This window comes from Enoplosus armatus, chromosome 12 (genome assembly GCF_043641665.1).
Source record: "Enoplosus armatus isolate fEnoArm2 chromosome 12, fEnoArm2.hap1, whole genome shotgun sequence".
Taxonomy (NCBI): domain Eukaryota; kingdom Metazoa; phylum Chordata; class Actinopteri; order Centrarchiformes; family Enoplosidae; genus Enoplosus; species Enoplosus armatus.
In genome coordinates this window covers 21,793,579-21,865,667 of record NC_092191.1, presented here as the reverse complement: position 1 = coordinate 21,865,667, position 72,089 = coordinate 21,793,579, and the positions used below count along the sequence as shown (strand labels likewise).

The 72,089-nt window shown below is 44.9% G+C and overlaps 1 protein-coding gene across 1 annotated transcript; it reads left to right on the top strand.

The window, feature by feature from the left end:
* The first annotated feature begins 36,921 nt into the window (after window positions 1–36,921).
* Window positions 36,922–62,943, top strand: LOC139294630 (cationic amino acid transporter 2-like). Its single transcript, XM_070916552.1, has 15 exons — window positions 36,922–37,009; window positions 37,129–37,234; window positions 39,937–39,988; window positions 53,648–53,761; window positions 54,429–54,774; window positions 56,520–56,675; window positions 56,768–56,933; window positions 58,129–58,265; window positions 58,515–58,737; window positions 59,827–59,963; window positions 61,364–61,466; window positions 61,550–61,674; window positions 61,862–62,028; window positions 62,601–62,709; window positions 62,831–62,943. Exons 1-15 carry the CDS (start codon window positions 36,922–36,924, stop codon window positions 62,941–62,943), a joined length of 2,142 nt encoding a protein of 713 aa, XP_070772653.1.
* The last annotated feature ends 9,146 nt before the right edge of the window (window positions 62,944–72,089 follow it).

The window sequence follows — 72,089 nt, the reverse complement described above, 5'->3', positions numbered from 1 at the left end:
AAAAAAGTGTTTTTGTTAAAAAGCTGTTTGATTTCTGGACATATTTCTAGATGTTTTCAATGAAGTTCTGTAAATCTAAGGTGATACTGTTGATACTAATAATGATAGCAATAATAAGTAATGATTCAACAATGCCACATTTTTTTGTCTCAATTGAATATATGCTTCTTTGCACCCACGAAATAAATCATTAGACATCATTAACGTCTTTCAGATTGTTGATAGTCGAATTTTCAAATTGTTATTGCCTTTTACTGGGTGAAAACATTCACCAGATTCTCAGTCTGAGGTTGAGACAATCGAACGGATCAAATGTATTCATTTGCAGGATCAGATTTAAAATCTGTTGCACTCTCATGAGCCAGTTACATCAGATTAAATGAGGACCACGGCAGTTGGCGCAAGGTTTACATCAGATTACATACAGTAGGTGTTGAGGATCGTGTCACATCTTTAAGATCGCAGAGGGTGAAACACATCGACCCTGTTACTTAACCCTGCTGAATGCAGCCTGACATGAGGCAACACACACACACACACACACACACACACACACAGAAAGCACCAACAGCAAGACACATCAGCACATTAAGTACTCACCAAGGGTCCATATTTCATTTCACTGTTGGGGGGCGGGGCAATGAACATAAAGATTTCTCACAAGCAATACCAGAAGGGGACAATACAGGTGCCGCCAAACATACTGTTGTAACAGCTAACATTACATTATATGTATATAAAGGAAACTAATTACTATTCTATATACTAGATAACTGATAAGTGAATAACTAAAGGGTTGTACCAGCGTGTTCAAATGTTTTAAATAATTATATTAATAGTAATTGTAATAATATCTGTTATAGCAGTGTTCCTTATCAGTCCAGTTTGTATGTTCAACCAGCAATACCAAGAATGGCCAGTAGGCGGCAATGATACATGTGAATAGGTGGGTGAAAATACTCTGTCGCCTCGCCAGCTAAGGAACGCTACATTGCATACTTGTTAGCTTCTCCGAGTGGCTCGAATTCAAGCAGCTACAGTAGCTGGCAAACGTCGGCCAACCGCTAGCTAGCTAAATAACATGAACAAGACTCAACAGCGAGGTAATGGATCAGACCTGCAGAGAGTTTTGTTTTTGTGATTTTAATACGCAATTAAAGTGGAGGCTTGGGGTGGGCTAAGAAACACCAGCGTTTTACAATGGATGACGGATGTATGTAAGGAGATGAACAGGAGAGAGAATGATACCACATCAAACTAACAGTGAAACATGGTGGAGAGAATATTCAAGTCTCGGGGGGGGGTTGCCTACTCACATCAGCCCTTTGGTCAAATCACGCTGGGATAACACGGGTCATCGGGTTTTGCACAAACTTGCTGTCATTAAAAGCAAAAAGGGGGACATACCAAATACTAAGATTCTCTGGAATTCCTGTTCCTTTGTTCAAAGATTCAACTTTTCACTCAAATTGTCAAGCTGATATTATCATTTGTAATGAAAAAAAAAAGAAAAGTAGTATTACATTCGAAGCACACGCAAAATGGAAGCATCTTGACCCCACTTGTATGTGTAGAAACAGTGTCTGAACCAGTTGTAGTGATGAAAAATGACCAGACTGTCAAAACAGCTTTTACAGTAGCGACATCGTCACAACAACAACGACACTGCAGAACAATATATATATATATATATATATATATATATATTTCTTTTCTCTTTTTTTTTACACAAACATCAGGGATATAAATACTGATTTCTTAGCAAAAAAATAAAAATAAAAATCAGACCTGATATGCTGGAGATGCAGTTTACAGTAAGCCTTCAGTGAGTGAATGGTTACACTCGTGGGACACATTTACATCCAGCACTCCTCACCATTACTGACTTAACATGAGTGAAATGAATGATATTGAGTTTTCATTTAATTATACACACTGCACGCCATACCGCACATCGCGTATTATCTATCTCTGCGCTAAATGATGTCCAATTAATAGATAACACATTCATTTTTAATTTGTACCATACAAAATATTACTTATGGTGAGCGTTTATTATTGTAACGAAGTTGTTGTTTTTTTTTTGTCATTTTTCATCCCTTTAGTCATTTTTCACAATTTGCTATTCGTTACTGTGCATGCGGGAGAACATTTGTATGCAACTGTACCTGTGCTCAAGCAGGCAAAGGACATGCACTCAGACCGTAACAGAATATGCTTTTAGCCACACGGTGTAATGTGTGTGTGTGTGTGTGTGTGCTAAAGAGAGAGAGAGATAGAGAATGAAAAAGTGTCTCAGTAGCTTTATTGCTTTCTCATCCCTCAGTGTCAGCCGGGCCGCCGCTGTCTTGCAATTCTCCGGTCTAGATCCCTCGGCAGCAAATGAGTGTGTGTGTGTGTGTGTGTGTGTGTGTGAGAGGATATATGAGGACGGTGTTTAAGGAATCAGATCACAATCTGCAATGCCACTCTGCTGGCGTGGGAGACTAAGGAGGGCAAAAAAAAGACAGACAGACAGACAGAGAAACGGGGGGGCAGAGGGAGGAAAAGTTCCCTTTTGTTCTCACGAAAATCTCTGCAAAAGGAAATGCCAGAGGTTGTGAAAGCGATTTCGGAAACACACCAAGCTGTCGGCCAGAGAAACTGCCCATCAGATCTCTGCTGATAAGACACGTGTAGTGCCTCATGTCGAAGCAACCCAACACAATCATTTGATTAGATGACAGTTGAGATAACAACCACAGGGCTGTTTCCTGTATCAGATTTAGACCCTTAAACAGCAACAAGAACTCTTGCTATAAAGGGCCACGCTGCGCAGCTGAACATTCCTCCTTGTCACTGTTTACTCAACAGTGTATTTTTCCTCCTAACATTTGAAAAGTCAGACATGGAAGAATATAATATCAAGGTTTTTTTCACCACAGGAACTTTTACAGGAACCTTTTTAGGAACTCATGACACGCGTCTTAAAAACCAGTCTAATTTGCCCGATTGGGTTCTTCTGCACTGCATAATAGGTCTTTTTCATCAGGAATGTGTAAAGCTCTTTTTTTTTTTTTGTCAGCCCGTTTCCACTACCGGAACTTTTCCGGGAACCTTTTTTAAGGAACGTTACCTGTTTGTGACCAGATGGACCAGCCTTGTGCGCAGCATTCATTCACACAATAAGCAAACAGCAGGGGGTCAGCGATATCAATAATGGAACTAGGAATGTGAATTTCTTGCAATGCTTGTTGATATTTAAGTAAAGATATGAAGTCGGTGTGTCTCTCAAAAACATTGTACTTACTTTCTGTTAATCTAATTGACCTCATTTTCAGGGTTCAACAGATGCGATAGAAATGCAACCAGGAATGCGTAAAATGGACCTTTGGGTTGCTTTTACCTGCAGTTCAGTTAATTTGGACAAAATGACCCATTGCTGCATTTGGTCCATTTCATATCCACACTCGTCTAATACCAATTAACCTGTAAATATGCAGTCATATCGCCTGACAGGTAATGGATTCATTGGACAGTTTCATCAGCACTGAATGGACCCACGCGTGGAAACACAATTTCTGGAGACTGACAGCAAAGCCTTGAGTACTTTACTGCAAGTATGTAGTAACTTATCTTGTGCGTTCACAAAGAACTCGTGAAAGAAATAACCGATCAACCATCAGCCAACGTTTTTTTTTTTTTAAATCACGACCATGATTGTACCATAACCCTAACCGCGTGCCTCCCTTTTGCCTTAATAATGTCACGTCATTGTAACGCGAACCACAAGGTTTCCCTAAATCGAACCAGGTTGTTTTTGTGCCTAACCCTAACCAAACCTTAGCCACAGTGTTGTCACATCATTTGTAACAGTTTGCAAGTCCCTGACAAAAATGTTGTCGTCCGGCTGAATGGGGTGTCAGACCTGAAAACGCTTCCATGTGCCATTCTAGACGACAAGGACAAAGTACTTAATTTGTAAAGACAGAGTGGGAAGAAAAATCCACTTTTTGTAAGAAAATGGGAGAAACCACTGAATATTCTAGGAATGAAGCGCAATTTGACATGAAGATAACTGACTGAGCTGGGTTCGTGCACACCACTGTTTAATATTAGGAGATCCCCTTTCGGGTGGTCTGGGTCCAGTTCGACTCACAGTTTTCACACTCGCCCAAACGAACTGAACCAAACGTTTCATTACGCCGAAAACCGAAAGCACCCTTTTGTTCCTGAGTTTAGTTCCTGGCGCTCCTTCTTTCCTGGGACTATTTGATTAAAAAAAAAAAGAAAAAAAAAAGAGCTATAAAAAGGGGCTTGTTGTCACTGCTGAAAAGGTTACGCAGTGCGGAGAGATAAGTTGAATTACAATAGAGAGACATCCGTCTTCTTCTCTCTCCCTTTCACCCTTTCTCGCCTCCATCTGTCTCTAAATGTTAGAGATGAAGACACGAGGCAGAATAAATGCTGCACTGTATTCACTAATCCTCAATGAAAGTACTGTAATTGCTCCCAACCCGAAAATAACACTGCTAACAAATACTAATGAATGGCAAACAGTGCACCCAGCTTGGCTATGCACATGTGAATAGAGCCCCTCATCTGAGCGACGCTTTGTTTACTCAAAGCCAAGACGGATGAGCTAGCATCCCTCCTGCTCCTCTGCCACTATTGGCAAAACAACAGCCCCCCCCCCCCGATTGCAAGCGCTGTTCATTTGCATCGGACACTTGGTGGAAATGAGATTCCCATGGTGATGGATGGGCTCAGTCTCCCTGCTATTTAAACAGACTGACTCAAGAACCATGAGGTGGTGGGTGGTGGGGGGGTGTAGGGGGGTGGCGTTCCCAGCTCCACACATTACCAGTTTCTCCATCCCACCGTGTTCCCTCACAATCCCATCTCGAGCTAATAGACTCGGGACTGGGAATTGTCACAACGGTGGATTGATGCTGCTGTTGCAAAGTAACTGCAACCGAGGCTGCTGTTAGGGCTTTCCCATCAGTGCAATGCTGGTGGTTTGGAACGTTTACACCCCATAAATGTGTCTGTGACTTGAATATCTGTCCTTGGCGCAACTTGTGTCACGATGTCCACCTCCTTTGTGTACATTCCTGCTCATTCTGCCTCCCAGCCACATTTCCACTTTCCCAGGCCCTTTCAGCGTTATTCCTCACCTGTCCACCAGATGCCCTCTGACTTTTCTCCTTTCACTGCGGATCCTGCCACTCCCACCTGCCCTGCAATCACCTCATTCCCCTCACCTGGGTGTCCCTGCCCATCTCCCCACCTGCACCCCGTTCCCTCATCAGCCACTCATGAATATATACCGGCCCAGATGCACTGCTCCTCTGCCAGTTTGTCAAAGTTGCCAGGCACCTCGTCCCTTTGTGCTCAAGCCTGACCCTGTACCTGCCAGTACCTGCCAGTAAGCCTGAAATTATCAATAAAGCTGAAATCATTCTGCTGCTTCAACGGGCTCAAGAAATGTTTATGGCTGTCTTTTAAAACAGAAGTGACCCTTTGGGCTTGTAGGTATACATGATGTGTATGTACAAAAGCCATGGCCAAACAAACAAAAAAAAAAACACGTCACACACACTAAAGGACCACGGGTTTCAAGCCAAGTGTGATTATGGTGAAGTAGAAACAAAATACATGTAAAGGACGGTATTTGAAGTTGATGCTGCTAATTTCATTGGCAGTAAGCGTGCATTTATACATTAAAATTTTTGGACACTTGGGGCCACAGAAAGACGCCAATCACAATTGTATTGGGTGGCATTAAGCAACAGAATGCAGCGACGGTGCCTTTTGCACAACGCAGATAGCGGGGGGGGGGGGGCATTCCGACTGAAATAGTTGGCCAATGGCAGACTTATCAGAATCAGAATCAGAAACTGTTTATTGCCAAGTAACATACATTACAAGGAATTTGCTGTGGTCTGAAGGTGCTATTGTTTTGATAACAAATAAGTAGAATATAAAAGCTAAAATAAGAATAAGAATAAAAATAAGATAAGATAAATAACAACAGTGCAGTGACAAGAATAAAGTAAAGTGTCCAGGTAAAGTGTCCAGTAGGGAGTGGGTGCGTTAATGTAACGCAGGGGGGACAGGGGTGATGTACGTTAATGTAACGTATAAGTAGTGTTTGTGTTCGGGGGGGGGGGGGGGGGGGTCAATGTAAATTCGTCAGGTTGACTGCAGAGGGGAAGAAACTGTTTTTGTGGCGGGAGGTTTTGGTCCTGATGGACCGCAGCCTCCCGCCAGAGGGGAGGGGGTCGAACAGATGGTGTCCGGGGTGGAGGGGTCGGCAGCGATCTTCCCTGCTCTCCTCAGGTCCTGAAGAGATGGAAGGTTGCAGCCGATCACCCTCTCTGCAGAGCGGATGATACGCTGCAGTCTGCGTCTGTCCTTGGTGGAGGCAGCAGCGTACCAGACGGTGATGGAGGGGGTGAGGATGGACTCTATAATGGCGGTGTAGAAGTGAACCAGCATTGTTTGTGGCAGGTTAAACTTCCTTCCTTATCCGAACAGCCTACATCCTGTGAGCCCAATGTTCACTCTCCTTTTTAGCTCAGCTGTAATTAGTATTGATTACAACCACTTGCTTCATTTTATTTACGTGTTTATGTTCTTTGTTGAGAAGCACGTAGTGAAACCTTGTACAATATGAGCACCATAAACATGACCACACCCTTAGTAAATAACCCCTTACATGTGAAATATCATTGCTGCTGCCGTGGCAGGGGAAATCTGGTTCAGGCACAGTCTGGTGTTTGTCACTAATTGAAAGTCAGCAACATGGTTATCTTGCAAAATAATTATTCATCCGTATAATGCAGTGATACTTATGGCCCAAATCTGGCACACGATAGGACTCCCGGTAACCCGCCGACTGTTTTCTAATTCACAATGTCAATGAAATGATTAAATGATGTCCTTGACGTTGACTCATTATTCTAACCCAGACCACGACCTTTTCCTAAACCTAACCAAGTAGTTTTGGTGCCGAAACCTAACCAACATGTGACCGTTTCGCGACATTAACCACGTGTTCGAAAGGCTTTCTGGCAGAAAGGCCTGAGGCCTCCTGTCATTTTGCGAAAGTGGCGGCCGGAAAGAGCAAGTTGAGTATCCCCGGTGTAATGCATATACATGCTTATATATTTCTCATTCAGCACATTTCCCTGACACAGACAAACAGAACGCTTGCAGCTATTTATTAACACCCGGCTATTTAAATTGACCAATTACACCGCTCACCATTCCGAATGAGTCAGAGCATGGAGCTTGGCAGTGAGAGAAAGAGGGTCTATATACCTCAGTGATCCGCCGAGTGCTGATATTGTCATGTTTTGTGCTGACCACAGGCCTTGCAACCGGGTACACCAGCACTTATCTGTTCCTTTTGGCTAGTTCTATTGTATCTCTGTTAAACAGATACATGCGTTACAAGATAAATAGTAGCCCAAACATTAGCCATTGTGCATGTTACCACCTGGTATTGCTGTCAGTACCCCAGTAATGAGGCAATCTATTTAATTCAAACTGTAATCAATAAGAGTGTGGAGTCTGCAGGCCAGCTGGATAAATGGATAAACCTCTGTACTGAGCCGGAGACTCTATGGGAGCTTACAATGAGTGCATGTGAGTTTTCCTATGCAAGAAAGCGTTCGAACAAACACACACACACACACACTCAGACGCCTGCAAACAAGTGCGTGAGGTCTAAAAGGACGTTTGTTTTATTCATCACATCTGCACATCAGCTCGGTCACGAGGCTGTCAATCACCACCCCAACAACAACAGCTTCCGTGCTCCGTAACACTAACACCATTGTTGTAGGCTAAGAATAATGAAGCATGCAATGTACACGTACATAAACCACACACACACACAAATGCGCACACTCGTCCTTGTTGTTGGTGGCGAGCTGCAGGCTGAGGGGAGGGCCGACGAGACGGTTCATTTGAGGTAGATCAACGCTTTTGTAATTAGCTCCGTGCCACTGCATTAGCTAAGATACACAATGGCAGACACACGCCATTCAATACACACACACACACACACACACACACACACACACACACACAGGCTAATTTCATCTTTGCAAGCTCATAAATAGAAAAATGCATACATGCACACACACTCAGTGGAAGGGAAAACGCGTTGGTTGGTCGGTCAATCAATGACTTGACAATGTGTGGTGGCAGTAGGTGGAGGAGGAGTGTTAATTACTTTATTGCATACCACTGTAACAATTTTTTGTTTTTGAGAAGGGGGTTATGTTGATTTGTTTTGCCGGAATCAACAAATGCGATTCTGCACGACGCCCTTTTCAGTCAACATGGAAGCCGCGGTGGGAACTGCACGCCTCGACGCCTCTCAAGATAATCGGCGAAATACGGCGATGCAAGACTTGCGTAAGCGGCCGTCGACAGCCCTGCCTCGATTTCATCTGCATTTTCTCTACGACAATATTTTGTCAAGCAAGGTGGCTGAGAAAGAGCGCTAAGGCGTCAGTGCGCGGGCTTTCGGTAGCCTTGCTAGCCTATCTACGAAAAGGAGGTGCGCGGTGAAGAAGCGCAAAACACAACCGCGTTTAAAAATGTGTTAGAAGAAGAAAAGCAAGTACGTTTACTCGTGTACTATGCTAGTACAATTTTGAAGTACTTGTACTGGAGCGTTTCCATGTTTCGCGACTTTATACTTCTACTTCACTGCACTTCATGGGGAAATGTTGTACTTTTTACTCGACTACATTTGTTTGACAGATATAGTTACTCTTCAGATTAAAGTCTTACATTAGAAAATATATATGATACCTATAATGAAATAAAATACACTGACTGAAGAATAAAGCAGTGGTTTCTGACCTCTTTGGCTTGTAGGTTCTTACTAAAGGAGTGGTGTCTAGTTGGGGCCCCTTGTCACATTTCAGACGTCTATGAGTTGTTGGCAATTGCACCAAAGAAACATTTCCCCGCAAAACCTCTCAGATTGTTTGATTTGATTTGAATATTTCAGCAAAACTGTCTTTCCATACCCCATTACTCATCTCACAACACTTCTAATTTATCTTATGACCCCTATGGAGGTTCCCGACCCCTCTATATTGGGAACCAGCGGACGAAACGACCCATCTGTGTATATAAAGGAGATACTAGACACCACTACTGCTAGCTCCACCTCTACCAGCTACACAAATTAAATGCTCCTTTCATCAGTGTCAGATATTTTATCATTTAGTATGTAAGTATAATCATCCACAGGGGACATTTTACTGCAGAACGAGTACTTTAACGTTCGATCCTTTATGTACATTTTGCATGAAGAACTACTTTTTACATTGTGCTAGTGATACTTTTGCCCCAGTGAAACATTTAAATACTTCTTCCACCAATGCTGAGACCACAGTGGTAGCGGGGCAGCACTTTAGTAGCCAGACATTGAACAGTGCGTGTTGGTTGCTGCTGATAACTTTGCACACTATTGGCTCGGGTCGATGGAGCAGGGAACGCCGCGATCAATGCACTTCATCTCGCACAAATAAATCAGCACATGGGGGGGTGGGGGTATATATGATTGGACCGCTTGTGGGAGCGTGCGCAGGCACATGTATTCCCTCTGAGGCTGCAGTGGCGTGTGTGTGTGTGCGTGTGTGTGTGTATGCACAAGGCAACATTATTGCCACTGTGTGTTTGGTGATTTTCACAGATTTCTCAGGCACCTCAGCCAACAAACATTCATTAAAGTAGATTCTTTTTTTTTTTCTTTGAAAAAGGCGACCGGGGATTCTGTTTTCTGAACCTATATAGAGCCAAATTAAGGCACATAATAAACTGACAGCCGATGCCATCATTAAAAGTAATAACATTTTGGCCGCGTCGTCAAATGCTGCAGAGTGGAGAAATGGGAGCAAAGTGACACAGACAGTGAGAAGCATGACGCGGCAGTTTCCCTCCTCATTAGAAGTCCTGTGTGTGTGTGTGTGTGTGTGTGCGCGGAGCTGTTAAAATGTTTAGGAGCCCCCCCACACACACACACACACCCAAGCCGGGGCTCCCACTCACCTTGGCCAAGTTCGTCTTCTTGCAATAAGGGAGGGGACACAGAGATGTACATGAGGACACTCACAGTCCCATCTGAAACCTTTTTGGATGCTAATGAATCCGGTTGTGAACACAAAAAACAAACATACGCCGCATGATTTATTTTTTTTTAGAATCATTCCAATGTGTCTAAATTTGGAGTTTTGCATTCGTCACAGATTGCAGTTGTATCCAATAAAGAGAGCATCAGAGTTAAGGAGTCCGTACGTAACGCAAAGGGGATCTCAGCGATTGCGGGCAACGGAAAGACAAGAGAAGGCGAGATTTGATGGGGGGGGGTGGGGGTCGCTTCCAAGTGAGTCGAGAATGTCAACTTGCGAAGGAAAAATGAATCTAGTGGGACTTCATGAATGTGCAGAGACAAGAGAAAGACGGAGAGAGACTGTTGGGGCGGGTTCTTGGTTCTTGGGGGGTGTAGAGGGATAGGGAGGGCCGACGACGCAGAGGTCACCATGCTCTGAATCATTTGGCACTAATCTCCACACTTGTGTGAAAGGGTGTGGCTTTCATTAAAAACGGATTTTTGATTGTGTAAAAAGTGCACATATCTGATGCTCACCTCGGATATTGTGCTCGTGCCCTTCCCTTTTTGGCGTCAGCTCCTCTTCTAACATCTGAGAATATCGTCAGGATCTGAAGTGTTGCACTGCGCCACGTCACCCTTATCAGCCGCTCTGCCGTCAAACCGTAGGCTGAGGGCAGTGTGATAACATATGGCGTGAGGGCTACATGCTGCATTTTACCGAGCCGGGGGGGGGGGGGGGGGGGGGGGGGGCGTGAAAAAGGGCACTGGGACTTTCCTTTTCGCCAGTCTAAGCACTTTGCGAACCACAGCTCCGTGCAGTAATTGACCGGACCCTTCTCAGACGTCTCCAGGTTGCTAATTACCGGTACCTTGTTAATGACTACCTGTGTTTTAGATAGTGGTCTAACATGAATAAAACATTGAGTTGTGAACAAAAGCCAAGGTCACGTGTCACAGTCTTTCCTACCCACTGTTGTCCTTTCTTCTGTGGTGAAGGAGGAACTGACGCAACGACAAGCCACGCCGACAAGCTGTTGTGTATGTTGTGTATTATGCGTCCATAATCGCCTCCTATATCACAATTTTTAATTGTAGCCAGCAGACCCAAGGCCAAAAAATATAAGTTGCAGTTGCAACTATTTCAAATATCTCTATTATTTGTATGTATATTATATATATATTGTATTTAATGCCAGTTGTAGTGGCATTACTGGTGTGTCTCTTGTTATGCCCGAGGTGGACACTATGCATTATGTGCACTCCAGTGGAAGTTAGCCTACTACTTTTGAAAATTGTGAAAATGTATTTGCTTGAATTCAAGCGAGTCTTATTTAGGTTTCAGGATTGAATTGCAAACACAAATTCCAAAAAAAAGAGTATGCATATGCAGTTTCCTTTTCCGCCGTTTTTGCCCACAGCCATGTGCTTTGAGCTAAATGCTAACATCAGCAGGCTAACATGCTCATAATGACTATGCTAACATGCAGATGTTTCGCAGGTGTAATTAATGGTCACCGTCTTAGTTTAGCACGTTAGCGCCAAGTGCAGGGGAGGCTATTGAAATGTCATTAGTTTTGCAGCTATGTGGTCATAAAACAAAGCATGGGACAATTTACAATTTTGACCGGATGATGGTGCTAGATAAAACATAAGGATTCATTACAAATGTATAAAATGTTGTGCCAAACCATCTGGTAGATATTGCAAAGTGCGGTGAGCGCCTAACATAACCACACACGACGTTAAACATGCTTTGGTTGCTACAAGCGATGTGCTGAAGGAAAATGAATGAAATGTGCCGTCAGTGAACATCTGGCAGACCTGTTTTGTGTGAATGAACATCTAGCTGAATTTAGCTCCAAAAATGTAAGATCCTGCAGTTCCCATAATGCAGCTCTGTAGTGTCTTGCTTGTTAAATGCCCATATCTCGAGACGCCTTGGCTCTCCGTTAAACCCTTGACTTTAAAAGGTTCTCTTGAGCCACAGAAGGCACTGCTCACAGGCCGAGCAGTACTCTCCATGACTAGTAAACTGAGCGTCATGTGCAAAACTGGTGGGGCTGCCCTTTTTAAGGTGCATTACATCATCTGCTGGGGGATGGAGAAACCCCACAGCGTGAAGCCAAAACATGCATGTAGTCTATAGCTAACATTCTAGGGTGACAATAACAAAAAAACAAAAAGACTGGCTGCACCACAATTGCCCTGCAGTTGGATAACTGGATGATTTGGTCGACTTTGACCAGAATGTGACACTAATAGCTTCAGTCTACAACAACATAAAAATAAGTTTAAAGTTGAGACATGACGGTGATTATTCAACGTCTCAGTGTGAAAGTCTCTGAAATGATATCGACACATTCCCAGCGGGGCCGTGGACTGACTCAATAGTTTGCGCCCTTGAATTTCAGTTCAAGATGTGCGTGATGACCTCGTCTGAGTCCGAGAGCCCTGTGCTGAATTCCAAACTCAATATTAGGAGCCTGCAAACGGGACCGATCCGACGGAATTGGATAGGAAACTCCCAGCGCTGAAGTTAGCATAACTTAGCTGCTGTAATGTAATTTCCCATTTGGCTTATTGCGTCTCAAGTGTTTGCAGCCAGCCAGGCGGGGGCTCTTGTTGTCGGGGATATTACACGGCTGAAGCTGCAAATGTCTCCAGGTAAATCTTCCTTTGTGTTGGAGATGTGCTGTGCTGGTGTCACCTCGGAGGCAGAGGTGTCTCGTTCACACCTTAACAGAGAGGAGGGGGGGGGGGGGGGTGTAACACTGAGGGTGAGACATAGAACAGTGGATACCAACAAATGATGGCAGCTTGCATCATGTAGAGTGAGAGTTCCGGCAAGTCTTTCTGCACAGGTTGTCTTTCTGTCAGTAGCACAGTGGCAACGACTTCATGACATCTCATGCTCAATTCTCCTTCATCACTCGAAGCTCTAACCCCCCCCCCCAACCCTCACTGGGCAGTCATGGCTTTGCAAAAGCTCAGTTTTCCCTGCAGAGACTAAAACAAGAACTGAGCGTTTTTGTTTTTTTTAGATTTTCACAATCTATTTCAGAAATTCTCCGATTTTGCGGGGAGGAAAACACGGTTATAGTCTGGACGCAGGCTGAAAACGAGAGAAGCGAGATGCATTTACAAATGTAACCCGGATTCATGCGGATGTACTCTGGAGAGTTGGCAACTCAGCCACTCGGGTCATTCATCTCCCACTCAGCTGCCTTCATCGCTCTAAGCTCCGTCACTCTCAATTGTATGACATAAACTGTCCTTTACTTCAAAACTAAGAGGGGGGTGAGTGAGATGCCAATTAATCACAGTTTGCCCACACAGAAAATTTGACTTTGGTGATTTTTGTTTTGTTTTGAGTGAAATATCTCAAGAACTATTGGGGGGATTGGTGTAAAACTTCCTCGCTGCGGCGGCGTCTTGCATCACCATGAGGTCGACGTTCCTGGTTTGAAACATCAACTGCTCGATAGATCAACAATGACGTGTGCTTCAAATTCCCCGCCAAGCCGATGACGTTCCCAGCAGCCTCAGCTGTGCTCTGTGTTTAGTGCTAATTAGCAGATGGTGGCGTGCTAACCCGCCAAGCCAAGCCGGTGAGTACGTTAAACGCTGCACCCGCTCAACGTCCGCATGTTAGCATTGGTATTGCGAGGATGTTGTGGGCATGCTGACTTTCGCATTTAGCTCAAAGCGCCGCTGTGTCCACGAGCTGCTAGCACGGCCGTGCACTTTTAGTCTCGTTTAAATTGAAATCAAAGAGTTAGCTTTACACACAGAACGTATACCTCCATTACAATCATTTAGCTGGCAGGTTCATCCAAAGCGACTTGGAATAAGTTAATTCAACCACGTGGCTACAACCCAGGTATCATGCAAGCGCATCATCTTCATCAAGTATGCTGAAAAGTGCTACACTTAGAAACAATAAGAGTTGCACTGTACTTCCACCACCATAGGTTTAATTTCACGGGCAGATATACGAAGCCAGAGAAAAGGGGGCTTAAAATATCAAAGAAAAGAAAAGCCCGACCCGCCCTGCTATCGGCCCAGAGTAAGGCCAGAGGAATGCCTGTGCAAATGTCACAGGAATTATCTGGGCCTAGCCTATTAGCAATATCGCACAACAATATCACACAACACGTAAGCCCATGTAGGCGCCAAAGGGGACGTCATCAGAAAAAAAAAACCCCACTGAAAAATCTGCCGATTTGTCTCCTTTTATTACACAAGACGCTTCTTTGAATTGGTGCTTTTAACAACTGGGGCATCAGGCCACATTTTATTTCAATAAAACATACATTTTAAGGCTCCACGAGGAGACTTTCGGTTCCACATTCCGCACTTCTGGCATTGGTTCATAGTAGAATTGAGACACGCTTTTGCGTCACGCAGCGCGGGGTGATATATAGGAATATATCTAATAGATTTTTTCATGTTTCGAAAAAGGACACAGGAAGATTTATTGCCTTTGCATTGGCCGTGAGAAGCCCAGCCTCGGGGGAATATGCCCATACATCTTCTCCGGCCGCGGCCACCTGAAGGCTCGGCTCTGGCCGCTTGCCTGCCGGTTACCACGGCGACCCCAGCCTCACACATCCCTTCCTAACGCATGCTGGAGGTGAGCGACAGTCCGTTGAAGGGCCTGTGTTCTTTTTGTGTCTATTTTTTTGTGATTGAGCAGTTGCTGTTTTTTGTTTTTTTTAGCATTGTGTAACCAAGTAGGGAGGACGAGCCAAAATCTGTTGGAGTAGAATTTTCAGATACAGGCAGAAAACCAATCACAAACGCACAAATCATATATCATATCCCACGATTCCCTTGTCTCGTGTGTGTCCCCCAGCTCGCTGTTGCATGTAACACACGGCGGGAGAAAGCAGAATGTTGAATGTGTGCACAAGCCCCCCCCGACAACATCTGACCAGATTCCCCACTGAGACTGATGACTGGTGACTCTGCTCAATCGTAGAGGTCTGTCTTGTCTGCTTTTCTGCCCCCCCCCCCCCTCCCCCCCTCCCATGTGGATTTTTTTCCTTTGCTTTCCTCACCTATGGCCCCGTTCCTCTTCTTTCCCTTATTGTCTCCAGTCGGGCCTATTTTCTCTCTCTCTTCTCGCTCTCTCGCTTTGTGTGTTCATAGCCTCAGGCCGTCACAGCGAGGTGTTGAAAACATCGTGAGGTGTTCCTTAGGAAGCGTTCAAGCCAGATTCTCTTCAGACTCGCTGTCAGTGTCAGAGACAACACGATGCCACAAGAAGACCCATCTAAAATTACTGACAGCAGATACACACAACTGCTCCGAAGTCACTGCCTTCATAGTCTCACAGGATGTAGGCTGTTGGGATAATTCATGTGTTTGCTTTTATTTCTTCTCAATATATTCCTTCTTTGTTGTTTTGTTTTTCCTTCCAAACCCCAGAGCACCTCTGAAATGGCTTTGGGAGCCTGATGCATGTCAACAGTTCTTCATCTGGACTGCAACTAAATGGCATATCATAAATTAAATGCGTGCCATTGACAGAAATAAAACTGGTCGGTACAATATGAATCATTATAATAGGGAAGAATTAAACTCCTGATGCGTGGGGCTGCAGCATTAAATCTAGATGACCTTTAGGGTTTCATAGTCCCCAAAGCCTTGACCTGGGAGCGGCTGTGATTTAGAGGACGGAACCAGGAGGACTTTGAATACGGCTGCAAATATGTCAGAATGGTTGAGAATGTTTCTGTCGGTTGAACCACAACAGCTACGTGTGTGTGAGCCCGTCTACACTTGAAATTGTCAGAGGATTAATTTGAGTCCCATTTCACACACCACTTGTGGTGGTGCGCTATATAGATCGCGGGCTGTCCGTGTCAAAAGGCCGGGGTTTTATGCCGGCAGCTGCTCCGGCTAGCCTCGTTAATCTGGCAGATTACAGGAAGGGCCGTGTATTGCTAGTGGAACAGGGATTTACCGCGGAGGCAGGAAGCCGCTATCTGCCATCTCCGCCATGCCGTCAAAGTGACACCTTTTTGAGAGTCAAAAGGGATTTTTACAGCTACCGCTTGATAAGAAGGAGTCGTCAAAAAGGAGCATAATTGGCATTAAGCTCCCCAGTCTCACCGAGACAAACCGGAGAATCAAGAAAAAAAGGAAGGTCTACGAGTTAATTAGCAGTGTGGTGAATTTGTGTGACATAGTGGTTACAGTTTCCCCTTCACGTACAGTCGAAGTGCACTGTTCATTTTTCTTCTTTTGTAGTTTTTGTATATAAATAAATGGTACATTTTATGCCTCTATTTTTTTTCTTTCTTTCAGTAAAGAGTAAAGGGATGACAGGAAATGAGGGGGAGAGAGCGACGGGGAGCAGAGATGCAACAGAGGTCCCCCGGCAGACTTGAACTGGGGTCGCCACAGTTCATGGTACCCCAAGTGAACACCGTGGTTGAAGGGACACCGCCAGCATCCTTTGGTGGACAGCGAACCATTCCCCGATGACATTTGCATTGGCGGACGCACAATGGCAGCGTTTGGTGAGTCCCGCCTCACCAAACCTCTCTCATCCTCAGGGGTTAAGATCTCTGTAGAACGGCAGGAGCTTCTGGGTGTTTTGTTTGGGCAACAAACAGAATACAACATCCGTTTTTAGAAAGTAAACCGGTTCCGTGTTCTTCCCTGCAACTTCAACAAGTATAAACATGCAAAGTACAACCCCGGACACTGTGCAATATACTAGGTGTAGCCACTGCTCCGCCTCTACATACTGGTGCTGCAGCTCCTTCACTCTGTCACAGTTTGTCTCAAATGGCACCTTGGAGAGCTGTTTCATGGTCACGTCGGATGTCTTCTCAACACTCCATCTATTGCGGAGGCGCTGACAAGAGTTGATGTTTTTGAAAGACGCCGTTGTCCTCTGCCGTTGCACTCTGGGATCTCTCTCCGTGCGATAGCCTCATTTTGCCACCGCCACGTTGCAGATCTCTGGCTCTCGTTGCGGTGCAACAACGGCTCTGAGGCAGTCGGATTCACAAAGAGATAATGTGTCTGAGTTTTTAGACATACACTGACGTTTATTTAGTATAACTGAAGACACTGTAGCGCTGTTTACATTAGGCTGCACTCTAGTGGTGTGCGATACTGCAAGATTTGGTATCGATCCGACACCAAGTAAATACAGGGCCAGTATCGCCGATACCGATACCGATACTTTTTAATAATTAAGGTTGATACATCATCAAATTGCTAAATCTGAATGAATTTTCATGACCATTAAAGTGTTTGTGATTTTTCCTTTGGATTATTAATTAGTTAAAACCCAGGACAGAATTTGGGCAAAGTTTATAGGTAAATAGAAAATACTTCATAATAAAAGTTTTTGTTCAGAAATAATAGAACAGTCACAAAACAATTTTTCCCCATACATTGTCATGTTTGGACTTTTTTTCTTAAATAAACAAAGTGCACAAAATTATCACTCGAGAACAAATTAAAACAAATTATTTTTTTTGAGGTATAGTGTTCAGAAACTACAATACAAAAATTAAATAAAATTTCTCCCTTCATTGCGCTTCTTTTCTGGATTTCTGGACTCTGTGCTGCTTGTGTGTGTGAGCTGCTGGCCGGGCCTGGCGGCTGAGCCTGCTCGCTTGTTTGCCTGGCGCCGCTGAGTCACGTGATGGTACAACATCAAAACACAAGAGGGGGGAGGAGGAGCAAAGTGTCCCTGCTCCGCGCTGTGGCAGCAGCGGCACTTACACAGACACAGACAGCCAGGTCGCCTCTTTGATGAAACCGCAGCAGCTTCAGAGAGAAACTGAAACTAAAGTATCGATCTCATTACACTGGTATCGATCAATATCAATACCAACGTTGGTATCGATATTATCGATATTTGGATCGATCCGCCCACCACTACTGCACTCTGCGACCAGCCTCTGCCGTTGTAAGTCCATGGCAATGGATGGATGGATGGATGCCTCTTGCTCTATTTTGCTGTCTTCCCCTCACTACACACATGGGAGCAGGCAGTTGGCTCTGTGCACTATTGTCGTGGTCAAGCTATATAAATATGCTCAGGAATAGCACCTGTCAGCCAACTTGACATAATGTGTGATCGGTTGATGTCAGGTGTGAGAAACTCCCCATTTCGCTAATGAAGTTGAGCGTGACAGGCGATTTACCAATTTAGCAAACATAACACACACACACACAAAAAAACACATTACTGTAATGACACACATGCCTGACAGACTTTGACAACTGAGCGGACTATTGTGCATGTGATGACGTACACAATGAGGGAATTCCTACATGGTTTTGGAGGTTTTTTAGATTATCCTCACTCATTTGCACAGATGTGCTAAAACGTGCACATTCTTTTTTTAATTTTTTTTTTAGAAGAAGAATGAGAAAGTCAAATCTGTTGTGAACGCGTGCCCAGTGCTTTGGAGGTTTGGCACATGTTGTTTTGTATGTAAAATCTATGTCATTTGTTGTGTTGTTGTGTAGTTGTTGTTTTTTGAGAACCCCTTATATGCAGTACCATAATGACACTTTCAGTTAATTACAAAGGGATCTGTCATATATTTAAAATGGATGTGTGAATAAAGAAGTTTGAAAAGTACAATACATACATACATTTGTACGTAAAATTAATACATTTTCAGATGAATGTATTTTTAAGGTTTGGTTTTAATTTTTTTTCAAATTGATGGGCATATTAAGGCTCCCACACCAAACACCGTAATCTCACAATAAAGTGCTTCATCTTGCAATAACATGTTGGGTATGTTTTCAGCAGTTAATTAAGGATTAATCAATGGTTTGGTCCCCCCCCCCTTGTTTCATAGTGAATCACACTGTAGATCTGAGTGACAAAGTCATGTGATTGGATTCGGTCGGTCTGTAACACAGGGGGATCGCCGAACAACGGGTGTTCGCATCGTGAATGGTGACCATTTTGTTGTATGTGTATGCACGCACGGGGGGGGGGGTCTGTGCCACACGTGGGGGCAGTGACGTGATTAATGCCGCCGTCCGTCATTGCTGTGGTGACCCTCCCGACTCTGACACCTCTAATCTGCCGGGGTGGTCACGGCTCAATAAGCGCCGACGCGGCGTGGCGTAATGTGCTGGACGTCCGGCGCCAACGCTCTTGTCTCTTGTCGTCTCCAGCAGCGGCCATATCTGTCATACACCTCCGCTGCCAGTGGGAGGTCACAGCGCAGCCTGCATAAAGCAATGTCACCTCCTCGATGCACAGCCATTTGTTTTTGTCACTCTCCTTTTATCTCTGGTTTCTACCCCCCCCCCCCCCCCCCCCTCTTTGTCTTGTCAAATAAAATGTAAAATATTGTCTCGCTTGCTAAACTTGCTCATACTAAGCTGGTAAACATTTCAAGAAGACAAGCAGTTAGAGTGATCTAAAAACACACGCATGGTAATATGGGATAATTAGCAATTAGGCAAACTCGCACTGCTTCAGCACCATGTGTTTTTGCGTGGAACTTGGTTTTTTGGGGGATTTTGCTCCAAATCTTTTACCATAAAATGTCTTTGCGCTAACTAACTGTGTAGGGCCAGAATTGACAGGAGAAAATATTACCAAGAAATCTACAGGTTTAATATGACTTGTCAAGCTAACCTTTGCTCACCAGCTGCCATTTGCAGCTCAGATGATGCTGCCAACAGTTGCTACCTAAACCTCGCATTTCAGGTAATTCTAAATACTTGCCCCAAGTCTTGACACAAACGATAGCACGCTAAAACACAATCTTGACAGTGTTTATTTCTGGGTGTAGAGTGCTGCAGGAATGAGTCCTGAAGCCAGGAAATTAGTTAGCATCAATGGGTTTCAACGGGTTAGATGCCTGAAATGAGGTCTGTGGTTACCACAGGCTTAAGAGATTTTCACGTTTTGTTCTACGACATAAAATATGTCAGTAAATAGGCCTACCCCACTCGTGACTTTTGATTTCCCATGATGCACTGAGCTTTCCTCCTCTCCCTCTTCATCTTTGCACATTCATCACAGTCCAATGCATGTTACTAACTTTATTTCTTCCCCGGAGTTTCTTTGTGCTTTGTCGACTCGTAGGTCGCTGTGGATCGTGGTCCTGGTACGCCTGGGTGCTGCTGCCGCCATGGGCCTGCCTGACTCCCATCACTACAGTTATTATGTTTAGTCGTAGTTCTGTCACTATTAAAGCTCCTATTATTAATCTCAGCTAATATTACAGCTATTTCTACTGTTAGTGCTGCCATACATCTTTGCCTACCTATCTGTCTGTCTGTCTGTCTGTCTATCTGTGTCTCTATGTCTATCTCTCTGTCTCTGTCTCTGTCTCTCCCTCCCTCCCTCTCTTTCTCTCTCTTTCTCCCTAAAACCCAACCGGTCAAAGCAGATGACCGCCCACCTAGAGTCTGGTTCTGCTCAAGGTTTCTGCCTCTTAAAAGGAAGTTTTTCCTTGCCACTGTCGCCAAAGTGCTTGCTCATGGTGGGAACTGTTGGGTCTCTGTAATAACATTATAAAGAGTCGGTCTAGGCCTGCTCTATTTTGTAAAGTGTCATGAGATGACTTTGTTGTGATTTGGCGCTATATAAATAAAATTGAATTGAATTGAATTGATTCAAGCGGCTAAATGAGACGACAGAGGTTGTCACGGACACTAACGTCTTCATGGAGAACACAGAAACTCATCTGCTCACCAGTCCGCCTTTACAGCCTCGTTGCGTTTATACTCTACATCTATCTGTCTGTATATCTATATCTATCTATATTCTCTTGAAAAGTTGCAAGCTTAGCGGTGGTGACGTCGAAGTAATGCGACCGTGGCGTAGTTTCGTTCATAGCCTAACATTAGCTTTTGACTTGCCGATTGCATTTAGGCTTCAAGAATCATAAAAGTGTGTGTTAATTTGTGAGGATTATCTTGCGGAAGAAAACGTGTAAATATCGTAAACTTTTGTTTTGCCACAGACCGTATTTTCTGCAATAATCCCAAATCCCGTGGAAAAATCCCGTCGGCTTGTTGTCGAGGGAACCAGGGCGACGCCAACTTCCCGGGTTGGCCTACAAAAACACGCCGCCCCTGCAGCAAATCAATTATTGACAGTAATGAAAAAAAAAATCCACAATAAGAACAGTGAAGCTGTCATTAAATAAGGTGGTATAAAACATGTTACGCGTCATGTGGTACTACATTCAGAATCTAAAATCGTTGTCTTTATCATGTAGATGTGCATGTAGGATCAAGAAAGTGTTATTTCTCCTATGGGGTGCACTATGGGCTCTCACACTTTCCCCATTATGCCCTCTGGGTCATTTTAATTTATTCTGTTTGTTTTAATCTGTCGGGATGAGCAGATGTGAGGGACTAATGTACGTGGATAATTCAAGTAGTGTCAAGGAAAGGAAACATCTAAGTAGGGCAAAGCCACCCTTTAAAAGCATCGCCACATACTTTTCCTCCCAGGTCTGGACGGTCCAATACGACGGTAAAAGTATTACAAATAATATTCGATTGTGGTGTTTTCCCAGCCTCCCTAAATCATATCCCGTCACTCCTCCCTCCACCGCCACATATATTTTAGCGCACAGACAGTGAGACAGGACCATTTTTCCGAATGACTGATATGTTAATCTTCCTTTATCCCAGTGCTCCCTGTAGCCCATTGAGGTCACAGCAGAGCCCCTGACCCTGGCAACCTTTCATCTGTACCTCACGCTACTGCCCGTCCCACGCAGCTTTTCCTCCGTCTCTGCCTCTGTCCCCGCAGACTGTCATCAGCACTCTGCGGAGCACGGACTGTACTGAGTTATGATGTGGCGTTAACCCTCGATCCCTTGCCACGTGAAAGGTCACGGCTAGGGGATAAATAATCCCTCGCGGAGAGGACGGTATTTCCAGTGGGCTGGCATGTGGTCGATGCTTCAACATGTCGGTCGGGAGGAGATGGCCGGTACAGCAGTGAGGTAATGCTCCAAGGAACCGAGGAGTGAGGACTCTAAACCAATTGACCCTTTGTTAAGCCCCGCCCCCCTTAGTCACTGTTGCTTTGCCATGTCGAGCTTTCCAATCTAGTACATGTGCCATTCCCAATGACAACTGTGGCAGATTTCCCGCCTTTTTACTTCAGTCTTCATCAGGTGAAACGACAACCTTCAGATATTTTTCAGCTGCAGCCCGCTTGCTTGTTACCAGCTGACTTGCAGGGTTTGGTGGGTTCGTATGTGACATCATGCTAACTCAGCACCATATAATGATGCAAAAGAAATACCGAGGCTGAAGCAAAAATGTCACAGGTAAAAAAAAAAAAAAAAAAAAGGTCAGCACGCTCACCAGCTGAGGATCCATGTAAAAGGGAATGGAAATAGTCTAATTATCAGCAATGTTCTTGTATTGCGGGGTAGAGCTAGATAGCCCGAGTATTCTAGTAGAGTATAATAGGAATCAAAGTACTATCAGACCCTGTTCAGGTGTTTATTGTAGAAATGCACATTAAATTACGAGGACAAGCAACATTTTATGCTTTATTTTAAGCACATTCTTTGAGGATGAGCTTGGGAAAGTCATAGATCCAATCAAGAGGCGGGAGGGAGGCCAGTCATCTTGTCATCCGGCTTCAGTCAACACACAGTTCAGGAGACTTGTCAGATCATGGTCAAATGTGGGATCACTTAAGAAAAGCCACCTTTTGTTTTACTTTTGCCCACCAAATTGGGGCCAAATCTGATGCAGGCGTATGATACATTTGGGCCGCGTAAAGCGCCAAAACCTTGCGATGGACCAGAACAAATGAGAGGGTGCGGCGTTGTGGGAGTGCTGGAGGTTGTATTTTGGCACAGTGATGCTTTGAACTGCTAAATGTCAGCATTATAACATAATAAGCGGGTACAATATAGTAAAGTAGGTGTCACATTTACCACATTCAACATCTTAGCTTAGCTCCGGCATACTAGCATTTGCTAATTAGCGCTAAACAGAAAGTACAGCTGAGGCTCCTGGGAATGCCAGTAGTTTTGGTGTTTGGTCATAAACCAAAGTCATGGACCAATTAAAAATTTGACCTCACATTTGCCCGCCAAGAACTTCCTGGAACTATCCGAAGTCTACATGAATCACGTGATGATCAAGTATTTTGAACTTCCGTCTCCACGTGGCTCCGCTGTAGCCAATGGCAGGGCTACCGCTGTAGAGGGGAGTGCACTCGGACAAGTGGGCTACCGCCATGGCGGACGAGTGTCCTACCCATTCAGCTCTGGCAAACCAATCATTGCCGGTTGACGCAAAACGCATCACTACTGGTGCGCCAGCCGCGGGAATTTTGCCACAGACACCTGATTGACTGGCTTGAAAGTAGCAGACATCCATTTATACGTAAAGGTCCCGCACTCCAGCACTTTAAGGGATCATCAAAGTTATGGATGAATCATCTTTGTCCCTAATTTCATGGCAATCCATTTTGGTTGTTGAGACATAGTTTACAGTCGCTCAGCTATGATTAGACAGCTGTTTAGCAAGCGGTCAATACTTGTTGGTCAAGGAACACCTTTTTTCATGGTGTAGTTACACTAACAATCCACTGAAAGACATCCCAGAGATCTGAAGGGCGATCTGAAATCACCAATAATAAATGTCTCATATATTATAAATAAAAGCCAGACAGTTTGTTTTATTCATGAATTAAAATCAAAAACCGTTTCAGTGAGCATCCTGTTGGGATCCTTACCCCCACCCCCATGGACAGTTTTCTAGGCCTTTTTTTAGGACACAACTGACAGCTCCCATCACGTCACTCCTCTCCTCCTCGCTGTGAAAACAAACAGCTTGTACAACAAGCTAATCACAACGCAAACATCATCAAATCAATCCTCTACAGCCTTCACCCCCACTTTGTGAGCACTCCACCGCAGTCTCGTGTTATTTCCCCGATGGGGGATCGCAGTAACAAACAAGGCCAAGGCAGATTTTCCATGGAAATCTCCCTCACTCCCCGTCTGAGAGAGCACCTAAAAGGCAGATTTATGGCTCCCACAATGCCTCAACCGCTTTGTTAAATAGAGCCCACCAATGAAAGCACGGAGACACGGTGTGTTTGAAAGTAATGGAGAACACTGTTATTGATCTGGTGACCTTTGACCTCCCACCTCATTGTTTAATATTGATCATCGTTGATGTTCTTACAGCATTGCCAATAGAGTGAGCAAAATTCATTGTATTCATAAAGACAAAGCCTCTGGGAAAAATACGTCATGTGCTTTTTAGGTTACGCATACCTTAATTGCCTCCTTTTGTCTTATTTGTCTTTATGTGCATCTTGATCTCTTTCTAAGAGACTGTTTCAAAATGAGTGGTATCCAAATCTTTGACTTTAAAAAAAAAAAAGCCTAACCAAGGGAGCTATTGCACACTAATATAGTACCAAAGATCCATCCATTTTCTTGCATTCATCCGCAGCCGGGTTGCGGTGGCAGCAGGCTAAGCAAGGTAGTCCACCCGCCCCTCTGCCCAGCAACGGTTTCCAGCTCCTCCCGGGGGATCCCGAGGCGTTCCCAGGCCAGATGAGATACGTAGTCCCTCCAGCGTGTTCTGGGTCTACCCCGGGGTCTCCTACCATTTTGACGTGCCAGGAAAACCTTTAAAGGAAGGCGCCCGAACCACCTCAACTGGCTCCTCTGGACGCGAAGGAGCCCGGCCATCCTGCAGAGGAGACCCATTTTGGCCGCTTGAATCCTCGATCTTGTTCTTTTCGGTCCCTACCCAAAGCTCATGACCGTAGGTAAGGGTTGGGACGTAGACCGAGTGGTGAATCGGAAGCTTTGCCTTCTGGTGCTGCTCCGTCCTCACCACGACGGCTTGACACAATGTGGGCTGTTGTGCCCAAGACTGTGCTGGCAAATTATAAAACAGAAGTTAGTTATCATCAGCAAATGATGCTCCTGTATGAGAGGGTGAGAGTTTCTTACAGCTGTACATACCAATAAGTCCTGGTTTTTATGTGCAAGGTGATGCACAAAGGGTGTCTTGGTTACAGTTCGGCCTACTGTGTGTGTGTGTGTGTTTGGGTCACACATGGAATATGAATGAAAGCCTTTGCCATCAAACGGAAGATTTAAGAGTCCCACAGGCTGGACTGAACAGTTGCGCCGAACTCTTTTGCTCCTCAGTCTGTCGAAGTTGGTCAATCAGATTTTGGCTTCAAAGTAGGCCTCAGTGTTCCCATGTGGACTAAGTACTGAGCGTAAAAGGGAGCGATTTAAATATTAGTAGTAATGTTAGTATTTGTGGTGGTTCAAAATCAAGTCAAATCAATACATTAGTGAAGTAGCATTGGCAACAGTTCCTTTGTGATCCTTTGTTTACTCTAAAACCATCCGACTACTTGGATGTAATAATTTCTTTTAACGTATCAATCTTGCAAGGGAATAATTTTTTTCTTTTTCCCCATAATAGTCAGTAAATGTGACTCTGGTGCCTTCTTGAATAAGAAGTCCATTCATTATTCAGCTTGGTTTATAATTAACTTCTACTGAAACGCGCTGGCCAGTAGTCGTGCGGTGAGACGTCACTCTGGACGTGTCTTCCGTGTCGAGGGTCACTGCAGTGGATTGTGGTCTATTGATCTCACAGGTAGGTCCATCCATCTGTACAGAGATTTATAGGTTTAGATAATGAGGTCAAGACAGAGTCTCGGCGGGCCACTGCTTGGTGAAGAGCGGCTCTCTTTTGAGATCACCTTCTTGGTGCGTTCTCAAAGTGCTCAAAGTAGTTGCAATTTTAATGGGAATGGAATGTGTTTTTTTTTTTTTTTCCTAGAATGTAAATTTTAGCGTAAATAAATGATGCTGATGATATACTATTCAGTCTAAGGGAATATTTGATCACAGAGGAAAGAAAATGTCAGTTTAAGTAGACGTTTTAAAATGCAATTAGAACTTTTGCCTTTCAAACGACTTACTATGCCAAGACGTTGTTCCTCTGTCAAGCAAGACGAATGCTTGATAGAGGAACAAAAACAATTCAATTTGACGGTGTTAGTTATTTGTTAATGTTAGTTAAATCCACGTTGTTTCGAGTTTCACGGGTCCACAGATACATGTTAACTATCACAGGTGAACAGTCTTTTGTTTTTTGACAAAAAATCATGCAACAAGTAGGAGGTCATTTCTTGTGTTGCCATGAATTTGAATTAAAAATGTACCTTCCAAAGCTCTGAGCTTTGTGTTTACTCGTGATGACTGTGTTTCCCAACTACATGCATTTTTTTATACTGAGCCCCCGACATCTTCAGTCGCAGCATTTCTCCCGAAAGAAAATACTCTTTTATACTCGAAGACCGGCGGAGCTGGTAACAGAAAGCCCGGCCGCGTTAGCAAAGCAGGTGCAGTGAGAAACAACTAGCTTGCGAGAACATGGTGTATCTCAAGCACGACTCGCTCTGCAGGGTGTGAAACAGGGAATCCTCTGAGCAGAGAGGAGAGGTGAGAAGATGGGGAGGAGACGGACACAGCTGATGGGAAAAGAAAATCGAGGCTGTGGAGACGTGGAGGGATTATTCAGAGCTGTGGTAAAGAGTGACAAGAATCCCCCAGAAGATGATTGAGTGCATCAGGAAATATTGTGCATTTTGTGGCAAGTCCTCTACTTCACATGTTCAACCATCCACGACAGCTTCTGGGCAGCATAATGACATCGTATTTCCTGGATTGGCAAAGCTGTTGCCACCAAATGTAATCCAGGCAGCAATTCTCCAAAATGCATCCGGCAGAGCAAACGAATAGTGTATGAAGATACTTTCTAATAGACAGGGTTGCCACTGCTGTCCATGTTTGCAAATTAGTCAGAGGCTGCAAACACCGGCCCTTTTTAAGTGAATGCCTTCGCGGCTAGACCGGGAAAACCTGGGTTGACCTACCGGGCTGATAACCACGGTTGCGCTCGTGCTAGCGGGGTCGTGGTTGTTAGGCTCAGTGAAGCCAGGTAACAAGAAAGATATCCTGGATGTGTTGGACTTGCTTTGCAGCAAAGGTCTTGGGTTACGCACACCTGCAGTGGGTCAGTAATCAGATCTCTGCCCTGCCACACCACCGATGTTATTTTTGAACCACGGCTTTCTTGTTTGAACTGTGCTAGCAGCACAAGACAACGTGTCTACATTTAGGACTTTGTATTAGTTCCAGTCTCAGGTGGATTTGGGTGGAATCATTTGAAATGCACGCGTAACCTACTTGTAACAAGCCATTTAGAACCCCCCCCCCCCCCCCCCCCCCCCGGTTTCCCGTGTACGTGGCAAGCTGGGGAATTCAGGTTTCCCTCATCCCCCTACCCCAATTTCGGTAACCAGGTTTCTCGATTACGTGACATTTAATGTCGAGATTGAATGAAAAATTCCCTTTTAACCCTTTTAGATCACACCCCCGGTCATATTGTGCACCTGTCTAACAATATATGTAAAAAAAAAAATCCAATCATGTTTTCTTCCTGTAAAACAAAATATGACGCACGCTTACATAAGCTTGAGCCAATTACTATTATTTCAACCAATAATATTATGACATACGCCTGTCAATCAATCTTGACAGAACCTTCAGCGGCACAGAGCTAATTCATGACATGCCCATGTTATGTCCCGGCTGCCCGTCCTCCTTCACTTGGAAACACGTCACGACACGGACGCTAGATACCCACAAAATGCCGTTTAGTCTCGGCTTTAAGAAATCAGGACAAAGCTAAGTCCCATTCCTGAATATTACCATGTATTATTCCCAACATGCGCGCCTTTGACTTGAAAAAAACAAAAAAACTGAACTGAGAAACTGCCTTAAACTGCTGTAAACCTGCAGCTACGTGACTGAAACGCGTACCGCAGGACATCTCGCTGTATGATGGAAAAGTGGAATGGCCTGTGGCCGCCGCATGCTACGCAGGTGTCAACACCTGCCAGAGGACAGAGGTTGAGATGGGTTTTCAGATTTTAGCGTATGCAGCCTTGCTGAAATGGCCCTTCAGCGTGGCAGAGGGAGATGCCGTGCAGCGCTGGCCATCCCTCTGCTTTTAAAACCCTGTTTGTGTCAGCGAAAGGCACGCACGCAATCTCTCAAAGGCCTCTGTGACTGCACTTCGGCTCCATAGATCTTCATAGATAGGCTGACATAGCATGAAGGCTGGTGTGCTCTTTTATTTTATTCCCCCTCTGTGTGTGTGTGTGTGTGTGTGTGTGTGTTGTGTGCACGTGGAGGAGAGCTTTATGCTGGACAGAGACATAAAGAGAGAGGAAGAAATGGAGGCATAAAGAAATAACGAGGGGCTTGAGAACAAGATTGTTCTCAAGCTCCAACGAGCAGATGACCGGAGGCCGTAACTCTGGCACCGATTAGCCTTTTCTTTGTTTTACGGCGGGGGGGGTGGGTGGCTCATCTTGTATTTAAGGGGCCGATTCTCTGAACAACAACTTAAGTGTTTCCCTCACAAGTCACTCAGCAGTGGCTGGATGCCACAACAGTAACCGTGCTCCAGCTACTGGCAAAGACGGCGACGATAAATGAGATATCAACTCAGAATCAGAATCAGAATCAGAATCTGTTTATTGCCAAGTAACATACATTACAAGGAATTTGCTGTGGTCTGAAGGTGCTATTGTTTTGATAACACATAAGTAGAATATAAAAGGTAAAATAAGAATAAGAATAAAAATAAAAATAAGATAAGATAAATAACAACAGTGCAGTGACCAGAATAAAGTAAAGTGTCCAGATAAAGTGTCCAGTAGGGGGTGGGTGCGTTAATGTAACGCAGTGGGGACAGGGGTGATGTACGTTAATATAACGTATAGCTTGTGTTTGTGTTCTGGGGGGGGGGCAGTGAGAGTTTGTCAGGTTGACTGCAGAGGGGAAGAAACTGTTTTTGTGGCGGGAGGTTTTGGTCCTGATGGACCGAGGGGAGGGGGTCGAACAGATGGTGTCCGGGGTGGGAGGGGTCGGCAGCGATCTTCCCTGCTCTCCTCAGGGTCCTGGAGGAGTACAGGTCCTGAAGAGACGGGAGGTTGCAGCCGATCACCCTCTCTGCAGAGCGGATGATACGCTGCAGTCTGCGTCTGTCCTTGGTGGAGGCAGCAGCGTACCAGACGGTGATGGAGGAGGTGAGGATGGACTCTATGATGGCAGTGTAGAAGTGAACCAGCATTTTTTGAGGCAGGTTAGACTTCCTCAGCTGCCTCAGGAAGTACATCCTCTGTTGGGCTTTCTTGATGAGGGAGCTGATGTTCAGCTCCCACCGGAGGTCCTGGCTGATGATGGAGCCCAGGAAACGGAAGGACTCCACAGTGTCCACTGGAGAGTCACACAGGGTGATGGGGGCGGGTGGGGCTGCACTCTTCCTAAAGTCAACAACCATCTCCACTGTCTTTGAAGCGTTAAGCTCCAGGTTGTTGCTGTTGCACCAGGTCACCAGGTGGTCAATCTCCCACCTGTAGGCAGACTCATCCTCTCCAGAGATGAGTCCGATGAGGGTGGTGTCGTCCGCGAACTTCAGGAGCTTGACAGACTGGTGACTGGAGGTGCAGCTGTTGGTGTACAGGGAGAAGAGTAGTGGAGAAAGAACGCAGCCTTGAGGGGAGCCGGTGCTGATCGTCCGCGAGTCTGAGACGTGTTTCCCCAGCTTCACGTGCTGCTTCCTGTCAGACAGGAAATCTGTGATCCACCTGCAGGTGGGGTCAGGCACGTTCAACTGGGAGAGCTTGTCCTGAAGAAGAGCCGGGACGATCGTGTTGAAGGCAGAGCTGAAGTCCACAAACAGGATCCTGGCATAGGATCCTGCGGAGTCCAGGTGCTGGAGGATGAAGTGTAGAGCCAGGTTGACGGCGTCGTCTACAGACCTGTTGGCTCTGTAGGCGAACTGCAGGGGGTCTAGCAGAGAGTCTGTGATGGATTTGAGGTGGGACAAAACCAGGCGTTCAAATGATTTCATGACCACAGAGGTCAGGGCGACGGGTCTGTAGTCATTTAATCCTGTGGGCCCTGTTTTTTGGGGGACGGGGATGATGGTGGAGGCCTTGAAGCAGGCTGGCACGTGGCATGTCTCCAGTGAGGTGTTGAAGATGTCCGTGAACACCGGAGACAGCTGATCGGCGCAGCGCTTCAGGCAGGATGGGGAGATGGAGTCTGGTCCAGCAGCTTTACGCGGGTTTTGTCTCTTGAAGAGTCTGTTCACATCTCTTTCGAGGACAGACAGAGGTGTCGATGCTGGAGGAGTGGGAGGCGCTGTGGGGGGCAGCTGTGGTGGTAGAAGGTGTGAGAGTTCAGCCCCAGGTGTGATGAGGGGGTTGGGGCTGTTGGGCTGGAGCTGGTGGGTGATGGTGTGGGGGATGGTGTCAGGACTGTCCCATTGTCTTTCAAAGCGACAGTAGAAGTCGTTGAGGCTGTTGGCGAGGCGTCGGTCGTTAGCAGAGTTGGGGGCTCTTGGCTTGCAGTTGGTGATCTGCCTGAGCCCCCTCCACACAGAAGCAGAGTCGTTGGAGGAGAACTGGTCTTGTAGTCTCTCTGAGTACAGTCGTTTAGCTTCCCTCACCGCCTTGCTAAACTTGTACTTGGCTTCCTTAAACTCTGCTCTGTTGCCACTCTTAAACGCCTCTTCCTTTTCCAACCTCAGCTGTCGCAGTCTTGCTGTGAACCAGGGTTTGTCGTTGTTGTAACTCACCCTGGTCCGAGTTGGTACACAGCAGTCCTCACAGAAGCTGATATATGAAGTCACAGCCTCTGTGTACTCATCCAGACTGTTGGTAGCAGTCCTGAAAACATCCCAGTCAGTACAGTCCAAACATGCCTTCAGGTTCTCTGCAGATTCACTGGTCCACTTCTTCGAAGTTCTCACAACAGGCTTAGAAAGTTTTAATTTCTGCCTGTATGTGGGAATCAGGTGGACCATGTCGTGGTCAGAGTGTCCCAGTGCAGCGCGGGTGACGGCGTGAAAAGCGTTACTGACTGTGGTGTAACAGTGATCCAGAGTGTTCCCCTCCCTGGTGGGGCATTTAATAAACTGTTTGTATTTTGGGAGATCGTGTCTGAGGTTACCTTTGTTAAAGTCACCGAGGACAATAACTAAGGAGTCCGGGTTGGTCTGCTCCGTTTCCAGTATCTGGTCGGCGAGTGCGTGCTGTGCGTCCTGCACGTTGGCCTCCGGTGGGATGTAAACACCGACCAGAATGAATGAAGCGAACTCACGGGGGGAGTAGTAGGGTTTACAGTTTATGAAAAAAGTTTCCAGGGAAGGAGAGCAATGCCGTCGCATCACTGTCACGTCGTTACACCAGCTGCTGTTGATGTAGAAACAAATACCTCCACCCTTTGTTTTGCCGGAGAGATGCGTGTCGCGGTCCGCTCGGAGAAGCTGGAATCCGTCCAGCTGCAGCGCCGCGTCGGGAGTTCTTTCCCCCAGCCATGTCTCCGTGAACTCAAACCTCAAAGTATATGCAGTTATCGAATGGCATCTTTTATATTATCAAACTGGGAGGACAAAACAGTGAAAACACAAACCATGTATGAGTGTAAAATACTTTGTGTATTAGTATTATACCAATGTCGATGTCAGCGACCCAAAGGCGACTCGCCTTCAGGCCAGAGACCAGGGTTGCAAAACAATCGAAGGATTTGGCTGTACCGGAAACAAAACCTCTTCTCAAACTCTACCAGAATTGCAGGAGTCATTTTTACACACAACAAGTCAAGCATCAGAGCTTTGCTGAGGTTTTTTCATGGTTACTCGGACGGTAATTGTGATATCTTTTAAACCTGAGCCCTAATTTGACATGTTTTGGGGGGTTTAAATGGCACATAAAAAGGCACAAAAAAGTTTTGGAAGTGGTCCGGTGGATCGCCTCAGCTGGCAGTCAACGGGACCAATCCAATCCAAACCTTTTGGTAACTATTGGTCATTTAGACCCCAAAATCAGTAAAAAAAAAAAAAAAATACATATATATATTTATAATATATATAGAAACAAAACAACTACACTTGGAAATATATATAGATATATGTATTGGACAAACCTGCAAAAGTTCATCCAGTGCCAATGCAGGAAGTAGTGTGTGTGTGTGTGTGTGTGTGGGGGGGGGGGGGGGGGGGGGGGTCAAATCCCATCACAGACCTGAAATTGTTTTTTATTATTATCTGTGGTTAGTTTTCCATAACCGCAGCCTTTCCCTAACCTTAACCAAAATGTTTTAGTCGCATTAACCCTAACCATGTGCCAACCTTTCCGCCTCTCCGTGGTGGCCATGTTCAGATATTGTAGAAAGTCATTAAAAAAAAGTTGGTTCGTTGACGTTACAAAAACATCACTGAAGGTCATCTGGGGTGTTTTTTTTGCAGAATCATCCAATACCAACATTCTTTTCGGCGTTCATCTTGTGCATAGTGGATGTTGACCCCTTTCAGCCCAGAAAGCCTCCCAATTCTTTGACAAGTAAAGAGGGTTCAAATCAGCCTTCCCATAAAGATCCAGTGGTGTTCCTATCTGGCAGCTGTTTAAGAGGTCTCTGACTTCACCTTCCTGTTCATGAAACCACCCTTTCGGGGGGGGGGGGGGGGGGGGGGGTAATTATCATCTTGACTAACAGGAACATCGTGCAGGAAGAGTGTTTTCCCATAAAACGGCTTCACATTCTTCGGTCAAGGTGCAGCCAGGCGGGCAGGACAATCCGTAGATCCAATGATTAAACGGCCGCTGTAGCTTTGCAGAGCTGCCGTCAAAAACAGAACTTTAGATTACTATTTGGTCAGGAGACTTCAGGTTTGAAGTTCCAGAAGTACCAGCTTATTCGCACAGATACAGTTTATACAATATCTCAATGCAAACGCAGTATGCAGCCAATTGGTTTGAATTTTGTCACGCAGTTGCAGTACATCGCTTTTCATTTGGCGCTCCTGTCATTTTCCACCAGTGTTGTCAACTTGTGAGACAAGAGTTTCCACTGCTGATACAAAACAGCACGAGAGGGAACCTGTATCACATCCTGACACAGTCACACGTTCTGCAACTGCAGCATCAGGGCCTACATAAAAACGGACATTTCCACATTTGTTTATCTGCCTGTGTGCTTCTGTCTCTTTCACTCGTACTGTTATACTTTGTTGACATTTGGAAATGCCAACACAAACGCATTTGAAATGCGCCGCATGCTGTAGGTGCTCCTGGCTTACAATTTCGCTGCACAGTCGAAGGAAAGTCTTCCGTCGCAAGGGGCGCTTGTGAAAAGGCTGCCCGTGCGGTAACCGAGGTAAACAGCTTAGGCAGCACATCTGAAGGTTAATTTTGTTGTAGGTATGTGTGTGTGTGTGTGTGTGTGTGTGTGTGTGGAGGTGTGGGAGGATCAGCGTGTGATAGACTTGTAAGTAATCCGATGCCATTCACGCTAACAGAAAATGACACTGGTGACAGGGCCCGATCCACTGCGCTGGCCCACTGACTGGCGCGGGGGCCCCTGCTATTGATCCATGCTCACATGTGCTGCCGGCTGTCAGAGCTTCAGTTCGCTGCAAATTAGCTGGATGACGCCTCGAAGACGTTTCAAGCTCTAGAAATTGCTTTTCGAGAGTGAGGGCTCACGAGCGAATGCTGAGCACAGCTGGGCCCCCCGAGGCTTTTTATATGGCCTCGCCTGTCCCGACGTGCACTCATGCAAAGCTAACACTCAAGCCAATATACATACTGTATATATATATCGCAAAACAGAGATAGCTTTGCTTTTTGGCTCTTCGAAAAAATGTTTCATGTTTCAGCAGCACAAGATTCAAAATTATGAACATTAAATGTACATGCATGCATCGTTGTGAACAAGACTCCTGCATGGGAATGGCGGACTCCGCCACTAATGATGAAAGCTACTATATATAAAGAGGCAATCGCTAAACGTAAATACATTGATTGATACCAAAAATGGGGCTTGAAATGATAAGAATCTTGATCATAACTAAGCAGGAAGTGTCATGACAGCATCAACAGCAAATTACAGTGGGAGCAGATAGATCGGAAATGAGGGAGAATCCAAAGTAAAACTGGGGAACTGGAAAATAAGGCCTGGTTCTAATACGAGCCTGTTTAAAACTGGCCATAAAGTGGTGCTAGTAGTTCAATTTAAACTTGTCAAAGCCCGAGAGAGAGGGACATGATTACATAGGAATCAGTGGTCTGTTATTTACAAACTATTTAGCTACCTTTCTCCCGTGTCGACGATGAATTCCAGCGAATGCATTGCTGTGGATGATGAAAGCCTCATCGTCTCCACTTCTCTTGGTGAGACTTTTACAGCTCCCGAGCGGTCGGCTCGAGAGATGCCGCGGTTATTAAATTGTGGCTTTTGTTGTTGACAGCGGTCGTAGTTGGCGGTCGGAGGGGGGCGGGGGGCTGACAGGGGCACTGACACTGCCAGGGAGGAAGAAACGAGATTAAAAGATTGAAACAGAGGCAGAGATGGAGGGAGACGAAGACACTTTTTCAGCTAGGCGGAGAGCCACAGCTGATCATTAGTCAGACATCCTGAGCCAGATATTTTAGTTTTATCACGTCTCCCTTTGGTTTTTAAGAGCCCCTGAGCCTAATGGACCTATATACAATGCTCTATTCTTTTTCCACACGTCAGTTTTATAGATTGCCATTTAAACGTCATTCCTCTATAGTAAATGGAAGTCTCACCGGTGACTGTGCACACATTCATTTCGCCCTGTGCAGAGAGACGGAAGGCTGAACAGTGGCAGCTATCAGCCTGCGTGCCTTTTGCGAGTGAGTTTGTTTGTCAAACCTTTTTAACCCTCACTTTCAATTTTTGTCACACCTATATTGCTGATTTCTGCCATACTCTTAAATTTGTCCTTTGTTGTCATGCTTTTTTAAAAAAAATGTATGCGTGCATCCGTGGAAAGACGTTTTTCCCACATTCGTCCTTCATTTGACCTCCATGAGCAGGTGCCCACGGATAGTTAATGAGCCTTTTTGTGTCCAGTCATTTAAAACAGAGGCGTCAGTTAAACGTGTAGGACTACATGGGTTCAAACAGTACCCAGTAATTACACCAAATGTAAGGCAGCGGATACTGTGAGCTTAAAGCTGCACCAATCAATAGTTTATATTGTGTTTATTTATAATATACGTATCAATTGACCATGTGTACAGTGAAAGGCGTTGCCTGCGGTGAGAAATCCAGAGGGAAAAATCACCCAGCCCTGTAGTCCCCCCCCCCCCCCAGCTTTTTAGCGTTTTAGCTTCTTTCAGAAAACCCCCACCGTTTCACTCTCACTGCTCTCGCCAACCTCAGCCGCAAGCAGCTGTGCACTACCCTGCGCAGCAATACACAGCAGACAGACACATTATAGCAAACGCAGCCTGCGAACGTAGCCGCTAAAAAAAAGCCAGATATTTTATTCAGGAGTCGCTGGAGACTAAAACGGAGCTAAGAGGACTCACGTTCAATAGGCGGCAGAAAGCATTGTATGGAAGATTTAAAATGGCAAAATTCACACACGTCAAACAAAGAAATTCCGCAGTTGATTGTTTTTTTTTAATTTTTTTTGTTTTGACATTTACAATGTCAAACTGCCCGACATCTCCTCATGAAAAACTAATGTCAGTGCTTTGCATTTAATATCGGCAGGTGCTGCCCTCTGCTGTGCAACACTGGAATGCAATACGCCTCTTCACCTTGTTGTCCGCGTTGTGATTTAATTCCAACGTGGCCTTGGAAAACACTTCAGTCTCATTAAAAACAAAGAGCGAAATAATTCGACAAATGTTTTTCACTTAACGATGACACAGTCACTGCATATATAAAAAGGAAAAACATAAATTAATGTGTGTTGTATTTTACTTTAGTTTTACTGTAGGTTTATCCTTGAGTTGCCTTTAATTTTTGGTTAAAGCTTGGTTGCAGGTTTATTCTTTGAGTGCAATTCTTCCCATATTTCCATTCCCAATTATCACTGGGCTGCATATGTCCATGCCTCCTGCTGAATGGCAAGGTGTATTGCAGTCATGTAAATGATAATACCATAATGTGAAAAGCTTGTTGAATAGTGACGACTGACTAATGAGGACAAAACCAAAAGTGGGGAAAAAACAACAACAAAAAAAACAAGTGAGACAGCATGGGGAAAATAATAGAAAATCAGAGATCAAGATAAGATGAAGGAGAGAGAGCGAGGATACTGGGAGTCTTGCTTCACCGTTGTCATCCAAGCAAATTGAGATGAATTGTCTCAATGCAGAAGAGCAAAGGCTCAGTAACATTTCAAAGGAATCGTGGTTGTCAAGCAGACTGCAAAGTCCCCACCACCGTGCCTTAGATCTTCTCTCCTCTTGTTTCTTTACTTTCCATCACCCTCTCTGTCTCCCTTCACTACCCCTTTCGATCACTTAACCGTCTTCTTTTTCATCCCTTTGCTTTGATTTTCCCCCTTCCTCCGCCTTCCCTGTCCTCCATCTTTCTCTCTGATTGGCGCTTTGCTGAGATGCTTCTTCTAGTCGCATGCTTTCATTCACCCGTGGGAGCAGTGTGACCAAGGTCAAAGGAGAGGGGACCTCTTTGTCCGACACATTCCTTATTTGTGTCTTACACGCAACGTGCAAAGCGACCGCATTGACCCACCAGGGGCCAAAGGTATAAAACTAGGTGTAGAAACCTGTGTACATACAAAAGCAGCCTTGTTGTCAGATGTATAAAAACCCCACATACGTCTGATCGCACATGTATGAGCCTTCTGACCGTTCCCACAATGTACTATCAATGGCTTCAAACTGCAGCAAGGTCTCTAGCATGGCTGCCATCCTGGGCCACACTGCCATTAGTGGCTTTGTGCCAGATGAGTTCCGAGACACAGATGCACCTGCCCAGATGGAACTTGGTAAGTCGCCCGGTTTGAATCTTAATGGACTTGCAATAAAACAAGACTAGTTTGTAAATGGTCTTCACTTATATAGCGCTCTTCAACCTTAACGGTTCCCAAAGTGCTTTACAGATCAGATCTCATTAACACACCGATGGAGGCCAAGCTGCCATGCAAGGTGCCGGCCTCCATCGACATGAGATCGAACCCCCTTTCGTGCTTGGAGTCGCGTTCGCCGTTCAGGTGGGACAGGGACTGCATTCCTCCCCTCACCTGCACCACATTATAGCGCGTCTGTTGTGCACTTTGGGGTTTGTAAATAGCCGTAAGTAGCCATGGCTTCAATGCATACCCATTGTCACTTGAGGGTATAAAACCACCACCCAGAAGCCATCCATCTGGCTACTGCTCTAGCTCGAAGTCTCCCTCCCCACAAGGCTTTGAGACAGTACAAATGAATAGTGGCTTGACCCAGGCCACTTGGTAAACCACATTTGTTAGCATCACTTGCGCATCACAAATGATCTGGACATCGACGGAGCGAAAATGTTCCTGATGAACGTAGGCAAATGTCCTTATTGCAACATGTGCGCAGTCGATAGCACCGATTCGACATTCGGAAAACCGGACATAGCTGCAAATTGCATTTTGGTGTTGGCCCGTTCAGCTGCTGTTGTGTGAGGGAACCTGATGTATCTATTACTCAAAGAAATTATGCCACCCACCACCATAGGTGCGGCCCGGCTCAGGGCAGAGTGGGATAGCCCTGATCTGTCCGCAAGCTCCCGCTGAAACCCCCCGACTATTGTCAATGCCTGTAGATGGACGGGGATGGCATGGTTTCTCCGCAAGTGCCATTCCAAGACAGGCCCCAGTTCAGCACACAACTCCAAGCTCTTGGAAAATCGATAGCGGCACATTAGCCAGTCATCATCATGGGCCAGAAAATCAGTATGGCCTCTGAATACTCGTTCCCGCCTAAATTACGTAATAGCAGTATCTTCCAGCAATGCCAAAGCAGCCATTGTATCATTTGGCACAGCCAGTACGCACGGCTGCAGCCTTTATATATTGGATAGTGATCTTTATTCATATAAAGGTCACTAGCAGCATAGTTTTTGTACTGCATAGTGACAAACATATTTAAGATGGAACAAAATTAAGGCTTGGCCCTTTTTGCGTGTACGCATGGTTCATACATTTGGCCCCATGAGTCCATCTTTCCCTCACATGCAGAAATCTACTGACTCTCGCGCACTCATTCTACATCAGCAGGCTGTTATGCACCTGTGTGTCTGCAATTGCACCTTTAGTGTCACACTGAGCAGCTTCCAAACTAAGTATAGACACACGATGAGGATCCTTTGGCGAGGTTCGCTTGCCAAATGAGGAAGCGTCAGATGGCAACGTGGCTGAGAAGAATTAGTGTGAAGGCCCTAGTCCCTCTGAGAATGATGCACCGTGGGATTCATCATGGGGCTGAGACAGCTGTGTTGAAACACCTTACTTTGCTATAAGTCATCAGCGTGCCAAGTTGATGTTGATTGATTACTTTAAATTGCTGGAATTTGCTTTGATCCATCTCCTTAACTGCCATGGTGTCAAATTCTCTACCTTCATTTTTTCCTTTTTTTTTTCTTTATATATAAACCATAAAGTGTATACTGCCTTTTCTTAACATGGTGCTGCTAAACATATCCTTGAGAAAGAACAGCCAAAACAAGAATTAAAGGATGAGGTTGGCAGTATTCTATATTTTTCCTTTTAACAAATCCCATGAAATGACCAGAACCAACAACATGGGGGGGGGGGGGGCCTCGGGATCAAACCAACTTCCGTGCTCGGAGTCGCTGCATCACATCAAGACGCAGTTGGACTGCTGCTGCAGCTGGGCATCAGGTCCGTGGTTTTCAGCCCCAAGCTCACTCGCTACCACTTGGGAGACATAAACCTTTAAAATCAATTCACAAACTTTGAGTCCCATTTTTGAAAAAAAGGCTCAGTAATTTACTAAAACAGCTGGGCACTGTAGTTTTTATCAAACATTTCTCAAACAAGAAGAAATGCATGCTAACATGTCTGCAATGACATTGTTATATTACGCTGACGCTTGGCTGGTTCAATATTTATCAGGGTGACCATCTTAGTTTAGCATGTTACCATACTAACATTTGCTAACATGCAAAATAGCATAAAACACAAAATACAGCTGAGGGTTTAGGGTTAGGGTTAGCGTGAAACACAAAGTACAGCTGAGGGTTTAGGGTTAGGATTAGCATTAAACACAAAGTACAGCTGAGGGTTAGCAATAAACGCAAAGTATAGCTGAGGTTTAGGGTTAGCATTAAACGCTAAGTACAGCTGAGGGTTAGGGTTAGCATTAAACGCTTAGTACAGTTGAAGCATATGTCATTCGTTTTGCAGATATTTGATCATGAAGCAAAGCGTGGGACAAACTGAAACTTTGACTTGATGATGGTGCTAGAATTCATACTGTGTCGACGTGAACGTATGTCATAGCTCAGCGACAGCAGTCATCGTTTTAACAAGTAGTGAAATGCCTATTGAGCAAATAGCAAACTCTGAACCAACGTCATCGCTGCGCACATGCACGCAACAGCAGCAGAGAACAGAGAAGAAATCCTCAAAGTAAGACTCAGTATTGGTAAGGTATCGATCCTCCCACCTCAAATGGCAACCCGTTGCTGTGATACACACACCAATTCGATTAAAATATTAGGACTCAACTCAGCCGTTCGAGCACAAAAAAAGGCCTTGAAACACACCATGCTTTGTATTGTGGCAGAGTTTCTCCAACGGTGGATTTTTCCCAGCCCAGTTGAGTGTCGGTGAAATATCGTGGATCTTGAAATAGGCCCTTGCTTTTGATTTCGAGAGGTTGATTCTAAATCCATGTAATTTTCTTTTTCTTCTTCTGCTGTCAGCCTGCAGTGTGCGCTGCTAGAAATATCTCGACACGACATCGCCTCACGTGCAGTACGTTTGGCCGGTATCCACGGCAGTAAAATACACCACCAACAGCAAAATGGGCCTTGAGAGGCAAAGTGCATCAGCTGTGGCTGTGTGAGCACTGCGGGGGGGGGGGGGGGGTTACTTTTTTTACTGTGACAAAAACAACCCAAATTGTTTTTTTTGGAAGAACACTCCAGCGATGGGAACTTATGAATTTCCTTTGTGCCTCAAACGCAGCAATGCAGAGTGGTACACACAAGTGGTCCCCGCAGGTGTTGCTTATTTTGCCCGATTAGACTTCTCTCAGCTTGACAGTCCTTTTTCACGGAGGACATTTTGACATGTCACAGTAGGAAGAGCGCAAATGCAAATAACACAGTGAATGGCGGCCGAATTCCATTTCGCTGCTTCAATTTTCCTGCCGTGGCTTACGGGGACAGGAATCAAGACTGAGTATGAAACTTCACAGTTGGATTTTTAAAAGGGGAAAAAAAAACAACAACAACAAAAAGCTCCACCATGGCCGTGCCCCCCCCCCCGTCTGAACCCCACTGGAGGGATGACACATGATTCTTCCGAGAGGAATTCCCTTGTTTCTTGCGTTGACGGTGGTGGTGGAGAGCGCTGTCCAACACGTCACCCCAGCAGTCAATTAGGTACTAAGTAATTATGTATTTAAAAAAAACAGAACAAAACACATGGATAATTCACTCCTGACAAATCGCATTTGGAGCGGATTATCCAAAATGTGCTCGCTGCAATGACGTGAATCTAATTAGCTGAAATACACACAACAATGGCCTAAATCTGAATCACTGTTACATTACAGAATACACTGTAAAGTGCCACACACTGCAAGTCACGCACTAGCCATCCGAGGCCTTCACTAACCTCCATGTTAAAACCCCATTTACCTTCTCACACTGTTTGCATTTTATAGCACCAGCCCCCCCCCCCCCCCCCCCGGGGAATCATTCATAAGTTAACGCTGCATTTTCAGCAGGTTTAGACCAATTAGGCCTTGATTGATGTGGCTGGGATTACTACCCCGGCTGTGGAGGTGGGTTAATTAGAGGTATGAGCCCACCCTCCCTAACCCGCCGCAGGCAAAACAGCAAAACAGTAGCACACGGTGGATGATGGCATCAGGCCTGGGATTTACCCGGGAAGCTGTCGCAGAACCCCAAAGCTTGTCAATTCAATTCAAGCCCAGTCAACAACAGAAGCAGCCTAAAATTCGCCGTGCGTGGTTCTGTTGCTATTCTTAAATCAAACCCCCCACCGCGCTTCAACATCGTGTTACTTCCATCTCAAACCTGCTAATTACAAACTCACACAGGGAGGGTCGTCTGTTGATTACGTTCACCTGGGCCCAGAAGCATTCCTGGCTCTCCGGACATCCGCCCCCCCCCCCTCCCGCCGTCTCCCTTTGGTTTGCGCAGTAAATAAGACGCAGACAAATCAAAATTGAGCTGGCCTCAGTGGGTTTTTTTTTTTTCCCCCAGCGCTCCCGTGAATTTGAAATAGCGTGAATGCTGGCGCTCCAACATCGTCCCGGTATATACTTGGCTCGCCTGTACATTGCTCCAAGACTGACACATATGCAGTGGGGTCCGAAAGCCTGAGACCACATTGAAAATATTTTCACGTTTAAAGAAAACCTGGAAGTAATCCCAAAGTTTGAGGATTCGGAAAGCATTTAAAAACACAAGAAGAAGAGAAATTAAAGAAAAAAAAAATGTAATCACATCTGTGGCATTAACTCCTTCGTACAAAAGGTCCGATTTCTTTGAGTACATTGAGGCATGCGTTCAGGTGACCCTCCAGGTGGACTTGATCTCCTCATCAGGGGCACCTGTTATGAATATGGCTAGGCCTCGAGTTTCCAGCAGGTCATTAGCATTAGCGTTCTCACTATGTAGCACTGTGGTAGTGGGGGGGCATCCGGGGCATAAGTGAAAGCGTCAGAAGTCAAACTGTTACTCTGAGCTAAGAGGGGCTTTCTACTTGCACTCATTGTGCAATGGCAATAAAGTTGAATCGAATCGCATCAATGGCTTCACGGGGGAGGGGGTGATTGCGTGAGAAGAACAGAGCAGAGCTCATATTAGAGGTGAGGAAAATGGCAAGGTGTCTCCGCAACGCCTCAAGACACGCCTCGCTCATTTGGAAGATTATTTTCGTAGCATCCTTGCCTCCCCTGACACCGTGGACAGGAGCGTGACAGGACGAATGGGAGTGAGGGGGAGGGGGGTCCTCCCTGGAACAGAGTGGAAACGAGTGATGGAGGGGAAAGAGGCCGGACAGGAAGGAAGGAGGAAAGACAAGCTCATAGAGGAAATTGAAGGAACGTGTATGTGTATACAGCTTGCCCGGTCAGCCCAGATGGGCGGATGTGGACGGGCCGACGGATGGCTCTTAAATGGACACGCGTTAATGCGTCCGCGGGTTGATCGCGCATCCATTTTGTGCAAGCGGTTCTGAGCGCTCCGTGGCAGACTTTATTTAAAGAAAAAAACTAAAGCGCGTCCTCTCTGCTAAATATCACACGTCTCCCTTCCTCTCTGCATGACTGACCCATGAGCAGCCGCAGCAGTTGAACGGCACAGTTTGTCATGATCACCCCCTTCCCAAGTCACTCAGTGCCATGCTTGACTTCGCTTCAGAATGTTAAGTGCCCCTCAAGCCAACACACACACACACACACACACACACACACACACGCATGCACAGTATACACAAGTCGCTGATGCATGGAGATCCACATCGTTTCAGTGGGAGCTTACGGGTGTAATGAGTTCTGACGTATGCTGACAAGGCGCCGAAGTCGTGAGCTAACTCGATGACATAATAGCAACTTCTCAGGTTATAGGGTAAGTTTAGTGTCCTGCTCTTTTTTTTTTTTTTCCTCCCCTCATTATCGACAAGTCCCTGAGTCTCTCGGCTGGCTTCCGATTCGGATAGACCTACAACCAAAGCGCACAAAACATAGCGGCAGCCATCTTGGTTGTGTTTTCATGCCTCAACGGCGCTCCACTCATCAGTGTCAGTATCAAACCCACCCTATATTAGATAAATGGTCGTGATGGAAGGTCGGACGGAAATCTGTCTGAACGGGGGGGGGGCTTCAGATTTGTTTCCCGGGGCTAGCTCTATTGAAGACATACATTTCCAAAAAGGCTCACAATGTTACAAGGGAGTGTCTGATCATTTTGGTAAATGTGCTTATCTGCGTTCTGGAGGGGAGTTAGATGAGACATGAGACAGCATTATTATTTTTACCGGTGGGAATGGGCCTCCACACTGTAGCCGCGTTGTATTCACTCTCCCGTAACTGCAAACACTGCGTTGTTGTGAGCTTTCATTTTCCAGGTACACTTGACCCACGACTTCCACAATATTAACGCCAAATTAGGAGTCAGAAGGGCAAGGATTAGTTGCTTTGATTTTCAGCAGCAGCTAACACCTTTGGTTTCTTTGGGAGAAAAAAACATCTATCTTAGATACTTAAATACATTTTTTTTTTGTCCAATCTATCGACTCTGATCCATGCACAAGTATTCTGATCCTCTATGTCCAACACAATAATAAATCAAATGGCTGCTTTTCTGAAAAAAACATAATCCCTTTTTAAACCAGCCAACACTTATTCATTGCAGAGGGTTCAAAAAGAGAGATGGAGCAGATATTCCCCAAGTACAAAAAACAAAAAACTGTATGTAACCGTATGATACAGAAATTACAAAACACAGATGAAGTGGAGATGGATGGTGCAATGAAACAAAATTGCCCATTTCGATTTTTCTGAGTCAGTGTTTTAACACCACAGGTACGTTTTCACCATTTGGGGACAGCCCATTGCTCCGAAACCCCAACAGTCCGAAAAATGTCCCAATGGACCGAAAGCCCGTTTGTCCGACAGCCTTTTATCCTGAAAACGAATGCCCGGTGCTCTGAAAATATACAATCTCCCTGTGACTGTTAGTCCAGTGACTGCCATTCAGTTTTCAATCTGTAAATCAGGGGGTCTTGAGATGCTGTTCCCTGCAAAACCCTGCTGTGGCCCATCAGATTCCGTGACCTGATTTGGAGTTCCGGCTTTATGGCTCGTCTAACGTAACATTCTCTTCCTGCTGCAGTATCCTTGTCTCTGTGCTCCCGTCAGTTACCAATAACATGTTCCTATATATAAAGTAGAAAAAGAAAGTAGTTCGGCAGGTCGCGGGGTTCATCGTCATACTGGCTTTTCTTACTAGACAGGTTTGCTGGTCACACAGCGAGGTGGAGCTTCTGCCTCCCAATCACTGTCACGTGAACCTCAGGGATCCGACACAAGGAAAGTACAACAGGTGGTGCAATTTTTTTTTTTTTTTAATCGTTCAGTTTAGAAAATAATGAAAAATCCCTGTCACGCTATCCCGGTACTGGGGATTTGGAGTATACCAGTTCTGTCTTTTCATATACAAAAACCTTGTTTCAGAAACCTGGATAATCCCATATCCGAGTATTTTTTTAAGAATGATCCTGGGGGAATCTTTCCATAACCCCTGCTGTCTGTTTTGGGTAGCACAGATCCAGGTCCACTGCCAAAACCCTCACCAGGCTGCCTCCTATGCTTGTTGAATAAATGCAACCTCTATCTTATCTTGGGAAAGATACTGTAGTTCCTGTCAAAGTTTACGCACTCGTCATAGACGAACATCATCCAAAAAGGCTGCATGTCATTATCCGAAATTAATAAAATGAAGGCATTACTTCACAATTTCATGACACAGTTTCAGAAGTTATGCTTTTGGCTTAATGCCTCAGAAACAGTTAATGTCCCCCAAAAGTGCAAAGATTGTGGAATTGCCATTTAAGGGACAGTTCAACATTTTGGAAAACATGCTTGTTCACTTTGTTTCTGAATGAGAATTTCATGTCTGTGTGTTCAGTACAGAGCTGGAGTTAGGAAGGGATTAGCCTAGCTTAGCATTAAGACTGGAGGCAGGGGAAACACCTAGCCTGACTCAAATTCTCACCTACCAGCACCTTTTTAATAAAGCTCACTAATTAACATGTTGTGTTCCGTTTTTTTAACCCATACTCACACGGAAACGTAACATTTCTCATGGGGAGTGACGTTGCTGCACTGTAGCTATTTCTTGGCAAACATTAGCTTAACATAGCATTATGCTAAGCTAGGCTAATCACCATCCTGCCCCGGTGCGTAACGCACAAATCTGAGAGATGTATCAAACAAAGTGAATGCGCATATTTCCTAAAATGTTGAACTATTCCTTTTAAAGAGGCGGATATTCTCATCTGAATTGCATTTTAAGCAGCAGGGGGGAATGCTGCACGGGCCAGAGGTTGACATAGAAAAGTAATGAGCTAGAAAAATTGTGGGATGATCTGAATTTTAGAGAACCATTAAAAACTCCAGGATGAGGGTATTGAATTTGATGAGGGAGCCTTAACACCCCTCATTCCTCATAGTTAGCACTGCAAACACATCATTTAGGCTAAGGGGGACACACATACACCCACAAGAAAAGAATCAGACAGCGAGGCAGACGGAAAGAAAAAACAAAAGAAATAAAGAAAGAAAGTCCTGAGAAAGCTCAGATCTCATCTTCTCTGTACTCACAGCTCCTTAGTCTGTTATTTATTTTTATCATGGTTAAGACAAACCCACAACTTTGAGCCAAGCAGGAGGAGCGAGCGTGTCTTCGCGAGGAGGACAGTTGGCGACTTCTGAAGGTGCACGCTGGTGTTGGAGCACAAGCAGTTTTGGATCCGTCCCTAAAAACGACTGTTGTGACCCAGATTGAGTCAGATATTTTTAACCTCGTTCACTGCCATTGCCACGTTACAGCCTAGTTACAAAGTGGGACCAGGCAGAGAGCAGGCCACAGCCTTATGGGTAGTAGTATAGGTATTGACAAATCACTCACTAGCCTTTAACAATGGCATTACTATACATACTCTTGCTTCAGTTACAACTCAAGAAAAGCATAAACATTTCATTTTGATATTATTTTAATAATCCAAAACCTTCAGAACAGCTATTCTCTGCTCATGAATAGTTACTTAAAACTCAAAATGGTGCACTCATCTAATTGGTAGTCATTTCAAAATAAAAGCCCAATCTACTCCAAATCTTAACTGAAAAATGTGTCTGGTCAGGTCTGAAGCAGTGTTTCGGATTATTATGTACTCACTGAATTGCCTTCCACGTGAGTGTTCATGAGGCAAACTATGCAGAGACAAGTTGCTTTGCTATGAAGTCTGACTGGGTGCTCAGACACAACGTCTCGGCAGCGTGACCGCATACAAAGTCAATGGGAAGGTGCTCCCTGGTCAATTTGCGCTGCCCAGTGCGAATCAACGCAAAGACACACACGTGCACAAGCTGAATTTGAGAGGAGGGGCCCGCCGGCCTGTCGGGTTTCTCGTGACTTTTTGGGGGCGAGGAAACATCTGAGCTGGCCTTTGCGGCATCTGTCCCGCCCCTCCTCCGCTGCGATTGGACGTCTGGGTCTCTCGGCGACGGCTACAATTAAAAACGCCAAACGTCCGGCACTCAGCGCAGAAAAGACACTCAGTGGTTGGTGGACACAGGCCCTAAGCGTGTTTCCCAAAATGTGGTGTAGCTTTAGCTGACATCTGTATCAGTGTATCTTGTTCTCCTTATTTGAGAATAGAATAATGTGTAATATACCACAGGGTCAAGACCTGGTATGGTATGTGTGTTAACCTTTCAAACAAATGGGCTTTACAGTTAAATTGAATCAATATTTCCAATAAGAACTATGTTTTCATCCTCAAAATTCAGGGCTACAAGTACAAACTGGGACATACTGTTACTGAGGCCCAAACTATCCACAACACTGCTGCACTATATAAAAAAAAAAATGAACTGGAGTATAAACCACCAGATCGGTAAATTGCCTCTAAACAGGCCTCTGGTAATTCTGGTTCAGCCGAGTTTACATTCTGTCTGGGGCTTTCACTGACCTGGCCGTATGCTTACTGGTCCATCTGTTCCAACCGCACCAAAGCCTGTTTGTTTGGCTAACGCCGGAACACTACAGTGTGTGTGTGTGTGTGTGTTTTGGTCAACATGCATGGTCTGCTGCTGGATTCGAGCCCAAAGCCATCAGAACATTTGCTCGAATGCTGTGACACCATGTGCCCTACATACACATGACATGCGAGTGAGAGGCGCAGCATTTCCATATTACATGAAGCATTTTAGCATGAGCATTTGCGTTTATCGTTGCGTATGTGGGTGTGTGTGTGTGTGTGTGTGTATTTTAGGGGACGAGAAAGGGGCGGCATAGAAACGGCCACCGTAATGCCTGGCAGCAGACTGGGCGAGTCTTCTTGGTGACATGATGTCATCAGGCACAAAGCACAAGGGGGTCAGCTACACACACACACACACACACACACACATAACAATGAATGAAATGTGTTGTTGTTGGTATTATGAAACCATTTCCGTGTTGTTAATCCCTGTCACACTGCAGTGATTCCAGAGCAATAACATCACCACGGCTGATGGATAGAAAATGGGGAGACTTGCATATTAATATATTGTGTGTAAGCCCCAAACTGTTGCAAACATTACAGTCAGCGCTGTGTTACAGTTTTCAACAGTCATAACAATTAAATTCAAGCTTTATCGTCATGAATGGAAACTAATGCAGAATGAAGAAACCTTTTAAAACCTAATAAAGCAATGCACACGGTAGAAGAATGCAATAACAAATCATATCAGTTGATCAAACCACAAAGCGACATGATTATCAATACAGTGATGCAGAAAAGCGTTTGCCATTGCTGAATGTTGGCACATTGGCTTTATTAACTATAGCAGCAGAAAACCTTTGATTAAATTGCATTTTCATTTAGTATTTTTTTTAATTCTTTCTTTTTGTAGTATAAGTTGTCATATGAAGGTTGTAGTGGGTTCTAAGCCTAAAGGACATCAGGCTGTCCCGTCATAAATCTACAGGACCAATGGACAGACAGCAGCATAATGTCAGTGGGGGTTATGAACTCTCCTCCCCTCAGGTGTTAAACTGAAGGAAATATTCAGCCATCTAATCCTTAACCACACCTGGGCAATTATGCAGATAATTAAGCTAATTCAGATGGGAGGCGAAGTACAGCAGAGTGTCATCTGCGAAGCAATGAAATGCAATATCGTGCTGTTTGATAATGTGGCCTGACTGAAATTTCTCAAAAATATTATTACTGATCAAGACTTCCAACAGCTGATTTGAGACAATTTTCTCAGAGCTCACCAGAAACTTTCAAAAATGGTCCTTTTAAACACATGAACGTAGGTCAGCAGATTTGTGCAATAAAATGACAAGAAGTGTAAAGGAAGGCGCCGCTGCACAGTCCACATAAATTACAGGCTACTTAATGGGTATTCAATAGCAAATTAAAGGAACCCGAGCAAAGGACTTCACCCTGTGATTCACAACATCCATGCTGTTAACAAGATCTACGCCTTGCAGTAGCTACTTTCATTAAGCTAGTTCATGCAATGTCTTATCCAGTGACCGATGACTTGAACGCAAATACCTGGTTGAGTACGAGATGACCACGTGATATTTTGAGAATCCACCACTCCGTTAAACAATTGGCCAGCACACAATGAATTTGGGACCTTTCAAATTCAGGAAAAAGCGGGCTGCATTTCTCAGCCGGATGAGTCTTCGAAACGGGACAGGCTTTGTCAAAGGATCAAGCCGCTAAATTGAGACTCAGAACACAGCTGAACACAAGAGGAAAGAGCACGAAAGAGCTACAGTCAAGTCTGTCGACGGAAAATCCAAGAAAGAACGGGGCAGGTTGTTGAACCAACAATGTCACCGTCAGGCTTCAAAAAGAAGCATTCCGAAATGTCTGTGGATTGAAGTCCATTTGGAAGGAAACCTGGCTAGTGGCAGTATTGCATTCCGTGGAATTTGGGTGTGTTAATCCATGTACTATGATGGTGGATCTGAAAGATGGTAGCATTATGTTTGAGTTGTTTCAGTCATGTTTTTTTTCTTTTTTCTTCATGCAATAAAAAATGCAATCAAAATTAATGAGTAGCAGCACTCAGAAAGATAATAAGAGAGCAACGATAATCTGCTCTCTGTGGCTTTATTTGGTTCCAGCCAGCCCCCAGATCCCCTCCTGCTTTTCTTTGTCTTTCAGCCTTCTTATGTGCCCCCATCCAAATGAAGACAGAGCAGATAATTGGGCTGCGTTGACTGTGTTAATAGCAGTGAAACATATCTCGCCCTCTCAGTGCGCGCCCCCACCCCCCTTCCCCACAAATGTCACATTTCAGAAATGAGTTTTTAATGGGCTGCATCGGCCGCCACGCGATGCCAAACGAATGCCTTGACATTTTTAACGCCCGACACCTTTTCAGCCATTACTCAGGATGCAGGATTAGGCAGTGAGTGGCCTCTGACAGGGTAATGTAGTAGGAATAAGGGAAGTGAAAGAGCTGTCTTAATTAGAAAGGAGGAGGCGTCCTATCTATAAAGCTCCCTGGAGTGCCAGAGCCACGCGTGGCGATGTTGCAGTTGATTTGTTAGTGATTAAGGCATATCTAATCACTTGGCCCTTGTGTCGGATCTCCGATAACTCTATACAGCATGCAGCGTAACTGAGCAGTACGTGAAGATGTATAGAAAACAGTGGCTGGGGGTCGTCCAAAGGTAAACAGCCATCCGTTTAAAGAAACAAGGCCACACCCAATATCATATCATCCGACAGGGCTGCAGTACCAGCAGTTCTCGAGTTGTGAGTCGTGAACGCTTTAAGATAAGATAATCCCACTTGTCTTCATATTCGTTGGTGTTTGAATGTTATTCTCTCTCCTAAATTGCCAGATTTAGTCTCAAATGAATAGCAACTCAGTTACATCCACAACAGCAGGTTGCCAATATACTATGGTGATAATAGTACAGCCATTTTCCTGTCAGCATCCTGGCATTTCTATCAGGAAGCAGAAAAAAACCTGCGCGCCTTGCTGGTGTGAAATTTGATCAACATGCTGCTTTTAATAAATCAAAATCGGCTTAAGTGCTTTCTATTAACAATCAGTGTCGCGCTAATCAGCGTTGCAGTAAATATGGAACCAATCAAACTGCGTCTCATGAATCACCCCAGAAGGGACTGAAGGTGCCTGGCTAATTTTAAGGAAAGGTCCATATCATCAGTAACCCTGCCTGTGCGGGGAGCGCGTCCCTTTATCATTAGCGTACATTAGCGGAGCAGCACAGGGTCTCCGGCCTGTTGGGTAAGTGGGGCGACGCCTCACCCGGGACACTCTTTTATTTCCCCCTACCCAGAAACAATTTCTGGGTAGGGGGTTTCCATGGTGACCAGCCTCAACTTCTGATGTGTCAAGCTTACACTGCACACACACACACACACACATAGGTGTGACGACGATGACAGCAATGACAAACAGCATTGATTCCCAGACCACACACACTGCTGGCTTCCTGCCATCCACACCATTACTACGACTGCTTACACACACACACACCAATGAGGGATGTGAGTGCTGTAGAGAGTGATCATATTTATTTGTAGGTGGCTTTATAGTCTCAATGTGCATATTAATTTAGCCGGCTGAATAATTAATAGTTGGTGCAAGGCAAGGGCATTCCTCACACACCCCAGAGCAAGAAGCAGAGGGAGGGAGGGGGGGGGGGGGGGGGGGGGGGGGGAGAGAGAGAGAGCCATCACTGAATTATCCACAATGTTTTACAAAATGAATTGAGGATTATTTGATGAGATATTGGAGCCAAAGAGTGAAACGTGGAATTTAATTCGATGGAATGAACACGTCATTGGCAAAGTGAAACCTTTTCAATGTTCAAAATGTCTTCTCCATCTTCCTCGATTTCAAACAGAATTCCCCTCCTTCTCATTGGCAGTGGGATTATGTCATCGATTGAGACATGAGAGGAGGGGGGGGGGGTTCGGACGGAGGCATGCGTTTATCCTCAATACCCGTGCTGCCATCTTGTGACATAAGGTGGGTATTACAGGCTAGAATTGTCTTACGTCACAATGTTGTGCAAGACATTTCTCGAGGGACGCTCGCTCACTCCCCTCCCTAGTGTATCCACCAATACATTTTCTCATCAATTTTGGTCATTCATCAGAGAATTCTGCTGCCTGTTGTATATTCTCCAACAGTACAAGGACATGATGTTACGTTGGGAATTTTATCCCTAAATGCTCACATATGCTGTATGTAAAGCAATACGGGCACAATATAATACAGGGGTATTCAACTAAAATTCAAAGAGGTCCAGTTAGAGAAAGTGTCCTCAAGCAAAGGTCCGGAACATCATAATGTCTAACTTGCGTTGTGATTTAGTGTGATATATATTGAAGTAGCCGAGTAGTTGTATCAACGTCTGCATGTAATCAACAACTGACTGTCAAATCAAATAAAGAAAGTACAATTCAAAAACATTGTGACAATATTTATTGTCACTTAACATTGAACTATACAGATATATAATACTGTAGATGTGTATAATGTTCTTCTCTCATTGAGTAAAAGAAGGGCTGCATTTCAAAATAAAATGGAGAAAATAAATAAAATGGCGTTTGGAAAATTGTGCATCTTAAAATAAAGTGTTTAATTTTAGAAAAACGAATAAAGTGCAGCAGCAGCTTTAGTTTCCCTTTTTCTTTGTTGAAGAAGAATGGATTCGGGGGGGGACACCAAGCAACTTCCAGACAGACAGGACCGGAGCCAGAAGACTCCCAACATGGAGACCTGGAAACAGGACGGACTACACATACAACCAAGAGGCCATACCCAGGCGCGCCATTCATACAGAGTGAGAGGAGACAGGGAAGTCATTCACACAAGGGAAGAAAGAGACGAGAGGTGAGACTGAGCCTCGTGGAGGTCGAATATCCAGATCCAAGGATCCGAGACCCAAGGGGAGAACGCCACCGGATCCCATTGCATTTTGGGCAACGCAGTGCGCCTCTTTTGCTGTCCATACAGACTGTTTACCTATACAGAAACCAGAATCTTGTCCCTTGCCTACAAATTCTGCATTCCTCTGCAGCTATCTGTTCATAGAGATTAGTGTTCAGCACAAACACACTTTTCATTTGGTTTCTTGTTGAAGTTGCTCTCTAGTGCTTTCAGTTCTGGTTTCTGTTGTTGTCGCGGTCCAGTTTACGGCTGCGAGATTCCACTGTTACCTTTACACTGTGTGCCATGTTTAATGTGTTGCCACCCCTACGACACAAGGCTTTGTTGTTTCCCTGGTAGTCCCTGATTTTATTTGCACCTAGTTGAAACCTACAAAAGTAAATTAAAAAAAATGTTGTCCACTTTGCAGCGGAAACAAGTTCTGACAACAACTTTGACATATCATCACGTATTAAGTTTAAGTTAAGTAGCATGGTGGAAAATTGGGCACCACGGGTGGGCAGTTGATACAGGGCCTCTGTCTGGCGTGCCGTTGGGCAAGGAGGCCAGCAGTGAAGTCCTCCACGGGGTAAACTAAACCAAAAGCGAAGGTCTTTGTCTTTTGACAAATGCACTACTGTAAGGCTCCCAATAGGATTTCTGGTAAAATGGACTTCCAACCACTGTTTATGTTCAGTCACAAGGCTGACAGGTTGTTTTCAAGGCTGTCGGCACTCCCACTTGCTATAGTTTAGTGGTGTTACTCTCTGTATGTTTAAATTGCGAAGTACCGAGGGACTGCGTTAGCTTGAAGCAAACTCTTGTGCAATACATCAAATGGTAAGATTTATATTCAATATTGTACATGGTCCCTTAAAAAAAACACACAAAAAAAATGTCGCCTCACTGCCATTTCCATGCTTTGGGGAAAAAGATGTGTTCCTTTGATACATTTCTTTCCAGGCACCACAATGACATCATTTTTGTGCCGCACTGAGTAAACTGAAATTGTAAATGTATTTCTGCCTGTGAGTAATTACACAAACAATTGACCATTCGCTAACTGTTACCTTAATTTCACCCCTTCAAATGAAGTGCAATACTTTTTTTATGTTAGTCCTCAGCTTTTTTGCTTTTCACGTCACACTTTCTCTCATTTTAAACAACCGTTGGATGTTTTCAGGTAAAGATTTATTGTTATTTCAACGCACACTGGGCTGCTTTAAAATCTACATAGTAATGTATGTCGTGTATACAGACAAAAATCGAGGTTCAATAATATACTTTCATTTACACTTAGCCATATGTGTATCTGATCTATATCCTATATACTATCTGAGGCACCCAAAACAGGTGAACCGACTACATGGAAATGGGGTTTAAAAGTAAAGTAAAAGTGTAAAGCGAATATCTAAGCCTGAAATTTAAAAGTCCTTAAATTTTACACAGTACTGAAATTGACTTTGGCAGAATTTGTGTGGTTTCCAGCACGCCAAAAATGGCAATGACAAAGATTTGGGCCATCGGTGGTTTCAAAGTATAGGTAGGCTTAACCTCTAGGACACCAATGATCAAGTTATGTTCGTCCTTTTTAACAGTAAACATTGTAAAATCACATCGTCTTCATACGTCGTTTACTATTTTATGTGGCATTTTCTTCAGCAGGGATTTGACCATTTTAATGCCAGGTCTCGCCTCCCCATGTGCACACCAAAACAAGTTCCTCCCCTCAGGCACTATTTTGCAAGGGCCCTGGGCTTAGTACCGCCCAAGAAGATTGTGAGTGGTTTAAAGAAACGCAAACAAGCCAGAGCCCTGCACAATATCCATGTTCCATCATAATATCTGTGATTTAACGAATATTGAGCGTGCCTGCTCTGTCATTTAGTGCAATAATGCAATAATTGGGAATGGCAATAGAATTCCTCACGCACTGCACGTTAAACATACACTGATGTGCAGAAGAGGCAAATGATGTCAGTCAGAAGGCCTCCACCTCAGTGCACTGATTGCCTAAATTGATATCTGGTGTGCACCCGCACCAGGCAGCGGGGCTGGTGGCAGTCCGCCGGCTGGAGGAAGAAAGGAGTATACACCAGCAGCAGCAACAGCAGCAGCAGACACAAGCTGATTTCTATGCTCAAGGCTAACCGAAGTCTGAACACACCGGTTTGGAAATGGCTTGCAGGTAATGTATCTTCACATCAGCATCACGCGTTATGTTGCTGAGCTTTGGTCAACGGTACGCTGAGGCCTTTTTGTATCTCAAAGTATGTATCTCGTGGTTCACATACTGAGGTGTTAATTAAGATGAGGTATTATTTTACCCAGGTTTCCCCACCAAAGTGCAAGTGACATGTATTTTTAAGGCCAAGTACAGCGTTATGTTACTTATACTTCCTCAGTAATGTTTTTTAAATGTTCTTTGCTGTTTCTTTACGCTGATACATTCTCATGTTCTGATTTTATGGCAGCACTGCTCACCTCAGAGAATCTTGTGCCAAAGCGTTTCAGTTCATCCGGACCCTGACGCGCAAGAAGCCCATGGAGCCAGAAGGTGAGGAGTCCAGCTTTCGCCGATGCCTGACCACCTTGGACCTGGTGGGTCTGGGCGTCGGCAGCACACTTGGAGCTGGTGTCTATGTGCTGTCAGGAGAGGTGGCCAGGGAAGTGGCCGGCCCCAGCCTCATCATCTCCTTCCTGGTCGCAGCGGTGGCTTCAGTCTTTGCTGGGTTGTGTTACGCCGAGTTTGGAGCCCGGATCCCTAAGACGGGCTCAGCTTACCTTTATAGTTACGTGACTGTAGGAGAGGTGTGGGCATTTGTGACTGGCTGGAACCTGCTGCTGTCCTACATCATTGGTAAGCTAAACGCACAATAAAATGGAAGCCGTGTGTTCTCTGGAGGTGAATTGATTAACGTGTGAAATGCAGAAGTGGTACAGACCAATATAAGTTAGTCTACTTTAAAAAAAAAAACGTAGTCACATAGTCCTGCGTAACCCTGACCCTTGATTGTTTTCTTTAAACCAATCACGATCGCCTTGACTGAGCACTGAGCCCAGGATGCCGTGACAGTGCAAAATAATGTCTGGGGGAGGAACTTGTTTGGTGGAACATTTGCATGTGGGGAGGCGAGCCCTGGTATTAAAATGGTTAAATCCTGGCTAAAGAAAATGGCACATAAACTAGTAAACAACGTATGTGGACTATGTGAACGTTTACTTTTTAAACAGGACATAACTTGATCATCGGTGTCCCAGAGGTGAAGCCTACCTATACTTCAGCTTTGAAGAAGCTCACTGGGCCCGTTTAAAAACCACAGACTTTGAAAACAGTAAACGAGCAGTTAGCGGAAGGGGTGGAGAATGACGACTGAAATAGTCCCAGCAACCTACATCCGGTGACCCAGAGTGGGTGCCCCAGTATGTGGTCATGACTGTGAAAAGCACTGGCCCAAACGCTTGGGGTGGTGATTGCATGGATTATTTATCTAATTGTCTTGACTGGGAACGTGGAATAGCTTGTGTTGGGACGTTTGCTTTGTAATTCCAATGCTGAAGTGTTATCAGCCATAAGAAAACTCAGCTCACCTCCAGTTAAAGATGCACTAGTCAGTATTTTTTTTATATTTAAAGAAAATGCATCAAATGAACCCATCTAATGTAAAAGAAGTCGCTGGTAGTTACAATCTCATAAAATTATCACCAACTCTGCAGTTCCACACAGCCCTACGGGGCATTTTAGCATCGTTCAACTCAGTGGTTTGGTTTTCACGGCCCACAACTAAGCTCAGCAGTTAAGGGGCAAACAGAGCTGAAAGGGAAATGTTGGACATGTGGCCATAAACATGACTTTAAATGAATACTGATGCTTAACCAGTGTGCAATGTCAACTCCGTAAGGGTAGATAATGTCACAGTTGTGTTTACAGGTTGTTGCTCTGCCCCTAAGAGGCCAAACAATCAATTATTGGTGGTTTATGAAGTGTTAGTCTGATTCACAGGATGTAGGCTGTTGGGATGAGTCCGCCATTGGACTATTTCAGTTGGAATTCTCCTCCCCTTCCACTATCTGCGTGTCATCGTCTTGCAAGGGCACCATCGCTGCATCCTGGGCTGACCGCCGCCCAAGACGATTGGCTTGGTTGTATTTCTTTAAACCAATGGGACCGTAAGTACGAGTTTCTGGCTTGTAAATGGCGTTCGTGACAATGTCCAAGTCGTAACTGCGACGGGGAAATTTGGATTTTTCTGGAAGCTCTGATTGGCACTTAATAACATGGAAGTGCCTGAAAAACGCAAGAATATGGACGCTTCACATCCGCCAAAGACAATCTACACCCAAATTTATTGGATATGTTTTATATTGTCAAACCAACTCTGTAATCATACGAGCATCATAACGTGAGTGCACGCGAGTCACTAACATGGGAATTTTTACCATCTCTACCATCCATCCCATATGACATGAACGCAGCATTAGACAATGTGCTGAATTGGGCAAATTTTCAGCACATTGCCTAATGCTGCGTTCATGTCATATATATCTGTCTGGTTTTAGAAACGTCTAATCAAAATGTCTGTATACTTTTTTTTTTCTTCTCAGGAACATCTAGCGTAGCGAAAGCCTGGACCGGGACCTTTGATGACCTGATAGACAACGTTATTGCTGAAACCCTGGGAAAACATACACCGATGGACTCGCCTGGCTTGGCTCCATACCCAGACTTCTTTGCTGCTGGGCTGATTATGCTGCTCGCTGGTAAAATTCTTTAATTTGATGTGGAATTTAAGAATAGACAGACGATGACAAATATTCTTCAATTTCACACCTTTTTTTTCTTTTAATTTCAGGGATTCTTGCATATGGCGTGAAGGAGTCAGCGGTCCTGAATACTGTTTTTACTGCAGTGAATGTAGCTGTATTGGTTTTTATCATCATCGCTGGCTTCATAAAAGGAGACATCAACAACTGGCGCATCAGTCAGGAAACTATCCTGAATACAACTCGACACATGGAGTATATCTGTTTTTACAGTTATGCTAATTTTGGATTCACATTATTATCATTCAGTTATGTAGTAAAAGGGTCAGCCCGTCTAAATTATAAACAAAAATTGTCTCACCTACATCTAGTAGAGGTCTTTAAGCGTCCACTGAAAGAAGACCCGACTTGGGTCGAGAGTCGGGCCAGGTCCAAATTATATTCATTCTAATTGGTTTTATTGCTGTTATTGGATCCAAGCAGACTTGATGTCAGCCCTGATCGCGTGGTGCATCATAATCATAGTAGGAGAGTGTGAATTCTGGGAAAATTACATATATTGCCACAGTTTACAACCACTGCAGGTGGAGCATCACGCTGCTGCCAGTGTTGATGTTGTTGGTCTCTATTTAGATTTTGTTTGTATCAACCACATTTTGGACGGGGTCGAACTTTCCTTGGGTCTCATTTTGGGCCAGTTCTGTTTATCCTTGTCCCTTACAGATCAGGACTCTCATAAATGCACAGGTTATGGAGGGTCTGATTCAGTCCAAAGGTTTGGACATCTAGCATCTAGCCATGCTGATATTTCGTTATTGGCTTGTTTTGGGGGTATTTTGGGCAAGTGTTGAGCTGTCTGCCTTTCGAATGTATTTGAGAAAAATACATTTGAAAAAAAGCTGAAAACAATGTGTCTTTCATAATTACTTAGGACAGGAGTTTTCAAACTGTATGCCCCCCCCCCCCCTTCAACTCTACTTAGCTTACAGCTAACTTACTGAATGATAACATTACACTTCCTGTGTGCCTCCCGAAGCCCCCAAATTATGGGAACAGTAGTTCCAAAACGTAGAGCATGATTATCCCCCAAATGGAAGACAAAGAATAATGTGACAAAATCCATTAATATGAACTTTTTATTTTACACGTTTGATATTAGAAAGGCTCCAAATGTAATGGAGTCTATGAATTATTGAGGATAACCAAGACCGATTCTGGAAAGACAAGTTGGCATTGAGTTTTTCAAAAGTAATTTTTGAGGGAAACACACATTGTTCCTGTTTTTATATTGTGGTGGCAGCAGAAGTCTCTGAGGCAGACAAGTCAAAACCGTAACAAATGAAATGCAGCGCATGTGCATGACGAGATCCTATTGGGATCTTAGAATTTATGTGACAATTTACGCTCGGAATGAAAGCAATCGATAAAGGTAATCTTTGTCTTTGTACAGGAACTTCACATTGACAAGAAATGAAACGGATGACTTTGGTGTTGGTGGCTTCTTCCCCTTTGGCTTTGACGGTACATTAGCAGGAGCAGCCACTTGCTTTTACGCTTTTGTTGGATTTGACTGCATTGCAACAACAGGTACCGTTGAGCAGGTCAAGTGTGAGTAGAACACATTTTGTTGAATTGACTTTGACAGTAGGATGATGTCTTCAGATGAATAGGCACACGTGAACAAGCTACTTTACTGTGTTTGTGTTTAAATTACCAAGGACGTAAACCATTGTTTGTACCAAAGCATTTCAAATGCGTTTTGCAAATATTTCATGTCTGTAGTAGTATTGTCCCAGATAGGTTGGAAGAAGGAAGCTAATGGACCTGCTCTTTCAGGGGAGGAGGTGCAGAACCCACAGAAAGCTATACCTCTCGGAATCGTGACGTCCCTGCTCATCTGCTTCTTCGCCTACTTTGGCGTGTCAGCTGCTCTGACACTTATGATGCCCTACTATCTGCTCGACACCCACAGCCCTCTACCTGTGGCCTTTGAATATGTTGGCTGGGAGCCCGCCAAGTATGCTGTGGCTGTAGGATCCCTCTGTGCTCTCTCAACAAGGTACTGGTCTACGGTCCTCTAGGTGAGGCTTTCAGGAGAGTGTCAAGTCGGCAACTCAATGTGGTAGACCTACCGTTCTGGGAGGGGCTCATCACTATGTTCCCAAGGTCCTATGTTCACAGGTCTAGCCTTGTGCTGAGTTTTGAGCATGTTTGTCTTTTGGTATAAACTAAAATAGTAAGAGATTGGTAAGGGCTATCTTCAGAGTTTAAATAGTATAAGAACAAAGGGAGATGGATGTTTAAAATGCAGTATGAATGATAAATCTGTTCAGCCACTACGGCCCATCAATGTCTTAAGTGAAGAAAACTTCCATGCCCGCAAATTTGAGGTTTCAAGGAGTATTTATCAGTAGGCTATAAGTTGTAGGTGGGTGTTTTTTTTGACATATTGATGAAGGGAAACCTACATTGAACATTTGACCTAAGGGGAGAAAAAAACAATGCTGTGAACATAAAACCCTTTCAAAGGTCTCCTTAATGTGTCATATTAAGAGGATACTGAGCTGAGGAACATAGGACCTTGGGAGCATCGATACGCTGCCTCTGGTAGAAGAGGGGTGTTTAGTAATGTTTGATCAGTGAATGAAAGTTGGGCTAGAGAGAGGTCTCAATAGTCAGGTGATTTAAAATAAAATAAAATGGCTGAAGTTTGATAAAGCTAGCCATGTTACATGACTTTTTGGTTTGGCAGTCCCTGAAATGCAATGAGAGGTAATGACCTGAAATTTCCACACTTGGAAATATAGACGTAACATAAAATGGTCATGTATACCAGCCCAACTGGTGAGTGATGCTGTACAACAAAGTAAACTTTAAGCAGTACTTCAGTGGTTTAGATTGGAGACAAATTGGGGGGGGGGGGTCCAAATCAAAGCAGCACGGCCAAGTTCTCCTGACGTTTAGTCCCAAGTATGGATCAAGCTCCAAAAACGCTGGACCCTATGTTTCCTACAGTGAAACCAACAGCATCTTTTCATTAAAACCATGTGTAAAACCCGTTGATTTTTGAAATTTAGAGCATATGTCGTATGGAAGTGAATGTCTAACCCAGTTGCTGTTGGCAAGCTCTCCTGTTGTTCTTCCACAGTCTCCTGGGAGTCATGTTTCCAATGCCAAGAGTGCTCTTTGCCATGGCGAGAGACGGCCTGCTTTTCAAGCCGCTCCGTTACATGAGCTCCAGGCAAAGTCCTGTCTTAGCCACACTGTGTTCAGGAGCGGTGGCTGGTAAGCCTGTCTCCGTTATACCTGGATCTACAGGGTCCCAGATAAGGATTTGGATAAGCCTCTGGCTTGCAATTAGTATACAGAAGTTTTAGACCTGCATTCCCTTGGAATTATGTTCACATTGGACCATTCTGCACCTCCATGGTTTACCTCCAGTGCCAATGCAGAAAGTAAGGGTCGGAGGTGGTGCCATGCCATTGTTACAACGGCCCATTACTCTGAAATCCCAATAGTCCAAAAAATGTCCAATTTGTCCAACAGCCCGTTATCCCAAAAACAAATGCCCATTGCTCTGAAAATACACACTCTCCCTGCAGAAAAACAGATGGGTGTACTTCACTTGATAAAGAAACCTTTTATTAAAAATATTAAGACTGGTAATTAAAGGCATCAATGAGTTGCCTTTTGAAGTCGCTATTATTAGTAGGAGTAGTAGTTGTTGTCGTCGCCTCTGGTCCAGATTATTTATTTATTTATTTTTCCTGGAGGGCTCTGGTCTGGTCTCGTGAGCACCCACCTGTCTCTTTCTAATGCAACAAAACAGAAGAAGCTTTCTTGGACTCAACAAATGAACAAGCTATCACGAAACAGAGATTCAACCAGAAGCCCATTATGGACTTCTGTGCTCCGATCAGGGAATGTTTGGGTCGTGATGCAGGCAGTCCACAGGCAGGGAGTAGTGCACACATGTGATCTGTAGGCACGTTCCTCAGAAACATTTCTGTCAGACAAAAACTCAGGCGCCATGTCTTGCTCCTCGGTATAAAAGCTTGATTTTATCGGAACATCCGAGATGAAGTAAATCTCATGATTTTATTCTGACATTGGAAATTTGTTTGTGACAGTAAAATGGCTTGAAACTGAACTAACAGCTGCAGGAGAGAGTGTATTTGGGTGTTAACGGGACATTTCTCAGACGATTGGGGTTTCACGGTAATGGACTGTTAGGACAATGGGCAGGTCAAGGTGGGACTTTCATGTGGGAGACACCGCAGTCATCACCTCATGTTAACTGTCTTCATTGCCTAACTACCTTAACCATTATTTATTTGCCATAACCACAATCTCTCCCTAACCTTAAGTATACTGTAGATGCTATGCACAGATACTGTAAAAAGAAATAACTTAAAAAAAAAAACATTGCCATTGGACAGAAATAAAAAATGGAACTAAATGTAATCGAGGGTTTTCCAGAATTGTCTAATTTGATGCTGCTCTGCCATGGGATAGATAGTTCTCAAAGCTCTGCATGCCTCCTTTTACTCTATTATATTTTTTTGGACATATTTGTTTCTCACAAGCGTAGATATTTGAGTCTTGCTCATGAAAAGAAAATATCTCGGCAGTAAGAGGTTTTACTCCGGCCCTAGTCAGTAACGCATGTTTGGATGTCTTTGCAGCTTTCATGGTCCTGTTGTTTGACTTGAAGGCTCTGGTGGACATGAGTTCAATCGGGACCATCTTTGCCTACACTCTCGTTGCAGTCTGTATTCTCACATTACGGTACGTACACTTGAGAGTGACTAGATTTATCTTACCAACTGAGACATGTGAAAGTTCTATCTTTTCGGTTTTTTTCCTCAAAGGTACAAAGAAGACACCGGTTTCGTCCACAGACCAGAACCGTTTACTGTTATGGGGCTGTTGAGGCCTGCCTCTAGACCCACCCACCGCACCTCTAAAAATGTCAACATAGTCACCATTGTTATCTGTAAGTAATCCCTCCATCGTTGTTCTTTTGTCACCTCTCAACCATACTTCATTTCAGATTTTAGAAGTATGATTTGTCAACAGTGCCGTTTTCTAGATTTATTCAAACATAAATGCACAAAAAAAAAAAAAAAAACGTCTCACACATCAGAAATGTGGGTGCCGACCGCTCCGATTCCCTCCCCCAGTGTTCCTGGTGATCGTTTTAAGCGTGCTGCTGTCCGAGGCTGTGCATTCCCTCCGCCGACGAGAGTTGTGGAGCGTGCTGCTCGTCTCTGTCCTCATGCTGACGCTGGTCCTCGCCGTTGTTATCATCTGGAGACAGCCGCAGAGCACAACGAAAGCTACTTTCATGGTAAACTGGAGGGATGATGATGATGGCGGCGGTGGTGGGCAGGATTTCATGCATCCTGAGAGATTTACAGTTCCAATAGGGATATCTTGCGGGGGCGGGTCAGTTAGTTACTAAGGGGCTGTTGCAGGGCACAGAAAGTTTATGGCAAAGACGCAACGTGGCCATCCCAGGTTAAACCCACACTGAATGACAGCTGTCCGAATCATACAACTTTTCATTTGCAAAAAAAAAAATCTCCTTTTTTAAAACTTTTATGACCCGCTGTCTTCACAAACTGCCATATTCAGAGGTTTGTTGGGTAATTATGAAGTTATATTGATGTTAATTAGTGAGCATTAGAGGTGCTGTTTAAGTGGGTTACCTTTTTTAGGCAGAGTCAAGCTAGTTGTTTTTCCTTGTTTTCAGTCTTTTGTGCAAAGCTCAGCTGACCTGCTGCTTGCTTTAGCATACAGGTATGAGATTGACTCAATCAATCTCGTCCGACTCTCGGCAAGATGGCAAATAACTGTGATTCCCGATATGTCTAACTATTCAACATGCGGAACGAGCCATGGCCTCATGTGCTTTCGTAGGTCCCCTTTCTACCTGCTATTCCAGTTTTAAGCATCTTCATCAACACCTACCTGATGGTTCAGCTGGGAGGAGAAACTTGGATCAGCTACGCTGTCTGGATGGCAGTAGGTAAAGACACGCTGGTTGCAGCTTCCCTAAATAAGCCGCTTGATGTGGAATGTCTCTCTTTTATAACTTCCAGGATTGTTCGTGATATGTAATCTAAATAGCCTCACAACTCCTTCCCCAGGCCTGATCATCTACTTTGGCTACGGGGTTCGTCACAGTGTCCAAAAGCGAAGGCTCCGAGAGGCTCGCGCCCAGCTAAATGTTGTTCATATAGACCGTGATGTTGCTGCATGATGTCGTGTATTGAGTTGCAGGACATGTTGCTGTCCTCTTACTTGTATTAAGCTTTGCCTCAGAATACGCTGAGGGGGATGCAGGATCAGTTACCCTGATGTTCCTTTTAGTGTTGTCTCCTTTTGATGCATTTTTTATGCTAACCATTGCTCGTATAAAAAGTATGCTAATGGTATTCTGTCCTAAATATATATTATATTATAAGTGTTGTCACGCTAAACTAAGTTACAAACATCCAATTTGTCATTTTATCCTTTAGTTGGATCAGTCATTCAAGACTATGCAATCTTGGATATTGTTGTTTAAATGTCAGTATTTGACAATGACTAAACGTTTTAAATATTGATCTATATTGTGGATCTGTATCATTTAAATCATTAAGAATAAATGTTAAAGTCAATTTGTAGAAGGAAAAAAAATAAATTTCACTTAAGTGGATGAGAGTCGTTGTGTCGTGACTTTTCCTTTTTCATTTTCATGGCTTGGCCACCTCCCTGTACATGTTACACATGATCTTTTCAAATCGTCGTTTATATGAAAATATTGATTCATGCAGATTTAAGGACCTGAATAAGGTCCACCGTCCCGCTGTGCTTCCCCTGTAATCATTTGGAAGTGTTGTGTTTACATACTCCTGCCAATTTGTATTTGCTGCTAGCTCCTTTTTTAAAAAGATGAATTCACCCATGTTACAAAACATCCAGCCACACAGAGTTCTGGTTTTATTTGACGGGTTTACCTGTTTCTGAGATTTCTGCCTCGGCCCTAATACACTGGAGGTAAATGGAATTTTATTTGTGGGGTGCACAGCATCTAAAACTTACAATTTTTAAAAGCCAAAACGTCCCCCGTTACTCTCGATCATCCACACAACTGTCAACTGTTTTCATTGGAAACACTTTCCTACTGAGGAAATAGTCCCTCTGAAAACTGTTAACATGCCTATTAACAGTTTATCCGGCGAAACGGAGACACAATGTCTGGAAAAAGATTGTCACCGTTACACTTTTTTTATTTTTTATGTGAGGTGGAGGCAGAAATCTCAAATCCCGGTTCAGTAAAACCAAAACAATCTGCGCGGCCGGATGCCACTTGAATGTAATTTGGGTGAATCGACCCTTTAAATTCTGGGCGGTCTTTGTCATTGGGTATGTGGCTGGTTGAACGCCCTCGTCCTCATGACCCCTGGCTTGGTTTTATCCAAGTTGCACATCACGAATTCAGTTTTCGAAAGCGTTTGTTTCTTTGTGATGTCCTCAGCCTCCTGCGTCTGCCATTTTCCCCTCGTTACATTTCGCCCTTTCTCCTCCACATGCCGTCTAATTCTCTTAATATTCCGTTCTGCGTCTACCCTTTTGTTTTTATTCCGCCGCCCCCCTCCCTCCTTCCTTCCTTGTGCCTCGATCACAGCTCTGATTGATGCTGCGATTGCCGGGGCCCCAGTTGTTAACAGGGCGGCGGCGAGAAACGGCTAATTTATGTAGCCAGTGTAGTGTTCATTTGTCGAGCATCACTCATCATTTGTGAGGCCCGCCGGACTCACTGCTGTCAGTCTCCGAGGGCCTGACGTATGTTGTTTTGTTGTTTTGATTGCAAATAGAGGATGTGTCTGCGTATTAAAGAGGCAGTGGAGGGAGAAGGAACAATAGAGGGAAAGGGGTGGGGGGCGGGGGAATCGCAAAGATTCAAATTTGCGATTGTGCAGTGCGCTTGTGCAAAGTAGCATTGCAATACATATAGTATGCTAAGACTCTGCAGCCACGCTAGCAGCTCTGTGAGGCTGTACTCAGGCACGGCGGCGCTTTGAGCTAAATGCTATTATCGGCGACAATTTTGCAGGTATTCGGGGGGGGGGCATCCAAGTTTCCAAAGATGCTGAATATGTCTGCCAAAATTTGGGGAAAGAATGAAGAATAGCACACCGAGGCTGTTTTAACTTGCTAAAACGATGCAGCTTGTTTTTTTCCGATTCCTCCTATATTCCTGTGTAACACTTTCTTTTTCTCATTGCCTGTAATTTGCAGACACGGCAAACCAGCACCCGGCGCTGCCATTTTAAACGTCGTAAACCTCATTTATAATGTGCACTCTCTTATTTTCTGCATTTGCCATGCATGACGAGCATCTTCGGCATGAAATATGCCTGTATGGAGTTCAGTTCATGTCTTATCTTAGCTTTAAAAACAGCTTGACCTCTAACTTTAAAGCCACTTCAGGGAGAGTATGAGGGTTTAAAGTGTTCAACAAGTCAGCATAAGGGGGACATTTTCTTTTCCTGAATGCAGTGGATACATATTGCTGATATTCCGAATTCAGTGAGATTATCTGATCAGTAATGGCAGTAAACCGGTTTTATGGCGCACATTGAGACTTACACAGTATACAGGCACACAAACGCACATGGAGCACACACACTAAGCTACAGTATCTTGTATGTCTTTCCTGTCGGTCTCTGTGGCTCACCTGAGCAGCTGCTGCCACCACCACTGAAAATGAGTCCATCGGGGACACACACACACACACACACACACACACACACACACACACACACACACACACACACACACACACACACACACACACACACACACGTGCAAAAACTCGCCTTATTAGCTGCTCCAGATTGGCCATCCTGAGGCCCAGATGCCCGTGACCTCCCCGCGCCCCCTAAAAGGCGGCGTTATTGTGATTAAAGCATGATTGGCAGCGCTGGTTATTAATTCTAATCCTGGGCACATATGCGGGGCGGGCGGGCAGAGGGCAGGCAGCGGAGTGTGTGTGTGTGCCAGGCGGACGCCACGCGGAAGGCTAATTCACTCTGACACGCTATCAGAGCACGGTCACACATAGACCCCCCCCCCCCCCACACCCGACACACAGACACCGCCTATAGACTACGCACACTTTTCCTCTAATGCGCAGGAGAGGGGGAGGCGAGGAGAGAAGGTTATCCTTTAACAAGACTCGCGCGTGGACTTCACAGCACTCCAACACAAAAGTGGCATTTCCTGGAAAGCATTAAGGCGCTCTGCACCTTCAAGTGCATCATTTGAAAGCAGAGGCAGCGGGTGTTGTTTGGCGAATCATTTCCATCTCGCGACTCGTCTAAAGGTCTTACATTTACCACTTAGCCGCCGAGACTCCAGTGATGGCTTATTTTGAACACACATTTGCTTCCCTCAAGGTAAAAAGCCTCGAAGCAAATGACGCCTCATCGGTCTTAATAAGTCTCTCCGCGGGTGAAGATGTCTCCTCGGCGGCTGGAGTCGTCCTTAAATCACTGCGGGAGTGCATTACAGAAGGGCCGAGTCTGATCACTCACAAGAAGGGTGGGGTGGGTAAAAATAACAGCCAACAAAAAAGTGCTTCAAAAGCACGCAAGGCGAAATTGCTATAATCAGCATCACTTACTACACCGGCAATCGTTTTTGGTAATTTGCTCAATAAAGTCGTCTCAAAAGTGTGTGAACTCTCTGACCACGCAGGAGCCTCTTTGAGGCCAGAAACCACACGTTTACCACGAAGGCTCCTGTTCTCCAGCACTCGAAATCATCGATGCCAAATGTCCTCTCGGCACGCGGCGGATTCCGGGTGGGCTCTCAGCGGACCGCCAGGGTGAAGCAGAGCGGGGAGGTGCTCCTCTTTCTCCCGCAGAGAGGGCATTGCGACATCATGCATCGAGGGGAAGTGAAGCGCAGACTGGACGCACACACACACAGCCGAGCCTGTCTTCAAAAACACATGAGACGGTGTGTTCTGCAAAAACCCTGCAAGAGGGAACGTTCCACCACGATTAGGAGGTCACGTGGCATCATATCAAGAGCATTTTATCCACAGAATGTTACCAATTGAGGTATTTGTAAAAAAAAAAATCTTTTACGTGACACCCTTCAAAGTGTAGGGCAAAAAAAGGGCGTTTGCAGCGTTGCACTCCGAGGTGTTGACAAGAACGCACAAAGAGGGCGCGAGAGAGGAGAGGTCGTGGCTTTCTGGATCATCTGTTACGGTAAAATTATAACAAAACAAAAAAAATGCTTGGACTTTCCAAAATCAGAAAGGTGTGGCGGGGAGAGGGGTTTAAGGTGCTGGGTTCAGCTGCTTCAGACAAACCCAGCAGTATCGGTCCACTTTTCGGTCCAGTATTCCACTTGTTAGGAGTTAAGATTTCTTTTCATCGCCCCTACAAATTGCGGGACACTTGGATCGGCCCAAAAAAAAAAAGAATAACAAACTTACTCTTTTGTAATTAACAAATGATCGGGCCACTTTCCTGGACCTTCTTCTGGGTCCTTCGGGACTGCGAAGCGCGGTTGGAAACTCCAAAAGCCAGCGAGTGGACCCTTTACGTTCGACCATTTTCTCACACGTGCCAAGAATGAATTTCCACGCTCAAAACCATTCACCTGTGTTTGAATATTTCAGCATACTGTGTGAATTCGTGGCCAAAACCGGATTTGCAAATGAAGCACGACGATAAGTGGTTCTTTGCGTATGACTCTGTCCCACGAGTCCAGACATTTTACAGCATTTAGGTCTCAAAACATCATGGCCGCCATGGCTGACTCAGTGGCATGTGCACTGAGTGACAGCAGCTCTTTCCCTGCATTACGAAGGCAACACACACGCACACACACACACACACGAAGACGCACTGACTGTCAGCAGAATAAAAAAGACTTTTAACATTCTTTGCCATTATCCCTTCCTGGTCTTTTGCCGTCGCAACTGTCATTTTCACCCTTTCTTCCTCTTCCTCCTCCTCCTCTCCTCTCCACTCATTCCTCAGCCCCCCCCCCCCCATTCCTTGCTTTCGCTAAAACAAACTCCTCTCTTACCTCCTCTGCCCGGCTTTGAAATGTCCATCCCTTCAGGACCTGACACACACAGAGTCCAGCGTGGACACACATTACCTCTGGTGTCCTTACAACAGTGTCATTTTTTTTTTTAATGCAAATTCAACATGAAAATAGGTGATGGGGGGGGGGGGGGGGCAGAGAAGGCAGAAAAGGGTGCATCAGGGAAAGAACGCTCAAAGCCAAAGGGACACACAATGCCCAAGGAGCAGAGCGCAATCTTTCATTTATTCCAATTAGCTAACGAGGCGAGGGAGCCAGACACCAGCAGAGGATTGATGGTGATGGTGGTCGGGGGGGGGGGGGGGGGGGGGGGGCTCACTGAGAGGCGTGCTGAGAGGCTTACTCAGGACTTGAAGCACAGTCTCTCTCTCCGTCTTCCTCCTATATTTTTCCCCGGAAGCAGAAGTTCAGCGGGGGAAAGAGGGTGACCTTGAGCAGCACTTTGCACCACACATTTTTCTTTTGTTTGGCTTAGTTGCGGTTTTTCTTCATCTTACATCAGTGACTCCAGAGCGACCGCATCATTCCATATGATATTTACTCGTTCATGTGACGTTAGCACTTGACCGCGAACTAACGGAAAACAAACAAACAACCCCCCCCCCCCCCCCATGTGCCTGTTCCTGTGCAGATATTTACAGGGAAGGAAAGAAATGGTCGGCCAAATATTGAAGAGAAAACAAACTAACAAAACTTAAATAAACTATTTTCCCCCAAAGTAGGAAAATACTGTCTGTATAAGGTCTGTAGCTGTCTCTCTCTCTTTTTTTATCATTTATATTATCGTACAAACAACTCACAAGGACAGCAGTATTCAAATGCAATATGTTATCAATTTGAGCCTAACCCTAACCCTTTTTTCTTTTTTTTTTTTTAAGGATGCTTTACCAGCCTAATCACTAAACACCACTCCCACTCCAACGCACTTGGCCTCTTGTATGCGTGTTAAGATGGAATCGAACCAGGGCCAGTGCGGCCGCCAGGATACTTACCTTTTGTGTGGTTTGAATACTATCTGTGTATAGTGATGATGATTTACATCCCATACTTCATTTACTTCCTTCCCTCCATTTTGATCTCACCTACATGTGCAGCTTCTCCCAGCTTTTGACAGAGCCTCGAGCCAGTTCGCCTCACTGAAAACACACACACACACACACATGCGACAAATGACTCACCGTTTTGCTCCGCACGTCCGGAAGGATGCAAAATGTCACTGCACACAAAGCCTAGAGGTCATGGCAGGGGGCAACACTAAATACAACGGGACGCCACCAACCACGGTACTTTCACAAGTAAGATAAGCTAAGATAATCCTTCTTTTTTTTTTTTTACCAAATTTTACCATAGTCTGTCGCATCTTAAAACCACTGTCATCCTAAGAGGGGAAGGATTCTGTGTGTGTGTGTGTGTGTGCACTTTTACATTGTCTGTTTTTTACTGACTTGTAAAGAGACTCGTCATGTGCAATCTAAATACACTGAAGCTAAAGTTTGGAGTTGGGGCGAGAATGGAATTTCTTCCACGTCGTAGTTTTCATAATGGAGTGGAAACACTAAGTGGCCCCCGGTAAAGCAGCCGACTGACTCTGAAGGTGGACCGGACATCTCTCCGGCTGACGAGTGTCAAAAGCAGCTTTTTTTTTTAGCCACAAAGCGGTGCTTTGGGGGTGAAGTGTTGACCCCCCCAGGCCTGAGCCTTGACATTCAGCGTGACATTTCAGGAGGACGTCGGCTTCCATCGCTGGTAAAAGGTCAGCACTGCTGTCCTGTCAGCAGGAGGCCATGAACTCTGACCCTGAGGGGACACCAGATTAGAGATAGGACTAAAGACGGGGGGGGGGGGGGACTGTGTGTGCATCCGAACTTTTTCTAGACATCTGTGTTGATCAAGACATGCAGCCATGCATAACACACACACACACACACACACACACACACACACACACACACACACACACACACACACACACACACCAGTGGTCCCAGTGACCTTGAGGGGTGTTAGATTTGGGTCAGGATCAAAAAGTCTCTCGCAGCCCATCTGTGCTACTCTGGAAACAGGTCCAAGCAAATCCACTGGGGCGAGAGGACACCTTTACTGGTGCAGCTCAATAGAACAATAGGAGAAAAAAAAACCACACAACTTAGCCCTACTTGGACCGCACACACACACACACACACACACACACACACAAACACACTTATACCTGGACCTCAAATCATCAAGGCCATTTGAACTAATAAGTGAAAATTTTGACCTTCTGGGGGCCCTACAGGCTCCTCCATTGCCATTTTTCCATCCATCCACCAGGTGCCCTCCCCCACCCATCTTCACACCTGTTCCCACTTCCCTCATCTGCTCTGCAGTTGCCTGGCCTTCCCCCCGCCCGCCTGCTCACCTGTATCTCATTCCCTCATCAGCCCCTCAGTTCATATACTGGCCTGGTTCCAGTCATTCCCTGCCCGACCCTCAAAGTTGCCATGTGCTTTGCACTTTTGCTGTCTTGCCACATTTGGGTCCTTCCCTTGTTACCTCTCTTCCTCATCCCAACTATTTTGAATGTCGAACTCGTTTCTGTCTTTGCCATAAAAAAAAAACTGTCATTTACTGCACTATCTCTTGATTGGTGATCGGTTCAAGCTTGTTCTTAGGAGAATTATCTGGTCACGTCTTCAGGTCTTCTTTCCACGTCTTCCTCCCGAGTGTCACACAATAAAAAAAAAAAAGTGAGCTAGTCACTCACTACTGCTTGTAAAGCTTAATTGCTGTGATCGCACGGTAATAATAATAATTGATCAGCTCAGAGCTTCTCCTGTCTGGATTTTGGACTGTCTTTTAGTGAATGAATCAAACTGAAATTGTCAAAAACAAGGTTTTGAGAAGTGTGTGTGGGGGGGTGTTCCCTCCATCCCTAGTTGAGAGTAATGAGTCATCAACTCTTGACAATACTCTTGACTAACAACTCTTGACTAAACGTTTGTTGGTAGAGCTGCAAATTACGAATCACTTTGCTGGTTTGAATTGTTCCATTTAGCTCAGTTTACAGATTTGTCACTGACTCTGGAGTTCATTCATATTTTTCTGTGTTAAACGGTCGCCCCGCCATTCACTGTACTTCAGTAGTGAGTAGTAAGTGAACGCATCACTGTTCAAATGTACTTCAGAACATTCAACAGCAAGTGAATGCATCACTGTTCAAATGTATTTCAGTAGATACAACAGTAAGTGAATGCATCACTGTTCAAATGTATTTCAGTATGTATAACAGTAAGAGGCTGTTGTTTTCCTTCCTCTTCTCTCTCTCTCTCTCTCTCTACCCCCCCTCGCCTTTTTTTATCCCCCTCCTCTTCATCATCCTCACTTCCACCCTTATTTGTCTCCCCTCGCACCCCTCTCTCTCTCTCTCCCCTCCTTCCTACTCTCCCTTCTGTCTCCCCATTAGTTCTCTCCTCCTCCTCCTCCTCCTCCTCCCATACCTTGCTCCATTCTTTCCCCCCCCCCCCCCCCCCCCCCCGCTGTGCCTCTTCTTTATTTACCACAGGAGCTGCTGAGTTTTCCAGCAGGCCCTGACACTTTAGGCTCTGATGGATAGGCCTGCCAGCGGACTAGTGTGATAAACGGTGAGGTGATGGATAGATCTGCCGGAGCGGCGGAGACAGCACAAAGCAGTTTCGCAGTTTCGCAGCTCCTCGCCAGGCAGCGGGAGGGCCCGAGGGCGGCCATTTTGTGCCAAGCCACGGGCCCCTAATGGAGGAGCCGGAGCCTAATGAGGCCAGATGATTAGACAGCAGAAAGACCGGGGGAGGGAGGGGATGGCGGGGGGCCAGTAATCTGACTCCAGTGGAAGGAGAGTGACTTTACTGAAGTAGAACTACTGGAAAATGAAACAACGGCCCATTTAAAATACAATTACAGTTTAAATGTGATGTGTTTAAGTAATACAAACGGTAATGCTACACGTGTATAGAGTGTGAGACCCAGGACGATATGAAACTTTATCAGTCACCGAGCTCGCACGCAAGGCTAAAAGATCAGCATCCCCTGCAGTGTGTCTTTTCAAAAGCCATTACAACTGGGTCCCCGAGATGGGACGTTGTTCTGCAATCACACGTAAGTCTTGGCGATGAAGTCCGGAGTCAAGTCCTAAACCTTGTGTTTCCAGTTCCGAACGTCACATCATGCGCCCCTTCACCAGATTCACCGCCATGCTAATGGTAAGGTGTCGTGGATTTATAGAAATAATGAACTTTGTGAACTTTATAATGTTTCTCCGTGAACCTTCCAGCA

What these genes read in the sequence shown, in the direction of transcription:
- LOC139294630 (XM_070916552.1), top strand. Translation starts at nt 36,922, where the DNA reads ATGGCTGCCATCCTGGGCCACACTGCCATTAGTGGCTTTGTGCCAGAT. An exon ending in ACGACATCGCCTCACGTGCA is followed by an intron (nt 39,989 to 53,647) that starts GTACGTTTGGCC and finishes TCCTCCCCTCAG; the next exon opens with GCACTATTTTGCAAGGGCCC. An exon ending in GCTGATTATGCTGCTCGCTG is followed by an intron (nt 56,676 to 56,767) that starts GTAAAATTCTTT and finishes TTTTAATTTCAG; the next exon opens with GGATTCTTGCATATGGCGTG.